General features: G+C 50.1%; 2 protein-coding genes across 3 annotated transcripts in view; one reads left to right on the forward strand and one right to left on the reverse strand.

Moving 5' to 3' along the window:
• Positions 1–516: 516 nt before the first annotated feature.
• On the forward strand, positions 517–39,760 carry Adcy7 (adenylate cyclase 7). Its single transcript, XM_028891825.2, is given in 27 exon segments — positions 517–802; positions 17,362–17,782; positions 19,056–19,259; positions 20,152–20,319; positions 21,020–21,169; positions 21,480–21,628; positions 22,528–22,639; positions 24,978–25,105; positions 26,392–26,550; positions 26,697–26,829; positions 28,980–29,171; positions 29,435–29,469; positions 29,954–30,034; positions 30,207–30,279; positions 31,288–31,385; positions 32,858–32,942; positions 33,176–33,301; positions 34,044–34,136; positions 34,784–34,959; positions 35,580–35,748; positions 35,948–36,103; positions 36,539–36,685; positions 37,458–37,562; positions 37,740–37,809; positions 37,812–37,853; positions 38,752–38,876; positions 39,027–39,760. Coding segments are annotated over 26 exon segments (3,294 nt in total). The 5' UTR covers positions 517–802; positions 17,362–17,611; the 3' UTR covers positions 39,174–39,760.
• Positions 39,761–44,248: 4,488 nt separating this feature from the next.
• Brd7 (bromodomain containing 7) overlaps positions 44,249–70,140 on the reverse strand; it is a 33,598-nt gene continuing 7,706 nt past the window's right edge. The window contains exons 5-17 of one of the 2 annotated variants that reach the window (XM_028891822.1): positions 68,822–68,966; positions 64,606–64,716; positions 56,928–57,112; positions 56,097–56,220; positions 55,483–55,558; positions 54,068–54,175; positions 53,365–53,500; positions 50,967–51,078; positions 48,554–48,613; positions 46,092–46,203; positions 45,733–45,876; positions 44,827–44,970; positions 44,249–44,478 (exon numbers count right to left, since the gene is read on the reverse strand). In XM_028891822.1, coding sequence (XP_028747655.1) covers positions 44,423–44,478; positions 44,827–44,970; positions 45,733–45,876; positions 46,092–46,203; positions 48,554–48,613; positions 50,967–51,078; positions 53,365–53,500; positions 54,068–54,175; positions 55,483–55,558; positions 56,097–56,220; positions 56,928–57,112; positions 64,606–64,716; positions 68,822–68,966 — 1,513 coding nt within the window. In that variant the 3' untranslated portion in view covers positions 44,249–44,422. Of the gene's footprint in view, positions 44,515–44,826; positions 44,971–45,732; positions 45,877–46,091; positions 46,204–48,553; positions 48,614–50,966; positions 51,079–53,364; positions 53,501–54,067; positions 54,176–55,482; positions 55,559–56,096; positions 56,221–56,927; positions 57,113–64,605; positions 64,717–68,821; positions 68,967–70,140 lie in introns of both variants that reach the window. The other variant, XM_037206073.1, reaches the window with a different exon arrangement.

A 70,140-nucleotide genomic window follows, 5' to 3' on the forward strand; every position in this document is an offset into this window, starting at 1 on the left:
CAGCCCTTTGCAGTGTGCTGTGTTACTGCTGGGCTCCCCATGACCCCAGGGGGAAGTGAGGCTGGGCTTGGTAGAAGGGAAGCCAGCTTTGAGCCCTGGGCTCCTGATGATCACGGCTGCCAAGGGGCTTCAGGCAGGGGCGCTGCTGGTTTGGAATCAGAATCCTAAGACTGAGCCTAGACCTTCCTCCTGCCCTAGCCCCGACTGGGGACAGATGTGGAGGGCAGAAAGATTTGTGACCTCTCAGGTGGGCACCCCGGGCCACCATATCACTACAGTGGAATGAGTCGGGGAGGGGGGGCTGTCTGGGAGTGGCTGAGCTGGAGGCTGGGTCAGGCTGTCAGCTTAATTGCTCAGTAAGGATGCGTCTGCTCTCCGGTTGGAGCAGTCGTCTTGGGGCTGCTAATGGAGATTTTTCACTTCTTGTTTTATAATTTAAAAGAAAAAAAATTGTTCCAGCTTCAAGCTTCAAATTTCCATGAAGTCATTGGAGCCGGGAGCCTGGCCTGGCAGCTCCCCCACTCCTGTGGTAGGCTCGCAGGCTGTGAGAGGGGCCCTCCTCACACCCCCACCACAGCAGGAGCTGAGCTGAGCTGAAGGCCCAGCCTTAGCCCTTTGCCGTTACCACTGCCGAGCAGGAAGTGGTGGGTCCCAGATGTGACTCACTCTCATTAGGTAGCCGGTGGAGGGAGCCTGCCCATGTGTGAGGCTGGACGCCTTCGGAGCAGGCTATTGAGGGCCCTGCCACCTCCCTGCAGGCACAGAGCGTGGCTGGGCGGCTTCAGTGCCTCGGAAGCGCCAGGTAAAGTGTGATTTGGGCATGGGCTGGCTTGGCGTCTTGTTCTTTGGCTCGGGGCCTAAGGGACAGCAGGACAGACAGGCCTTGGGTCCCAGGCCTGTGGGAGGGAGGTGAGCCCAGCCCTGGCTGCCGGTGGCCTGGGCAGGCTGGTGGGGAGTCGGGGCTCCTCAGTGGGAAGACTTGGGCAGACAGCCTGGAGGCGGCTCCTCACTGGGAAACCCAGACAGTTTGGGCCGGGCTTTTCCCAGTCTGGCAAACCGGTGCTGCCGGGTCTTAGGCGGTGATGCTCTTCACTTGGCCCTGTTACCTGGAATTCTGGGAACTGCATACTCTTAAATGCCCGTGTTTCTTTCAAGATTGTGATTTTACATTCACAAGTGCATCTCATTTTTTTCTCACAGAAAATAAAAATTATCAAAGAAACTTACTAAACAAAGCAACAGAAAGTAATTCTGAATGTGGAGGCTGGGGCGTAGCTCAGTGGCAGGGTACTTGTTTAGCATGCCTGAGGTACAGTGGGTTGCATCCACAGCACCAATAATAAGAGAGAAAAAAATTAAAACAATATTCTGGAAATGATACACACTTAAGAGACATAAAACCAAAAATGTCTAAGGAAAAGAGAACAACTTCTTTCCCTCTTTCCCTCTGTTTTAAGGCCCCGGATTAAGGTGGGCCATTTGGAGGGGGTCCCATGTGCACGGCCCCAGGTGGAACAGGTGTCTCTTCCCCGTTCAGGGGCAGGCACAGGGATCATTCTCCCTGGCCAGCCACCGGGAGAGGGTGGCATGGTGTCTGGATGTGAGGCCACGACAGATTTCAAAGGCTTGGACTGGAGGCCACAATATGGGCTGGCTCTGCCTAGAAGGGTCTGTGTAACTGAGTGGTCCCCGGCTCTCTCTGGGCTGTGATGTGAGGGGCGGGCTAGACCCATGGGTCCCACGGCACGGGTCATTTGTTGTTGCTCAGGTCTCAGCCTGTGTGTGAGTGAACACATTTAAAGTGTAAGTAGTGAGTTGTGTTAAAACAAAACAAAACAAAGCCCCATGTAGACAGACACTGGGTCTGGCATGGAATGCGTTATTGTCTCGGAGAGTGGGGAGACCGCAGGGAAGGGCTGGGCTTCATAGGAAGTCTGAAGCAAGGCGCACTGCAGCAGGAAGTCCGGGCTTGAGGTCTCTCCGTTTCGGTAGAGCTGGAGCACCTAGCATTCTGGGGCTCCCTGTTCCAGGTGTCTGCGGGGGCAGGGCGGCAGGAGGAAAGGCCCCGCTGTGTGGAAGAAGTGCTTGTGTCCTAGCGACTCACTCCCAGGCTCGGAAGTGGCTTTGAAAGGCCTCCGTGCTAGCTAGGACTTGGCCCTGGGACTCTCGGGGATGGAGGTGGACGTGGTAAGGGACAAAGCAGGAGTTACCTCTTGGAAGGAGGACAGAGGTCCATGACACTGTCTGAGGGACATGTGAGCACCCTTATGGTTTGGGACTGTTACTTTGACCGTGGATGGTCCAAGTCATTCACTACCCAGTTTACAAAAAATACCGGGGGCCATGGTCTGTTGTCCTGGGTCAGGTCTCCCCTCCACCAGTCCCCACCTGGGCACTACAAGGGTAGTGGCCACTATGCTAGAGGGTGAGAATGGGAGTCAGGACGCCGATTTCCTTTCTGGTGAGAGTCCAGGGTCAAAGCAGAGAACAGGGGCTCGGCTGTGGACTAGTGGCGGGGAGGTGACTAGTGGTGGCCCCCCGCCATCTGGAGAGTCAGCTTCCTCAAAGAGAGGTCCCTGTGCAGTGTGACTGCTGTCTTTGGAGCAGTGAGAGGGCCGGATGTCATGGACTTTCTGTATGCCTGACCACCCGAGGCCTTAGCTGGGCTCAGCCTTCTGGGATGTGTAGTCGTGTCCAGCTTCAGCGGAGAGGTGGACTCGGATAGGGCATCCTTGCCACTCTACTATTGCTTGGTGGCATCTTGCTGAGTGACAAGGTGGTCTGTCCCTCGTTGCGGCCTCTCATTCCTTCCGCCCTGGAAGACAAAACTGTGGGGTCCTTCATACTAAGCAGATAACCTGCCCCCCTGCCCCTTTGCTGGGCACAAGGTGATGCTTAGCCCAGCTGGAGAATGATCTTGGTTTTCCTGGGAGCCAGGCAAAGGGGTCACTGAGCCGGCCCATGTCACAGCCAGCCAGCCCTGCTCAAGCCTTTCAGGCCTCAAGGGGGAAGCGCTCACTGAACTGGACATGCCTGTGCAGAACTAGATGGGGGCGTGAGTCTGATTTGCAAGTAAGCCCCATCTGATCAGTGGCCAGAGGAAGAGGTCATCAGGCTCCACACCCCTCATTCCAGCAGAACCCTACTGTACGGGACCAGCAAGGAGTGGAGTCTGTTTCTGCTGTGAAATCGCTTGCTCTCCCCTGCCTGGGTGGTAGGCAGCGGGGGTAGACAGGGCCAGGGGGCAGCTCTAGGATGGCCGGTGTCCCTTGTGCTGGTCACGTTTTTTCCTGTGTTCTTGTTTTCTCGTTTGTAAGGTGGGGCCGAGGGTGCCAGGCAGGTGCATGGGAGGGTCAGACGCACGCACCAATGGCGGCTTGCGGAGCCTCTGCCTCCTCGGCCGCTTGGGGGAGGGATAGTTCATGGCCTCTTCTCTTGTCCACTGGCCTTCTGCGCTCTGATGGAGGGTGGCAGAGAGCCTCCAGTTAGCCACAGGCATCCGGCTTGACCTGCTGCTACATGGTGTCTCAGCATTGCGTCATGGCTGGGTTTCACCAGTCTTGGGTCAGACCCATCCTGGCTGAAAGGCCTGTTGTTCCTCGACTCTTCTGCTAGGTGGTGGGCGGAATGGGAAGCAGCCTGGCCCTGAGCTCCATTTCGCTAGCTGGCCTTCTCCGGGGACACCTAGAACAGGGCTTTCCTGCTAGCGTCCGCTGGCCTTGCAGGCTGTACGTCCTGTGGTCTGGGTGCTGGCTCAGTAGAACTGAGGGAACCCAGCCGTCAGCCCAGGATGAGGGGTGGCCGGCCTGGACCCAGCAGGAAGAAGTCCACAGTGTTGCGGCCTCTAATAGTGAAAGGCCGGTCTCTTCTCTGCAGAGGTCACTGTGAGCTCTGTCAGCCTCCCAGGCCTCCCATTAAAGCCTCTTCTCTAGGGGCTGGAGAGACGGCTCAGCGGTGAAGGGCACTGACTGCTCTTCCAGAGGACCCGTGTTCAATTCCCAGCACCCACATGACAGCTCACAACTGTCTGGAACTCCAGGATCCAACACCCTCACACAGACACACATGCAGGGAAAAGACCAATGCACACGAAATAAAAATAAATTCTATCTATCCCGTTCTCTCGGTCCGGCACCATCCCTGCCCCCTTGGCCACTCTCAGCCCGCCCCCTGACTTGCTCACAACTCTGGCTCTCTCCTGTGTTGTGTGCAGTCCCCTGCCCAGCAGCATAGCATCCACATTGCGTGCTTGTGTTTGCTTGGCTGGTGTTCCTTTGCGAGGACCCCTTTCAGGGGTTCTGGGGTCCACCAAGGAGGCATCAGTGTGTTTGCTCTAAGTCCATCCCTGTGGCAGCTGCCTCCTCCCCTGGCTCTGGTCAACCCCCTTTTCTGTTGCAGGCCCCTGTGGTCACTGGACATCTCCCTTTTTATGTCCTCCTTATGCCCCTGTGCCTGTCCCTCATCCCCACCATGGCTGGCCACTAGAAGGAATCCCCTGCAATTGAGGCCTCTTTGAAATCTCTGCTACTGTACCCCGTTTCTTGACAGTGCTTTCTGGACCTCCAGGGCCACCGTCTTTGCTCCCTCCCTGGGCATCAGCACCCAGCTGGCCCTACCAGAGTGGCCGTGGCCCTGGGACAGAGGCCTGGCTCCGGGAAGGCGCTCATGCCCCTTTTGCATCATGGCAGGCTGGGATCTGGGGAGCACGATACTCCAAGAAGGGGTGCCAATGGTGCTTCTAGAGCCCTGGTCCTGCATGGTCACCTGGTCCACAGGGCCCTGTTTGAAGCCCCCGTCTTCCAGGGCCCCAGCCCTGCTGTCCACCTTGGAAGTGGCTTAGTCTCATGTCACAGGCTCGGGTGACTTCCATCAGTGCTTCGCACTGGCAGAGTAGGGGAGAAGCACAGGGTTCTGGATCACAGGTGGGACAGCCGAGGGCCACCAGGCTCTGCAGCCAGGCCAGGCTAGTGTGAATTTCCTTGGTGCGCACTGTGGAGGGCGCAGCTCTGTCCATGGGCCTGTCTCCCGGTCTCGTGCTCAGAAGACTATGGACTTGGGGCCCATCTGGTGGGTGTGTCTGTTCTTGTCTCCATTCTCTAGGAATGGTCACCTCCTCCTCTGGGCCTCAGTCCATCCATTTCTGGGACAGGCAGCCTGGCCCTGCTTCCCACACCTGTCTTCAGGACCCCATCTGGCTGGGAAGGAGGTGCCCGATGAAGTGGGCTGGAGGCGCTGCGCTAATGGGGCCCTGACTGATGGGAGGCAGCCTCTTCTGAAATACCCAGACTCCCTGGAACCATCCCTCAGGCCTTGGGGAGATGCATGGTGATGCTTGGGGAGCAGAACCAGTACCTCAGGGGAATTAGGGAGAAGAGCTGCTTGGGGGAGGGCAGGGTCTGTCGGGCAGCGAGATGGACACCCCTGGGAAGATATTCCTGGTCCTTCTACATCAAGGTTTCTCAGGCTGCCAGCCTCATGTTTAGAGTAGGCTGACTCTGTACCCTCTTTAGATGAAGCCACTAATGGTTAGGTACCATTACCAGTTCATTCTTTGTCTCAGGAGACTAAAGCCCAGAGGGGTTCGTAAACGTGTCTAGGGCCACACAGCACCCTCTGGGTGGAGTGGGATCCACGCCCTGACTTGGGGCTCAGAACTTGCACTCTCAGCCGCGGGGCTCTGTTGTTTCCACTGTGGGCACAAGCTGCACCTTGTCCACCCTCCCATTTCCTCTCCCCGTCTAGTAAGTTCATCACACAGCTTACCTCTCCTTCTGTGACTGTGTTGCTGCCCAGGAGCCCTGTGCTATTTGGCTTCTTGTGGGTTTGGCACCTTTCCCTGGGCCTGGTGTAGGGCAGGAGTCCAGAGAGTAGTCGGTGACGGGGCTGGGGGCCTGGACGGCAGGGTGGACCCCTTCCCTCTTCAGCATGTGTAGACTGATAAGGTGGCTCCCTGGAGGTCAAGCGGGACCTCACGCTTGGGCCTGCCTCGCACTTGGGCCTGCCTCCACTGCCCCGCGGGCGCTGCCTCTGATGCAGTGTGGAGTAGGCTCCCCAAGATGCTGAGCAGTGGAGAGCCGTGGAGGAGGCACTTGTGGGTGGGGCAGCACCGGGGAAGCCAACATGGACATTGAAGCCATGTGGGAGGACCTGGGTGGTCTTCCTGGAGGAGCTGGCTCAGCAGGGCAGGAGTTGGCCAGGTGGATGTGCTGGGAGGTGGGTGATGGGCAGCGTTTTCAGGCCACCCAGACCCAGCACTGAAAGGGTGGGGCTTATTTGGGGAAGCAAAATCAGTCAAACCCCACAGCTGCCACGAAGGCCCAAGAAGTTGCTGAGTTTGGGGCTGGGGTAAGCAAGGGGGACGGGCTTGGTGTTCTTTGTGTTCTGATCAGGGACCCTGTAAGATTGTTCTCAGGGGAGGCCTGGGTTTGGGGAGCAGGGCCTGCTGAGACAGAGCCTCCACGTGAGTCTTTAGCCTGCAGCCTACAGCCTAGCTCTGGAAGACTGGAGTTTGGGGAAGGATTGAGGGACCAGATGAGGGTGCCCAGGCTTCAAGGTAGCTGTGGGAAGGGCCTCTGAGCCCGTGGGTAGGTGTGGCTCCGGAAGTCAGGCTGTGGTTTAGGGGATACCGGGGTTGCTTTCCCTGAAGACTAGCTCTTCCGGCTCTCAAGCTTGCCCCTCCCCATTATGGACAGGTTTTTGGGGCTTTGATAGGGTTCTCAGGAAGCCTGGGAAGTGAGGCTTTCAGGACCTGGGGCTAGGGAAGCCTTCCCACAGCTGGTGCTTGCGAGACAGGTGGTGGCCTCAGGCTGCTGTTGGGACAGAGGCCTTGCTGGGCTCCCTAGGTGGCCCGCTGGGTTGTGGTGGGGCAGGCTGCTCACTCTTCCCTATGAACCCTCTGCTGGAACAGCAAGACAGAGGCTCAGGAGCCCTGGAGTGACCAGACCTGGAAGGGTTAAGAATGGACTGGGTCATGGAGCTGGGTAGGAGAATGTGGAGAAGAACTGTGTGTGTGTGTGTGTGTGTGTGTGTGTGTGTGTGTGTGTGTGTGTGTGTGTGTGTGTGTGTGTGTGTGTTTTGTTCTCTGCCCAACCTGGCCTGGAAACTGAGGCACATGGGCCCAGTCTGGCCTGGAAACTGAGGCATATGGGTCCAGTCTGGCCTGGAAACTGAGGCACATGGGCCCAGTCTGGCCTGGAAACTGAGGCACATGGGCACTGGGAGCCATCTTCTTCCTTTCCCCAGGGAAGAAGGTGTTCCTCCCTGGAAACTTCCTGGGGTCAACTGCTGGACCCATGAGAGCCACAGAGCCCAGGCCTATGCCCTTGACCCCTTCTCTCCCTTTCCTCCCCCCAGGAGGGCAAAGTCAGGGTGGTCCCTGGAAGGTCTCCCACCCTGTCTGATCCAGGCTCAGGGAGAACGGGTAGAAGTGGGGACCCTAGCCTTGAGGAGATCCTCACTGCCCCCATGGCCTGGGGAGACTTTCTGGGGGAGGAGCTCCAAGTTGGAGACTCCAAAGCTAGCGTTTCCTGAAGGAAGTTCACTAGAGCAGGCCAGAGAGAGGCCCCTCAACCAGCTGCTTCCCTGTAGGGCACTGGCTTGCTCACATGTATAGCTTTAAAGGGACGAGGAAGAGCGGAACCCAGCATCCACCAGTGATGGACCACTGCGGATGTGTGGATAGCTTTCTGTGACCATCTTGCTTGGCACAGTGTACGTCAAGGAAGTCAGGTGAAAAGTTAAGAATGGGCCTGAGGGCTGGAGAGATGGCTCAGCAGTTAAGAGCACTGGTTGCTCTTACAGAGAACTTGCATTTGATTTCCAGCATCCACACGGTGGTTCACAACCCTCCATAAGTCCAGTTCTAGACCTTACACCTGACCTGAAGCTACCACATGCATGTGGTGCACATATATACATACATTCAGGCAAAACATTCACACATAAAATAAAATTAATACATTGAATTTAGGGCTGACGTGTTGGCTCAGAGGTTAAGGGCACCGGCTGCTCTTCCAGAGGACCCAGATTCAATCCCCAGCACCCACATGGTGGCTCACAACCATCTGTAACTCCAGTTCCAGGAGATCAGGTGCCCTTTTCTGATCTCCTCAGATCAGGCATACTTAGGGTGCACATACTACATGAAAGCAAAACACCCATACATATCAAAGTCAAAATAAATTATTTTAAAAAAAATAGTAAATTGAATTTTAGAGAGAGAGAGAATGAGCCTAGACCTTGGAATGAGGCAGGCCTGAGTTCGAATCTTAGCCATCCCAGGGGGTGAGCTTTGGATTGTGGTCTAGGATCCCAGAGGTGCATGCCAAGGCTAGCAGTGACCCCTGGAGATCTGGAGCCTCTGAGGAAAGCAGACCACTTCTTTCATGGCCATGTCCAGAGGCTGCAGAGCACTTCCGGTCTGTCAGCAATAGGAGGCTTAGGGCAGGGTCCAGCACTTCCTGGGATGTCACCTGCCAGGTCCCCCTGCCCATACCAGCGCCCTCAGCCCCTTCCACAGTCACTGTATGGCTCCTTCCGCAAGGACCAGCTGGAGCAGCTGACCCAGGGGATCAGCTCTGCTGCTGCCTGGGACCCCAAAAGGCAGCTTGAGGAGGTGACTTCTGGACTGTCCTCCCCAGAAGCCAGTGCTGTGGCTTTCAGACAGGATGGGGGGGGGGTTCTTCCCAGCTCACTCTTTTGCACGCGCCTGATGCCTTCTGCTGCTGTGGTAATAGAGCCACGTGATGTCCTCACGGAGCCTGATGCTGGCTCAGCACCTTGCCTGAATGACCCCGTGGAGCCCTCTCTAAACCTTGTGGTCAGACTGCTCTTCTCCATTTCCAAAAGAGGAAACTGAGGCACAGAGCAGTCACGCAGCTGTGTCTGATGGAGTCTGTTAAGACTTTATAACTGCACAGGTCATAAGCAACAGGACGAGACAGTAAGAATGAGAACTGAGACTTAGCCATTGGGACCAGGGTGGATATTTGGGGGGCGGCATGTTCCTGTGTGTGTGTGTATCTACCAGGCATGACATTGACTCTGGGGTTTTCACAGGAAGCGGGGCACACCATGAACAGCTGCACCTGTTCTACCACAAAGATGTGTTGTGCCAGCCCAGAGTGGTAACCACCCTTTCGGTCATCTGCTGCACCAGCAGTGGAACATGGGCTCGTGTGTGTGTCCCTGCACACATGCAAGGGAACGTACACAATCAGTTACTGCAGTAGATCTTTAAGTCAAAAGGGGTCTGTGTGTGTGGGTAGCGGACACGCGTTCCTGCCAAGAGTGAACGTGAGTGCCCGCATCTCAGACTTCATGATGCGTCCTCATCTTTGCCAATCAGACAGGTAACATAGTTTTCCATGATAGTTTTACTTTGCAGTTCCTATATCTAGGATTGTTTCCAAATGTTTAAAAGCTATTTGCGTTGACTTTTCTCTGGCCTTTCTGTTTATGATCTTCTCTCACTCTTGGTCTTTTTAATTTGTAGGTGTTCTTTACATATGAGGGAGATTAGCTCCCAGTGATGTGGGTTGTAATATATTTCATGTGTAGTTCTTCTGTTGATTATTCTTTTGGTAAGATTTTTTTTTTCAGATCAAGTAGTAAATTTTGTTATTTTAAATGCTTGAGCTTGTCCGTCTTCTCTTTATGGCTCTTGAGTTTGAATTGGGTTAGGAAGGCCTTAGCCAGCCTAGCGGTGATGGCGCACACCTTGAGTCCCAGCACTCAAGAGGGGGCAGAGGCAGGTGGATCTCTGAGTTTGAGCCTGGTCTATAGAGCGAGGTCCAGGATAGCCAGGACTATACAGAGAAACCCTATCTTGGAAAAAAAAACAAAAAACAAAACAAAAAAACCAAACCAAACAAAAAAGCCTTAGGTACATTATTGTTGACACGGTTTGCTTGCTCAGTCTCCTGCCCTCTTCAGAACCCGTCGTGTGTCGGTTGGGACTCTGGCCAGCCTCATTAAAGACTCACAAGCTCAGTTTTGCGCTTCTCTGGATGACTAGGGAAAGCTTTTCTCCTAGCTTCTATCCATCGCAGCGACTGTCTGGGTGAGGCCCGGTGCGGTGCGAGGCCAGCAGGCAGCCTCCTGAACTGCTGTGTGGGCTGGGCCTGGCGCCAGTGAGGTCCCCAGGCCGGCTAGACTTCCCCTTTCTGTTCTTCCTTATCAAGGGAAAGGGGATCAGAACTCTGTCCGGCGTGGGTGTGAAAGTGTTTCCATTCTCAAGGGTGGGAAGGGCGAGAGGGCAGCCTTTGAAAGAGTGAATCATAATGAGTGGAACCGGAGCACGAGGCGGGGCCAGGGCCAGTGAGATGGCCCAGCTGGTGAAGGCACTTGTCACCAAGTCTGATGATGTAGGTTTAATCCCAGGGTCCACGGGGTGAAAGAAGAGCAGTGCTCCCCCAAGTTGTCCTCTGACCTGCACACGTGTGTACCCACCCACAAAGTAAAGAAGTGTAAAAGAGTTAAAGAAGGGGCCGGAGAGATGGCGGTTAAGAGCACTGGCTGCTCTTTCCAGAGGGCCTGAGTTCAATTCCCAGCACCCACACGGTGGCTCACAACCACCTCTCGCAGGATCTGATGCCCTCTTCCGTTATGCCGGCATACATGCAAATAGAGCATGCCTAACGCGTGAATAAATACATCTTTTTTTTTTTTAAAGTTAAAGAAGGGAGGGGGCAAAGCTGATGTTCCTCGGGCGGCTGACCACGTGTCAGTTAACACATGGCCTGGCTCCCACCGTGTGCAGAGTCCCCAGACGTGGTATGGAGGCCCTGGGTCCTCTGCCTTTTAGAGCTTGTCCTGAGCAGCTTCTGCTGGCCCTGGCCAGGTGCCTGGCACACAGGTGTTGTTACTGTATTTGGAATGCGTGCCGAGGGATGAGTGAAGGAAGGAAGGAATGACCAGCTCTTCCGGGGCAGGTCCACCAGCCCTCACCAGATTGGTGGACACATCTCTTGTATTTGCATCTTTTTTAGTTTTTTTTTTTTCCCCAAGACAGGGTTTCTCGGTGTAGTTTTGGTGCCTGTCCTGGATCTCGCTCTGTAGACCAGGCTGGCCTCGAACTCACAGAGATGCGCCTGCCTCTGCCTCCCGAGTGCTGGAATTAAAGGCGTGCACCACCACTGCTGCCAGCTCTTGTATTTGCATCTTACAGAGAAGCTGTGCCGGCCCACTCAGCACTGAGCACTTCTGAGCCTGAGGCAGGAGGATCTGGAGTTTGAATCAGTGTGAGCAACATAGTAAGACCTTGTCACACACAATGAGGGGCTGGAGAGATGGCTCAGTGGTTAAGGGCCCTTTGCTGCTCTTCCAGAGGTCCTGAGTTCAGTTCCCAGCCCCTGCGTCTGGTTGTTCACAACCACCTGTAACTCCAGCTGCAAAGAGATCTGAGGCTTTCTTCTCCACAGGCACCCCAAACCCTACCCCCCCCACACAGAAAAAAAGCCACCAGGGTAGGGGAGAGGCTGAGGAGGCTGCCCCCTGCTTAGCTGTGGGAGAAGGGAGGATCGTACTGCCCAGGACCACGCTCTCCCTCAGCCCAGGTGTGGTACCAGCCTGGCCTTGGTTTGTCTTCAGCCTTCAGACACTTCACTGAGTGAGAAAGTTTCCACCCAAGGCCCAGCAGAGCCTAGGTCAGAGCTGAGCCCTCAGAGATCTGGCATATTGCATTTTTGAAAAAGGGGAAATTGAGGCCCAACTCAGGCCAGGGCCTCAAGATGGTGACTGGTGTGACAGTCTGGACCACGGCTGTGGCTCCGGGACCAGGTGAAGCCATCCTGGAGGAAACAGGAGTCGGAAGCTAGCTGTCCTGGGAGTCTAATGATTGCTCTGCCTGGGCCTTGGCAGGCTGTCCTCTGGAGATGTGGAGAGGTGGAAGACACACTGGGGCCAGGTCCTACCCCACCCCTCCATGCTGGCCCTACCACACCTCCCCCTCCATGTCGGGCCTCACTGCTCGGTTTGGGTCCTGAAGGACTTCCTTGGTCTAGGGTGGCGCTTATCTTGGGACTCACATGTCCTTTTGATCTTGTAAGCTCGGCCCAGGGGGCTTGTAACTTTGTAGACCCCCTTGTCCATCCAGAGGAAGTTAGAGCCCTTACAGAGAATGGGTAACACTGCCCCTCCACCAGCCAGTACAGAGCTGGCTGAACGCCAGCACCCGGGAGCCGTCTAGTACAGCAGGCCGCAGACTCCTCCACTCTAAGGGCAGCCGCTTGTGTTCTTGCCTCCCGGCCCACGGCTGCTTTCTGTTTCCCCTGGCCATTCACAGGCTCCCCATCCCCACCCTGCGCTGTTGCAGGCTTACTTCTCAAAGACTAGCTGGGACCCGCTGCAGGACAGACAGAAAAAGGAATCCTGTCTGGGAGGAGGCTGGTACTGGGGTCTGACCAGCACATACTGAGCTGGAAGGAAGCATGGAAGCCGTGGTCCTCAGGGCTCTGGGGCCAGGACCAAGCTGGGGAGGCACAAGGAGAGAAGCCATAGAGTGGGATCGCTTGGTCCTAGTGATCAAGGTTTCCTGGGGTTTCCTGGGGCTCTTGCCCCTTCTAGTAGAGTGTGCATGAAGCTCAGGGTCCTCTGAAAGAGAGGGCTTAGGCAGGAGACCTTCTCAGCAAATGAGCCTGCTGGCGGTGGTGACACTGTGGTCCCCACGGAGGCCCGGGAGCAGGGTCTGTTGTGGGTGTGTCCGGAGCGGCAGATTGCCAGGCTGGGGTGGGGCCTCTCTTCCTCACAGGCCTACAGAGGGGCCCTCATGCCTCAAGGCTCCACTTCCCTTTTCTGAGGGCACCAGGGCCCCAAGGCTCCTGCAGCTCCATGCTTGCTGAGGAAGCTGGACTGGGGTTCCTGCCGGCTCTGTCTGGGTAAGGAAGTGAGTATGAGTATGGGTGGGTTTAGAACACTCGGCTGCTGGCTCCCCCGGGGTGGGTCTCCCAGGCAGCCTGAAGGTCCAACCATGTGCCAGTCTGTGCAGTCCCAGCCGCCTGCCTCTGTCACTGTCTTACTCAGGAACGTGAACTCCACTGGTCAGGAGAGGTGAGGAGATCCCAGGCCTGCCTGGGACACCGGAAAGGAATAAGTGCATAGCACAGAGGACTTCCTGGATGAGGCCTCCTCCTGGATCCTGTTGCTTGGTCCTGCCCCTGCCCCTGTAGGGCAGAGGGAGGTGTCTGGTGGCCTCCACTGAGCTCCTACACCTTTTCACTATCATGTTGTCTTGGCCTTACGGGATAGGGACAGGAAAGGGGTCGGGTCGGCGTTTTGAGGTGTCAGGGCCTTTCTGGTTGTTACTTCTGTGAGGGTGAGAGGCAGGGTGAGGAGTGGGCTGTGCACGGCCTGAGTTCAAATTACAGTCTTCTGTCTCATTAGCTGTGTGGCCAATGATTGAGCCTCTCTGTAACTAACTCATTGCCCGCGGGCAGGAAATAGGGACAGCAGGGCCGACAGACAGGTGTGCAGACTTAAGGACGGGCCGCCCACTGGGCCTGGAGCACTCTGTCTGTTTGTTTTGACGGGGTTGGCGATCACAGAGCCCCAGAGATCCACCCGTCTCTGCACAGCCCCCAGTGCTGGGTTTTCAGGAGCATGCGAGACCCGGCCCAGCTTTTTACACTGAAGCTCAGGTCCTCGAGCTTGCACGGCGCATGCTCTTACCCACCGAACCGTCTCCTCGGTCCAGCTGCAGGAACTCTGCTCCCAGCTGCAGCCTTGCATTCCTCTGCTCAGCTGCTCCAGGGCCGAAGGAGAGCCCTGGGTGGGCTGAACCCTTATGCCCGCTGCATCCCATTGTCCACTTCCATCCCCAGCCGCTGTTGCCCTGGAAGTGGCTGGATCAGATCCACAAGTAAAAATGTTCCCCACTGGCTTGGGGGTGGGGTGGGGGCTCTTGCAGCAGCTCCTCGGCCTGCCTTTGTGCTTGGGGAGATAGGTCATGCCTGGGACCAGAGGAGGCATGAGCATGTGCTGGAGCTTGCACGTGTGTGCCCTCACACCACACGCTAGTGTCCTGGTGGCCCACAGCCTGGCTTTGCCTGGAGGAGTGTCCCTGGAGAGCTGTCTCAACCACTGGTGTCTGGGGTTTCTCAGCCCAGCAGTCTTAGCCCTCTGGTGTTTGGCGTTGAACCAGAGGGTCAGGCAGGACTGCTGTTTGTGTGCTTGTGGCATTTGGTTTTGTCCCTTGAAGTGGCAGTGGAGAAGCCTGGGCCCGGGAGCTGTGGTCTGAATCCCAGCGCTCTGGCAAGCACCTCCCGCTGTGTGATGTGAGGCGAGCTACTGAGCCTCTCTGGGCTCAGCTCTGCATCTGTTAGGAAGTGGTTGAATGTGTGTGCGGGAGCTGAGGAGCCTCTTCAGGCTGCCCTGGCTGGCCACTGCTCAGGGATAGGCCTGGTCCTGTTCTGCCGCCCACAGAATAGGGCTGGGCACAGATGGCCGGTGCTTAGTCAGCACTTCTGTGGATGGAGAATGGCCTGCCCAGATGGAGGGGAGGCAAACGGGGGAGGTCCGTGCTAACAGAGCTGCTCGCCTGGCAGAGGCAGGTTCTCCTCGTAGCAGTTGGTAATATGCCTCCTGCTGCAGGCTTTGGGAAGCCTGGGCTCATGCCCAGGACCCCTGGTAGATAGGTACTGTGGACAGCTGATTGGGTGAGGTCCCAAGTCCCTAGGCTCGTCCTTCTGTTTCTGGGCCTGTGCTCAGGGCAGAGGGAGGCAGAGCTGGAGGAGTACCCAGGGATGTCTCAGCAGTGGGCACTGAGTCGGCTCCCGGGACCCTGCGCGTCAGCCGCTGAGGGTTCTGTTCCCTCCTGGATACTTTTCTTCGACGTTTCTAATGGCGGCTGGCAGTTTGCCCTTTGTGACCTCTTGCAGTCTGCCCACCCTGTGCCCTCCACCCTGTCACCCCAAAGTGAGGCCTATCTAAAGGGGTTACCAGTTCCTGGTGCGAGCCAGCTCTTTATACGAGGCCTCTGTTGCGGTAGGGGCAGCTGCCTCCAGGTGGAGTCTGTGTGGTCGGTCGCTCGGTCTGTACTTCTCCTCTTGGAGGTTGGGAAGGTCAGCCTGTGTACTAGTCGGGAGTCTCCAGAACGGTGCTTCTCAACCTGTAGGTCGGGACCCCTTAGGGTCAAATGACCCTTTCACAGGGGTTGCGTATCAGATACCCCACATATCAGATATTTACATTGCGATTCGTAACAGTAGCTGTTCAGTCCACAGGTCTGGATGTCTCAGCTGGTCTCAGCTGGTCTCCGTGTGCTCTGGGATCCTGAAGAAGTAGGCTCTAATGCTAGTGAAGGAAGGGCCTTGTTAGTTAGAGTGAGGGTAAGCAGGCAAAAAGCAAAAGCTTGCTTCCTCCGTGTCCTTTACATAGGCTGCCACCAGGAGGTGTGGCCCAGATTAAAGGTAGGTCTTCCCACCTCACAAGATCCAGACTAAAGGAGGGTCTTCCCACTTCAAGTGGTTTAATTAAGACAAGTCCCTCACAGGTGTGCCCAGGCCTTGGGGTTTAGTTGAATCCGGATGTTGTCAAGTTGACAAGCAAGAATACCCTCATAGCCTGAGCCACACGTCTCTCGAGCTGCCGCATCAGAAGTGTGGCTGAGAAGCCCTTTGGGAATACACAGTTGTGTTGATGGATGGATGACGCCAAGCGTAGAGGGGTCTGTGGTGAGCACGGCCAGCCTGGAGTCCACCCGTAGCTTCGTAGTGAAGGCCGGTTGGTCCCTCCCTCCCTCTGCTTTCTGTCCTGTGAGTAGGGCTTGCAAACTTCATAAACCTGTGTCAGTGGGACAGGCATGCTGGTACATACCTGTAATCCCAGCTAGATAGGAGGCCGAGGCAGAAGGATGGCGGGTTCAAGGCCTACTTGGGCTACAGAACGAGTTCGAGGCCAGCTTGGGTGTCTTAGTGAGACCCTGTCTCAAAATGAAAAGAAAGAGAGGCCTGGGGCTACAGTTCCACAAAAGAGTGTCTGCCTAGCATATGTGAGGTTCCAGGTTCAACTCCTGGTATCAGAAGAAACCCGTGTGTCTGTGGTCCCTTTAAGAAAACACATCTCAAGCCAGGCGTGGTGTTTAATCCTAGCACTTAAGAGGCAGAGGCAGGTGGATCTCTAAGTTTGAGGCCAGCCTGGTCCTCAAAGTTAGTTCCAGGCCAGCTAGGGCTACATAGTGAGACCCTGTCTCAAACACAAACAAACAAACAACAAACCTACAAGAAAAACACATCTGGGACTGGAGAGATGGCTAGTGGTTGAGAGTCCTTGGGACTCTTACAGAGGATCTGGGTCCAGTTCCTATAGCCCACGGTGGGTGGCTCACAACTGCCTGTAACTCCAGCTCCAGGGCATCTCATGCCTTCTGGCCTCTGTGGGCAACTGCATACATGTGGCATACGTACACTCACATACACATAATTAAAAATAAAAATAAGTTGGGTGGTGGTGGTATATGCTTCTAATCCTAGCACTCAGGAGGCAGAGACAGGCGGATCTCTGTGAGTTTGAGGCCAGCCTGGTCTACAGAGTGAGTTCCAGGACACTCAGGGAAACTCTGTCTCAAAATAAAATAAAATAAATAAAGTAAAATAATAAAATAAAATGTCTCGCGTGGATACTTAGCAGAGCCCAGGTACAGGGGGTTGCCCCCACTGAATCTAGCAGTGTGGAAGCTGAGCCTGTGGCCCCTCGGCCTCCCCAAACCACCTGGATCCTGAGACTGCCTTAATCCCAGGCTGGCAGGATCTCAGTTTGGGACCCTGCAGACCTGAAGACACAGACTGAGCTCCAGGCATCCAGAGAGTATGTTGTTCACACAGGGACCCTGGGAATAGAGCACAGGTTAGACCAGATCCTACACCATGCTCATCTGATCTGGCAGGTGGCTCTGTTGAAGCTTAGGGAAAAAGGAAGGTTGAGCTCTGAGCTCTGTGGCGATCACTGGAGATCTACTTAGAAAAAGAAATGTTTGTGGTCTAGCCTCACATCATACAGATGATGTTGGGAAGTCAGTCACCAAACAGGAAGTGGCTTAGGCAGGCTTTGAGTGGCAGTGTGCTGAGCCAGTCTCCAGGGTAATAAAGGTGCTGTGGGTCTGTGTCATCCACTGCAGCACCCACAAGTTGTGTGCTCCTGTGGCCCTTAGAAAATGACTAGTGTGACTGAGGGGGCTGGGAATTTACTTAGACAGGGTCCAGGGTGTCCTCAAACTCACAATCCTCCTGCCTCAGCTTCCATAATTCCATTTCTAATGACTTTGAATCACACATGCCCAGACACTGTATGGAACTGGCCCACCTTTCCTCACACCTGCCCTTCCCTAATTTGGATATCAAATGTTTTTGGTCTGCTTTGTCTCCACAGATCTGAGGACCTGGAAGGTCCTGTCAGCCCATCCTAGACACCCTGAAGACACCAGTGACCAAGACCCAGTGGCTGGAGCCGGTGCCATGTGCCTATGGAGCCACAGGCTCTGGGTGCCTCTCTCCAGTCCTGACTGCTAGCCTCAGAGAAGCCAGAGGCCTAGGCAACATACAAGAGTGTGAGCAGACAGATGCATCTCAGGCTGTGGGGCTCCTGAGCAGGCTGCTGGATCGGGCCACTGGGGAAGAAGATGCCAGCCAAGGGGCGCTACTTCCTAAATGAGGGTGATGAAGGCCCCAACCAGGCAGCGCTCTATGAGAAGTACCGCCTCACCAGCCAGCATGGACCACTGCTGCTCTTGCTCCTCCTGGTGGCTGTGGCCACCTGCATTGCGCTCATCAGCATCGCCTTCAGCCATGAGGTAAGACCCTGGCTAGGACACTTTGGCCTTCCTGATATGATGGGAAAGCTTTAGCACGGTGGTGCCTGCCTGCCTGAAGCTTCATTTTCTTTCTTTGTGAACTGCTACGCAGGTGGAAAACAAGTCAATTTGAATTTGATCTTGAAGTCTGATTGGTTTTAGCTATTATATCAATTGTACGAAATCACCCTCAGTTTTTGGTTTTTTTTTTTCACCATGAAATTCAATCTGTTAAAGTTCTGAGTCAAGGCTTGTATATCACTTCCTTCCCTTGTCTGACCATGGCAGACATCACCAATCAATCCCTGTATTCCTTTCTGAATCTGGCTGTGATCTCAGATTTTTTTTCTCCTCATCTTCTTTCTCCTTCCCTTACTTTTCTTTCTCCTTTTCCTCTTTCCTTCCCCCTTTTCTTCCTCCTTGTCATCCTCTTCCTCCTTTTTCTTTTCTTTATTTTTATTTTATTTTTTTTGAGACAGGGTCTCATTATGTAGCCCAGGCTGGCCTTGAATTCACAGCCTAAGTGCTGATGCAGAATCCTTACCACTGTCGGGGCAGACATCGCCAGCATCGCTCCTGACTTGTGTCCTTGCTTTGCAGCAGCCACTGGCCATGTGCAGTTGTCGGTCACTCAGCTCATGGCTGAGAGCTTTTTGTTCTTCTTTGTTTTCTTGCTGACTGTTGTCAACATCATCAGAAGTTCCCAAAGTCATATCAGAAGCTGCAGGGGTTCTGTGTCGGTAGCCAGGGCCCTGTAGGGAGTGGAGAGGGACAGCTAGACCTTGCAGTTACAACACAGGCACCGCTTTCCTGTCATTGTCCAGAGGTGGCCAGTGCTTCAGCCCTCGTGACGCTTCGCGTCTGTGGGGGACCCAGGATCTTCTGGGTGCATCTGTCTTTAGGACTTTTCTCCCCACCTGCTCCTCTACTCCAAGGCACCTACCTCTGTGTGGGGTGCCTGCTCTTTGTGTCCCTCCGAAGCCGGTCCGTGAATTCCTCTCCTCCAGGACTTAAGCAAGGCTTTGCCTGAGAAGAGCCCTGTTCTGGCTCCAGTGGTTCCCCCTGTCCCCCACAGGAGAGCTATGCTCTCTTAGGGCAGGGTGGGGGTGTTCAAGCTGCTGCAGAGATGATGGCGTAACCCGCAGGCCTGAGGTTACGGGGAGCCCAACGCTGCTGTGTGGAAGGTGCTGGAAGTGATCCTGGGTAGACTTCCTGGGGGAGTGGGTGCTCCACAGAGAGAAGTCAGGGTACTCCATCTGTTTGCTCTACCCAGGATCCCCCCAGACACCAGGCTCTCCTGGGCACTGCGTTCTTCATGCTGACGCTGTTTTTGGCTCTCTACGTGCTGGTCTATGTTGAGTGTCTGGTACGGCGATGGCTGCGTGCCTTGGCTCTCCTCACCTGGGCCTGCCTCATGATGCTAGGCTCCGTGCTGGTGTGGGACTCCTGGAAGAACGAAGCCTGTGCGTGGGAGCAGGTAATGGTGGGAACCGATGGCCCCGGGCTTGGGTGCGAGCAGTTGGAATACGCAGTCGGCAGCTTCTGCCCACTTGTGGCCTCGGGGCTTATGGGAGTGGGCCAGTGCAGGCCTGTGCTGTGGCCTCCCTGCAGGCTATGACACTGGATTTAAGATGGCCCCAAGCTGACTCTCTTCTCGGAGTGTCCCTTGGGTATCTGGCATTTTGGATAGAACCTGTTTGGTTAGAGATGGCAGAGTTCCAACTCAAGGAGGCAAAAAGGCACCAGTGGGTTCGAGTGCCAGGAAGCACTGAGTAGGGCTGGCCCTCGCTCCCGCAGCCTGGCCACTCTGGACTCTGTCTCTTCTGTGTTACTTTGTCCCTCAGCAGCCTGTCCCCAGGTGGAGCCTGCGATGGCTGCTCACTCACTAGGCTAGCCATCCCAGGTGACGCTGGAGACCTTGGTTGAATTGCACCAGCCTGGCCTGGTTAGTCACAGTTGCCAGGAAGTGGCGTACACCGATCACAGCCAGTGTGCCTTTTCTATGATTGGGTGGGCTCGGACTGAGGTAGGGTGGACTCGGGCTGAGGTAGGGTGGGCTCCGGGTGAGGTAGGGTAGTCGGGCTCATGAAACCGCAGACTGAAGGGCAGATGGGGGGATGAGGCCGCACTGCCTGAAGGAGGCAACAAGTGATCTGGCCCCATCCCAGCCTTCCAGTGGTTACCGGGCCAACAGCTGAGAGCTCCGACACAGACAGGAACTCAGCATTCAGATGACGAGCAAGCGCTCTAGGTCTTCCTGTCCCCGTGTGTCTGTCCCTGTGCCTCACCATGTCCCGGGTGACAGCAGGCCGAGGACCTCTTCTCCTTGGTCCTGGGCCATGCTGCATCTCTGGGTGCGTTGTCCCCAGGTGCCCTTCTTCCTGTTCATCGTCTTTGTGGTGTACGCACTGCTGCCCCTCAGCACGCGGGCAGCCATCACCGTGGGCGTGGTCTCCACTGTCTCCCACCTCCTGGTGTTTGGAGCCATGACAGGAGCCTTCAAGATGTCCATGTCCGGCCCACAGCTGGGACTGCAGGTGAGGGTGACAGAGGCTGGGTGGGGGCAGGCTCTGGCCTGGTGGAGGTTGAGCTCGGGGACTGTGTTTGCAGACCTGTGGCAGCAGGCAGGGCCCTGGCCTGTCTGTCTTGATGCTGGTCTAGGATACTCTGTGGACCCGGGCCCTCGCTGTGCTCAGGGCCGTGCTGTGGTAAGGTCCTGCCCTGAGCATCTCTCCCCAGGGCTCTGACCTAGTTTGGTAGCGCCCCAGTACTGGTGTATGTCACTCTGTTGAGTAAGTGTGCCCCCAAGTCACATCACTGGGGTGCAGGGATGTGTCTTCCTTCTGTCTGGCCCAGATGTCCGCTTCTGGGGGAGAGGTCAGAGGTCTGGGCAGCCAGCTGGGTGTTGCACCTTCGGTGACTGGGGTTGGGGCTCAGTGAGGTAGCCCCCATCTCCTTGGAAGCACTTGGCATTCCTGGACTCTGGTACCCTGGCCTTCACAGACAGGTGTCTGGCCGGGCAAAGAAGGCCCAAGTCCTGGTCCTGTGGTCATAGCAACTCATTAGGGAGTCAGCTTCCACCTGGGCCTCAGTTTTCTGCCTAACCCAGGAAAACGACAGCTTGAAGGTTATTTGGGTCAGGCAATGGGGACAAATGCCACCATGTCTGCTGTGGGGTTCATGCTGAGCAAGTGTGCTGGCCCACGCTGAGCCTTGCTTACCCTTGGCTGCCCCCAGCTTCTGGCCAACGCCATTATCTTCCTGGGTGGGAACTTCACGGGGGCCTTTCACAAGCACCAACTGCAGGATGCTTCCCGGGACCTCTTCACCTACACCGTCAAGTGCATCCAGATCCGCCGGAAGCTGCGTGTGGAGAAGCGCCAGCAGGTAGGGACCTGCATCCCCTCCTCCTTTCTCCCCACTACCATGTACCCCACCTTGTTCTCCCTTCCCTGGGCCAAGTGCTGCACATGTGGCCCATGTGGCTGGTCCCTTGCAGGCCTTACTCCTGGGAGCTTGGGTAACAGGGTGGAGGTGCTCCACCAGGGTGAAGCTGTGTACATGTAACCCTGCCGGGAACAATGGCATCATGGGTAGCATTAGTGGGAAGAATGATGTCCAGGTGGCTGGCCTAGGGCCTGCTGATACTCTGCCTGTCTCCGCCGGTCCTCCCATTGGTCTGCCCTCATGTACCCAGGAGAACCTGCTGCTTTCGGTGCTCCCAGCCCACATATCCATGGGCATGAAGCTGGCCATCATTGAGCGCCTCAAAGAGGGTGGTGACAACCGCCACATGCCTGACAACAACTTCCACAGCCTCTATGTCAAGCGGCACCAGAATGTCAGGTGGGCAGGGCTCGGGAAATGCATGGTGCATGGCATCCTTTGAGAATTCAGCCACCACTCCCCTGGTCCTGGGTGGACAGTGCTCTGTCGCGAGCCTCAGTCCATACAGGGGTTGGCGGCCAGGCCCTTCTTTGGGCCTCAGTTTCTCTTCTTCTTTTCTGGAGCTCAGAATTGAACCCAGGGCCTTGCGCTTGCTAAATCCCTAACCCCTCTCCTGTTTCTTCATGGGGTGAATCAGATCAAGGCTCTTAAAGAGCTAGGGTGGTATTAGGGGAAGAAGACCCAGTGTCCCTCCATAATCAAAGCAGTCCATGTGAACTAGCCAGACACTCGGGTGCGGGGAAAGGGTTTTTCCGATGATTCTCCCCAAAGGAGGTGCCCCGGTGCCCCTGTCCTTACCTGGCCTTAGTGATATGACAGGATCTCTTGTGAGGTGTAGTGTGGTCACTCTCAGCTCCACCTGGTGTCTGCCCGAGGGCCAGTATTATGTACCAGCAGACATCTATTAGTACAAGTCAGGGCTCCATCTGTCGGCCTGGGGTCTTACAGGCCATTGAACACAGCGAGGCCTGAGGGCGTTGCCGCCTGCCTCCTGGGACTTCTGATTGCTCACTGTGGTTCTTTCAGGGCCTGGGGAGGACTGGAAGGAGGGAAGTTGTGTTCTGGCAGTTCAGGTCTCTCGACTCTCTGGGTGCGGGTGCAGGAGGGGGAGGGTGCTGGGAGCTGAGCAGTGACGGGCTGGGTGTAGGTAGTGTGCTCTGCCCTGCTTTAGTGAGAGGCCTTTGGAACTAAGATGGGTCAAGCTGGCTGGGAGCAATCTTCTGGCCTTTGGGGCTGATGGGGGCCGAGGCAGGGCCACCTCCCAGGGATCTGATCCAAGCTCTGTCCACCCGGACTAGCATCTTGTACGCAGACATCGTGGGCTTCACAAGGCTGGCCAGCGACTGCTCCCCCAAGGAGCTGGTGGTGGTGCTCAATGAACTGTTCGGGAAGTTTGACCAGATTGCCAAGGTGAGCCTGGGCATGCTGTCAGCCGGCTGCTGCCGTCACGGGGCATCCCGTGCTGCAGGAGCTGGGAGTGGGTGGGAGGCTGGGGCTCAGTGCTGGAGTCTGGGTAGGAGGTGCTTTCTGCGTGCTCCATGTGAGTGGGGACTCCAAGGGGCAGGAGCTGGCTCCCACCTCAGCAGGAGGAGAACAAAGTTATGAGTGCATGCCCGGGGTGTTTATGGGTCCAGCTCAGGTGGGGGGCTTAAACTTGCAACCTGAAGATGGCTTCCAGTCTGGCAGCCTTGCCTTACCTGGGGATCTGGGAGCGCCCAGAATGTCCAGCCACACTCAGCCTGACAAATTCCCAGGTGAACTGTGCATATAAGAAAGCTTGAGAAGCCTTCCAAAGAAACTCATGGCCAGTGTGATGGCGCACGCCTTTAACCCAGCACTTGGGAGGCAGAGTTGGCTGATCTCTGTGAGTTTGAGGCCAGCAGTGTGTGTGTTGGGGGGCAGACAGACTCAGACCCAGACCCAGGGAGGGAAGAGAAGCCTGTGGGGCAGGGGAGCAGGGGAGCAGACACAGAGATGTGACGTGAAGACAGCTCAGTGTGTGTGGAGCAGAGTATCAGGGAGACAGACAAGGACATGGTGGCCTAGGCAAAGAGTGGGATTTGTCCTTCTGTCGCTGAGAAGCCTGGCAAGTACCAAACAGGATTTCCTTCCTTCCTTCCTTCCTTCCTTCCTTCCTTCCTTCCTTCCTTCCTTCCTTCCTTCCTCCCTCCCTCCCTCCCTCCCTCCCCTCCCTCCCCCCTCTCAATAATTAATTTATTTTTATTTTATGTGCATTGGTATTTTGCCTATATGTATGTCTGTGTTGGGGGTGGGTGGGCTGGATCCCCTGGAACTGGAGTTACAGACAGTTGTGAGCTGCTATGTGGTTGCTGGGGATTGAACCTGGGTCCTCTGGAAGAGTAGCTAGTGCCCTTAACCTCTGTGCCATCTCTCCAGCCCCCAGGAACAGATTTTCATCCTTTACCAAATCTCCCCGTGGCTCCTGAGCCTTGGAGCTGAGCTGTGTGATGGGGGCTGCCCTTCGGGCATTCATGACCCAAGAGTTACCGGCATTCAGGAGAGGCGCAGGGGTCAGGGGTCAGTGGAGCGCTGGCTGGACACAGGGCAGGGCTGGCCTGGGCACAGTTACTTAGATGTCCTTGTTCCAGCCCTGCGTTCCTCCCCTGGAGAGCCAGAGAACAGCTGTCTGCTGGGGAACCTGGGGTGGGGTGACTGCAAAGCAAAGGCTGCTGTTCACACCAGACCCCCACAGGAGGTCTCAGCACAGTCTCTGGTGGGGCTGTAGACTCCCATCCAGGACCCTCCTTCCCTGAGCATTTCCTGCGGGGACCCCGTCTCACCCTTGTTGGCTCCCTCCCGCCCCCTCCCCTGCCCCCCATCTAGCAGCCTAGCGTCTCTGGGCTTAACTGCTGCTGCTCTCTGCTCAGGACGCCTGCTACAAGTCCTGCCTGACTCACTCTGCTTCGGCTACACTGACTGCCCTCATTTTATTTCAAGTCACTTCCTGGCCTCAGGGCCTTTGCACATGTTGGAATGCTCTTCTTTTTTTTTTAAAAAAAATATTTTATTGCCAGGCTTAGTCCCAGCACTCAGGAGGCAGAGGCAGGAGAATCTCTGAGTTCAAGGCCAGCCTGGGCTACAGAGTGAGTTCCAGGAAACGTGCAAAGCTACACAGAGAAACCCTGTCTCAAAAAACCAAAATAAATAAATTAATAAATAATTATTTACTTATTTTTATGTTATGTGTACGTTTGTCTGTATGAGGGTATCAGACCCCCTGGAACTGGAGTTACAGACAGTTGTGAGCTGCCATGTGGATGCTTGGAATTGAACCTGGGACCTCTGGAAGAGCAGCCAGTGTTCTTAATCGCCGAGCCATCTCTCCAGCCCCTAGAATGCCCTTCTTCGAGGGCTGTGATGGCTCTGGTCTCCTGGGCCCTTCCTCTCTCCAGTGCCTCTTCCTCTTCTGGGTGCATCTCCCGGTTGTATTGATTTAGTCCCAGCCCTCTGCTCGCGTGCTCATTCCACAGCTGCGAGATTTATATCATAGTTTGCTGCTGTGTCGTGTTCCCTGGCCAGGTATACAGTAGGCGCTCAAACATTGCACAGACAAATAAAAAAGACAGTCCAGTCCCTCCTGCGTAGCTGGCTGGGTCTCTCGGGTCCCCTTGCCGGGCTCTGCAGCGGCTGCTGAGCCGGCGCGGCACGGAAGGCCGGTCCTGGCAGGGCGGCGAGCAGCTGGCCCAGGACCTGCCCTGAGCGCACCCCTTGCTTGCTTACCCTGCAGGCCAACGAGTGCATGCGGATCAAGATCCTGGGTGACTGCTACTACTGTGTGTCAGGCCTGCCTGTGTCGCTGCCCACCCACGCCCGCAACTGCGTCAAGATGGGGCTGGACATATGTGAGGCCATTAAGTAGGTGCGGGTGGGCCAGGGCACAGGAGCATGTCCCCTGCCGAACCACATGCTGAGGTGGGTGGGGTGTGAGGCTTGCCCGATTCTCAGCGCACCACGTGGAGGAGGCCAACTCCTGCTGGCCTCCCTTCCTCTGGGCCACCTGTGGCTTCAAGCCCTCGGAGCATCTAAAAAGCTGTTAGGCCAGGCATGGTGGTGCACGCCTTTAATCCCAGTACTGAGGAGGCAGAGGCAGGTGGGTCTGTGCAAGTTCAAGGCCAGCCTGGTCTACAAAGTGAGTTCCAGGACTGTATAGAGAGACCTTGTCTCAAAAAAACAAAACAAAATAACTAAAAAGCTGAGCTTGGGCAGCTGGGCTGCACCTTTCCAAGGACTGAGATTGTAGGAAGAGCTCAGGGCAGATAACAGGAAGGCCTTCCGGAGGCAAGGCCCAGCTCCAGGACTCCATTGGCTTTCCATTCCTCTGGGAAGCTTCTGGTGCCAGAGGACTTACTCTCTAGCGACAGGGAGGCCTGGATCTTCTGGGTCCTTCTGCTAGCGAGCATCAGTCTGTTGGTGAGGTGCTCAGGGGTGTGCAGGAAGAATCATGAGGTGGAGGTGGAGGTGGAGGCGGTCTGTCTAGGCAGCAGAGGAGGTACTCCATCCGGTACCACTTTGCTGTGCCTCCAGAACTCCCCCCAGGTGGGAAGGTAGTCCACAGTGCAGAACTCCCAAGATGCCTGCCATGGGACCCAGCAGGTCCCCATTCTGCATTGTGTAGAGGCGGCTTTGGCTCCTGCTGGCTCTAGCCTTGGTGACCAGCTCGCCCCCAGTTCTAGTGGTGGACACAGGTGCTGGTGGCTCCTGTGTCCCTAACCACCAGCTTGCCTGAGGAGTGTAGAGCTCTGCTCAGGCCTGGGGAATGGGGGTGGGTGCCACATCCTGGGAGCTCCACCCTGGGGGCTCCTTGTACTGAATAGGGCCCTCACTTCCTGCAGTTGGAGTAGAGAAGTCCCCAGGGTCCTTGTCTATGCTGGGTGTTAGGTAGGGCTTAGCATCCTCAATACCCTGGAAGCCTTACCAGAGCCAACCAGGGTGCTGGGCAAGAGATACCAGGGACAGACTGTGGCCCATCAGCATAAATGGCATCCTAAGTCCCTTTCTCTTCCTACACACCCTTGAGCTGGGTGTGACTTGCACACTCCCAGGGATGGGGTTCTTGGTCTCTCTGAAGAGGAAGCCATGCCATGCCCAAGACCTCCGGTGTGGCCCTGAGCTGCTGTAGGTGACAGGCTGCTCTGCTCCAGGCAGGTGCGTGAGGCCACAGGTGTAGACATCAGCATGCGTGTGGGTATCCACTCTGGGAATGTGCTGTGTGGGGTCATCGGGCTCCGCAAGTGGCAGTATGATGTGTGGTCCCATGATGTGTCCCTGGCCAACAGGATGGAGGCCGCTGGAGTCCCTGGGTGAGTTTCAGCAGGGCGGGGGCAGAGGCCAGGGTGATCAGGGTGGGACCAGGTGTGGAGGCAGGGGATGGAGCCAGCCCCAGCTGCTGGGCACCTCCAAGTGGGCGCCTGGGCCATGCTGCTTTGTCTGACTTGGGTCTCCCCAGCCGGGTGCACATCACAGAGGCGACACTGAACCACCTGGACAAGGCGTACGAGGTGGAGGATGGGAACGGGCAGCAGCGCGACCCCTATCTGAAAGAGATGAACATCCGAACCTACCTGGTGATCGACCCTCGGGTACGGGGGCTTGGGGGTGGGTGGGGGTTGGGCAGCCTGGGAGCAGGGTCCCACCTACTAGCAACTGACCCTCCAGACTGTGGGGAGGTAGCAGAGAGTAGGAGGGCACTTCCTTGACCTGGGCACATTCTAGGCACCCAGGAGCGACCTGATGTGTTTCTGTGAGGTGGGGAGCACGGGCTGTGTCGGTAGCTCCGGGCACAGAGCGTGGCATTAGTGAAGTTCCGTGACGCTAATTCCAGGGAGGTCTCTTCACCCCTGTGAGGTCGCAGGGAATGGCCCGGCAGCCTGCTCCTGAAGCTTGCGGGTCGGGGGCTCTCAGGTGACTCAAGTTGCTTCCTGTCCTGGAGCCCAGCTTGCCCTGGTGGCCCAACAGGAGAGGCAGCTGGGTTTGCCTGCTGACTGCTCAAGCTGGCAGTCTGTTGCTTTCTGCCCCTGTGGCCTTAACCTCCTGAACCATCCCTGGAGTTTGCTCCAGAACGCTGGCAGGAGCGTTTTCCAGCTCCCTCGGTCTTGGCCCTTGGCTCTGACTGGGGGCAGCCTGTGAACCCACCTAGGCTCCGCTGCATGCCTTGGCTTCACTCTGTCCCCCTTACCTTGCTAACATCTGCAGGGCAGCCACCACATACAGGAAGATGCCTGCTCCTGGCCTCACTGTCCCCGTGTGGTCCTGTTTATTTATCTTCGTCCTTGTTTATTGTCTGTTCCTGCTGCCAAAGACCACTGGCCCTCCAGCCTGCAGATCGGATCGCCCAGCTCCGCTCTAAGCATGCATTTAGTGGCTTTGAAATGGAGAAGCCCCAGCCTCCAAGGCCTCTGCAGGCATGGTTCCAAAGCTCACCCCCAGGGCTGCCAGCTTGAGCAGCAGAATTGCAGGATGCTGGCCAGACTCCAGCCAAGCTCCAGAGGAGCGGCGGCATGTGTGCGCCACTGGCAGTGTGGAACAGTGGTTCTACCTGGTCCCTCTCTCCAGCTCTGCTCCTCCGCTCATTCACATCGCTGGCAGTTTAGAGGAGCCTGTAGGAGTTCCTCTTCATTCTCATCTCCAGCCAGCGTGTGACCAGGGTTACCAGCAGGAGAGGGGTCTCAGACACCTCCAGCCCCAGCAGCTCTGGCTCACTGTGTGGCTTGGCTGTCCTCTGTATGGACTCTAGGACCTTTGCGGGGGTGGGGGGGGGGGGACACGCCACATCTTGGTCCTAAGCTGAGTAGATGGTGGGCAGTGAGGGTTTAAAGTGAGGGTTTCTATGCCCAGAGACACTGGAAGTTTCTGGTAAATTTGCCATTGTTCTTTGGCCAGGTCTGGGGCTGTAGGTGGGCTGCTGCCTGTTGGTGTTGGCAAGTCTGAGGAGGTGGTTCTGGAGGGAGTGTCTGGGATGCTGGCGGTGAGGGAACAAGAGCCTCAGCAGACACAAAGTAGGCCATGCTTGTGTCTGATGGCCTTGGGGCCCTCTCTTTTCCTCTCTTGCTTCCAGCCATACCTGGCCACCCTGACTGGAGAAGACCCAGGCATGGGCTAAAGGGGACTTGGGGCTCAGTGGACCCTCGGACGGGGGGGGGGGGCAGAGCTGGCCCCTCGGACGGGGGGGGCAGAGCTGGACCCTCGGACGGGGGGGGGGCAGAGCTGGACCCTCGGACGGGGGGAGGGCAGAGCTGGACCCTCGGACGGGGGGGGGGCAGAGCTGGACCCTCGGACGGGGGGGGGGCAGAGCTGGACCCTCACTCGGGGTCTGGCCAAGCCACTGAGATGCCAGCACGGTGCCTGGAGCTGGACTTGAGGCTGGGCGTGGCCCTCCTGCACAGGCTGCCCTGGAGTGGGCTGGCACTCTGGGTTCAGGCCAGCACCCATCTTTCTCCCACTGCTTTCACCAGAAGGAGCATGTGTGAGCCACATGCGGGTAGGCAGGGCTCCTGCTTACCCCTTCCTCGAGGGGGCCTGAGCTTGAGCTGTGTGGCTACCAGCGTCTTCCTGACCTGGGGCAGGGATGATAACTGAGGGCTTCAGCCAGTCCCCAGGGCACCCCCTGCCTCAAGAAGAGGCTCAGAAACCCACCACTCTCCCTGTACCAGAGCAGCCAGTGCTCCAGGCATGCTCCCGTGCATGCACGCGAGGGGAACATGTGGAATGGGTCGTGTCTATGTGTTTGCAGAGCCAGCAGCCGCCCCCACCCAGCCATCACCTCCCCAAGCCCAAGGGGGATGCCACCCTGAAGATGCGGGCTTCCGTTCGTGTAACCCGCTATCTCGAGTCCTGGGGGGCAGCGCGGCCCTTTGCACACCTCAACCACCGGGAGAGTGTGAGCAGCAGTGAGACCCCCATTCCCAATGGACGGAGGCCAAAGGTAGGCTCCCCTCCCACCAGGACCTCTCTGAGAAGGGACAGGGAGCAAAAGGCTCTGCCCCGCCCTTCTCCTCTCGCTGCATTGTGGGTAGTCTCTGCCAAACCCCGCTTCTGGAATATTTGGAGAATGCTCCAGTAGGGTCTGGAATGTCCTAGAATCTCCTGGTCCTTTTCCAGTCTGAGGAAAGAAAGCCAGGCCCATGGTGAAGCCATGCCAGGTCAGTGTGCAGGGAGTGGTCATTTTCTCCTTCTCCCCCCTTGCAGGCCACTTCTCTGCGCCGCCACCGTGCCCTTGACAGGTAGGTGCCCTGCCCGCCCAGCACACTGCTGACTGGTGGTGCTGGCCAGTCTCCTCCTGCAGGCGGGTGCTCTGACCCGTCTCTGTCTGGGGCAGCCCCTCCTGGCCCAGCCCGGGCCTCCCTGGGTTTGCCAGGGCTCAGGTTTGTCTTCTCTGGGTGCAGGACTCCCAGGTCCCAGGCTCTTTGAATGGCTGGGATGGGATGCCTGCTGCATGCTACCCTAAGACTGGGGTGGCGGCTTGCTGTGTGTCGGTGCTGAGGAAAGGTGTCTCTCGGGCTTCTGTGCTGGTCCTGCCCCTAGCTCAGGTGGCCTTGGTCTGGGGGTTAGGGATGTGTCCTCTGCTTCTTGCTGGGCTGCTGGCCCTTCACTTAACCCCACCCCCTTTCATGAACTCAGGGACCCCACTGGTAAATCCAACATCCATAGCCTAGCCTCCGGCCAAGTAGGCTTCCAGGGTGATGTAGTTGGGGGCTCTATTTCCAGGAGTGCATCCCCCAAGGGGCGCCTGGATGATGACTGTGATGATGAGATGCTGTCAGCCATTGAGGGGCTCAGCTCCACCAGGTGAGACCTGTGATCTCTCCCTACCTCTTCCCCCCACAGCAGGGCCGGTCCCCTGCTGCTGGATACTGAGCCCTGGCTGTGGTCTGTACTCTCCCTTCCCCTGGGGCTGCTCCCAAGAGTGTGGCCCTCTCCTGCTCTGTGGGCGGGCACATGGTGCTGCTCTTTTCCCCAGGCCCTGCTGCTCCAAGTCTGATGACTTCCACACCTTTGGTTCCATCTTCCTGGAGAAGGGCTTCGAGCGTGAGGTGAGGTTGGGGCGGCTACCGCAGAGGAGCAGGTCTAGGCCTGGTGGGCGGGGCATGACCTGCTGGGTCCAGCAGATCCCACAGGGTGGGGAGGCCCGTGGGGCTCTCTGAACTGGCTGTTGGGGTGGACAGGGTTCTGTGCAGTGGCTCTTTCTGTTGTCCTCGCCCCTTTACCTGACACCACCCTAAAGATTTGTCCCTGAGGTTTGGGGTGAGTGCTGCAGACTTCCAGGAGGAAGATACCCCAAATCCAGGCTCCTGGTTGCATAACTGTGGGACCTCCTGCCTGGCTGCTGTGACACACTTTCTGTGCCCTAACGACTGTATAGGTCTAGAGCAACCCATGGCTTCCTGCAAGTCTTGGGTCCATATCAGGATCGAATCCCCCAAGCAACCAGGCAGGTCCAGTTTAGAGAGCAGCCCACAGGTGCTGAAGCTGGTTGTCCTTAGCTGTAGGCTGTGGCCATCTGAGGAGGGTACTGGCCTTCATGGCCTGGTGTCCAATATTGAGGGGAGGAACCTTCTCCCTGGGGGTCTCCGAGCAGTTACTGGGAAGAGAGTGGACGGGGCTTCCCCTGGCTGTGGGTCACATGGCCTGAGTCTTGGATGCTCCTCTACCATCGGGGCATGATGATGTGGTAACAGAGTGGGGCCATGTGGAGGGGCAGCCCCAGGGATGGCCTCTGTCCTGGCTACCTGTTTGTCCAGGGCCCCAGGCCCAGGTCATACTCCTTGTAAGGGGTGAGGTCATGCCTACGGACAGTCCCAGGAGCTCAAGCTTGGTTCCCGTCACGGGCCTGAGAAGTGAGAACAAGAACATTGCTGGGCGTTGAGCGTTGCCCATGCAGAGAGGAACTGTATGATGTTGGCTGGGGAGTGACTGCGTGTAGCACTCCCTCGGACCCCAGGAGTGGTGCCAGGCATTTTATTTTAGGATTATGAACTTGGGGTGGGCATTAAAGGGACCTTGCTGGTAGCTGTCTCTCACGGTCATGTCCCCCCACCCAGTACCGCCTGGTGCCCATCCCCCGGGCTCGCTACGACTTCGCCTGTGCCAGCCTGGTCTTCGTCTGCATCCTGCTTGTCCACCTTCTGGTGATGCCCAGGTCAGCCTGTGGGGAGAGGATGAGCAAGCCCACTGGGGTCCAGCCGGAGGGGAGGTGACCTTGGCAGGACCCAGCAGAAACTGGCAAGGTGCTTCATGGCTAGCTGGAAGGGACCAGTGACTTCAGCTCTGGATCCCCCAACACTGGAGCAGGGGTTACAGCCCCAGTGACTGGGTGCGAAACTGTCCCAGGCTCCCTGTCTGCTGCCCAGTCCTGTTATCTGTGTGGTCTCAGCCTCTGGGAACAGTGGGCACTGTCATTTCTTCCTTTCTCGTGGGGACAGTGAGACTTACAGGGACAGCAGCACCCAGCCTGGACCCAAGAGCCTTGCAATCCCTACTTCAGGTTCTGGGGTCCTGCTGCTGTGGACAGGGACAAGGGGCCGGAAGGAACCGAGAGCTTCCAGAAGGCAGTTAAAACAAAGCCTGGCTGTGCCGGCACTGTGGCTCGGGTGTGCTTAACAGACCACATAGCGCTGGTGAGATGGCTCAGCAGCCGGAGGCGTCTGCCAACCAGCCCGAGAGCTCGGGTTCGATCCCTGCCACCCACACGGTTAAAGGAGAGAACTGACTCCAGGCTTATTCTCTAACCTCCACATGCATGTTATGGCATGTAGGTGCCTACATACACACACACACACACACACACACACACACACACACACACAGAGGCTAAAAACAGGTATGGTGACCTAGGCCTGTGATTCCACAGCACTCAGTGACAGAGACGTGAGGATTGCTGCGAGTCTGAGGCAGACTTGTCTACATAGTAAGTTCCAGGTCAATCAGAGCTGTAAGACCCTGTATCAAAACCAAACTAAAGCCAGGCAGTGGCGGTGCACGCCTTTAATCCCAGCACTCGGGAGGCAGAGCCAGGTGGATCTCTGTGAGTTCGAGGCCAGCCTGGTCTACAGAGTGAGATCCAGGACAGACTCCAAAACTACACAGAGAAACCCTGTCTTGAAAAACCAAAACAACAACAAGACCAAAACTAACCAAACCAAACCAAATTATATATGGATGCTTAAAATTTGTTATTGTACTTGTGTGTTTTGCTTCCGTATATGTATTTGTACCACATGTATGCTTGGTGCCTGAGTCTGCTAGAGGAGGCTGTCGGATCCCCCGGAACTGGAGTTATAGGTGGTTGGGAACCACCATGTGGGTGCTGGGAATCGAACTTGGATCCTTTTGCAAAAGCAACATGTGCTCCTAACCCCTGAGCCATCTTTCCAGCCCCCTGTACGGCTTTTGTGTCTTACATGCCAGACATGGTTCCTGATGTGACTCACTTCTTATGAACTTGGCCTCTAGGGGTACTTGATGACAACCTTGATCTTCATGATTGTCTGTGGGACATTGGGAGACGCTTTTTCAAAATCTCCTTTGCTGGATGCAGAATATCTGCTGGGGAGGGACTGGAGGTTGGGGACTGGTGTGGGGGGGTGGACTCAAGTTTTCCCTCCTTTCCAGGATGGCCACTCTGGGTGTGTCCTTTGGACTGGTGGCCTGCCTGCTGGTGCTGGTGCTAAGTTTCTGCTTTGCTACTGAGTTCTCGGTGAGTGGGTCCCTGAATTCAGCGCATCCCTTCTGTCCCCTATGGCTTCTCCCTCACCAGTGGTCTTGCTCTGGGCAACGGTTGGGGGCCCCATCTTACCTCCGGGACAACTGAGTCTCTACAGACTGCTCCCAAGTCCCCAGCCTCCCAGGCTGGTTGGTACCTTCCGTCCTCCCGCAGAAGGCTAGTCCTCGTCCCAGTTGCTCTTTTGCTTGACTTGTCCCTCTCCATAGAGGTGCTTTCCAGCCCGAGGTACACTCCAGGCCGTCTCGGAGAGTGTGGAGACGCAGCCGCTGCTCAGGCTGTCCCTGGTCGTGCTGACCGTTGGCAGCCTGCTGACTGTTGCCATCATCAACATGGTGAGTTAGGGCGTCGGGACGGCAAGCCCCAGCAGGCCGCACCAAGGGTCTATCTCCCGGGGAAAGGAACCATCTTAGACCCGGGGAAGCCAGAGTCTAGAATTGCAGCCTGTTGCCTGAACAGTTCCATCTGGTGTGACCCCTCCATAGCCCTGCAGTGGTCTGTGGAGTCCCCAGCACAGGCTTAGAGCTCTTCATCCCTTCAAGGGAGGGCTTGGGGTGCCCAGCAACTCTGCAGATATATGCTGGCCGCCAGTTCCTCCTTCCCACGCTCTTGGGAACTCATTTTCCTCAGTAAGGGGTAAGACTTGCCGTCTGCTCTGAGCCACACACCGAGCAGCCTGTGGGAACTCCCAACCCTGCCTCATGCCATCGCCTTCCTTTAGAACAGGTCTCCTCCACACTGTCCCTGACACTGTAGGCTGTAGTTTTGGGAATGTACTCTCATGCCCTTCTCTCAGGGTCCAGGAGAAAGGGGCTCTTGAGAGGGTCCATCCTAGCCTCCTCTCATGCCTGCCCTGGGCTGCTGTTGTCTCAACATTTCTGTTCTGTATCTCTCCCCACCCCAGGTACTCGATACCTGGTGGTTGCTGTGGATACAGCCACTTGCTGGGCTCAGCTGAGAGCCTAGCACCCAGCCTCAGGGCACCTTTGGTGCCCACAGTTGTCTTGGGTCATCTGCCTTGGGCCTGGCAGGTCTTCATCCCTGGATCCACTCTAATGGCAACCTGTCTCCCCTCAGCCACTGATGCTTAACCCAGGCCCAGAGCAGCCCAGAGGCAATGAGACAAGCCACTCCAGGAATGGAGTTGGGACCCCCTGTGAGCTCCTCCTGGTGAGTATGAGTCCTGGCTTTTAGCACCACCCAGCCCCTGGCCAGTCCTCTGGGGCTGCTGGGCCTCTCTGGCCAGAGTGTACAATGCATGGTTCGAAGGTCTGCATCCTGAGGCCTTGGAGAGGAAGAATGAGTCCAATGTCTCCCAGCGTAAGTGGAGAAGGCCAGGAGGGCCAGGCAGCCAAGCTCGTTCCTTGCCTGCCCCAATGCCAGGGAAACAGGACCCTGGGTCTTAGCGGCTTGCTCTAGGCCTTGGGGTGGGCAGGGCCTGCAGAGCAGCATCCGTTGCACTAGAGGGTGTCTGTGGGTCACTTCCCCCTGTGCAGTCAGAGTCTCTGCACTCAGAGAGGTTGAGGCCTTAAAGGAAAGAAGGGCTGGGCCCAGGGCAGCTGCCATAAACCAAGGTCTGTGCCTGGAGAGGCCCAAGTTGAGAACAGGGGCCATGAGAAGAGGTGAGGCTAGGGCTGACCCTCACACCCATGCCAGGCAGTCCCTGCTGATCTCTGCTGGAAAGGGCCGAGGGCGGTATCGACCGACACCTGGCCTTGGAGCCCCTCAGCAGGAGGGAGCTGGCCGTGGACTGGTAATGCTAGCCTGCCGCAGGCATGCCTCCTGGTGACCGACACAGGACCTTGTCCCCACCGCAGTACTACACCTGCAGCTGCATCCTGGGCTTCATTTCGTGCTCCGTCTTCCTGCGGATGAGCCTGGAACTGAAGGCCGTGCTGCTGACAGTGGCCTTGGTGGCTTACCTGCTGCTGTTCAACCTCTCCCCATGCTGGCACGTCCCAGGCAACGGCACTGAAGCCAACGGTACACACAGGTGGGGCTATGTCTACAGTACACATATGTGGGGCTGGTGTCTCTGCAGTCCGCTCAAAAGGCAAGCCGGGTTGTTTTGACCTAGCGCCCGGCTAGAGCATGGTGCATCTCTGTCCCTGGTCGCACGGAACCAGGCACTGTGGACAAATGGAGTTCTGCTTTACAGAACCACAGGGACTGGTCCAGGCTCCAGGTCTCGGGGGAGAGTTGGGTGTATGGCTTACTGATGGGTTCTTGGGGAGGTCCTAGCAATCAGGCTCCTTCTCTTTCTGAGCCTGTCAAGGGGTGAAGACCCCTGGAGAAGGAAGCCTTGAGCCAACTCAGTCTGATGCCTGTTGCCTCCTGGGCAGGAGCACACTCCTGTGGGTTGAAATGGGGCCTGCAGCCCTCAAGGACTTGGATCTCTTCCAGTCCATGTGGTTAGAAGCTTGAGGACCTAGAAAAAAATGGTCCGCCTTCCTCTGGCCAGGTCCTTCCTCATGCTAATCTACAGTCACGGTTGTGGCTTCTCACTCAGCAAACGCGCCTTTTGGAGTGACCCAGAAGTCCCTTCACTGAGGCTGCCCCCTCAGTCCCTCGGCTTCCCTGCACGGCTGCAACTGTTCACTTCCTACCCCTTAGGACACTTCCACCCCTGCCTGCTGCACAAGGCACGCACAGCCACACCCCTGCTCTGGGGGCCCAGGCGACTGCCGCCTTCCCCAGCAGATGTTTAGAGAGAGACCTGAAGACTATGATCAACTTCTACCTGGTCCTGTTCTATGCCACCCTCATCTTGCTGTCTAGACAGGTGTGTAGGCTCCTTGCCCAGCCTGTGCTGAGCAGACATGGGTGCGAACGGCTGGGGTCTGAGATACCAACATGGCCGAGGCCTGCCGTGGAGGTGCTGGTCTTGTTCTGCACAGGGCTGGGCAGGGTGGGCTGCACTGTAGACGGGCTGGCTGGTGGGTCAGGTGCGACAGCTATGACACTGGCTCCCTGGTCTGCAGATTGACTACTACTGCCGCTTGGACTGTCTGTGGAAGAAAAAGTTCAAGAAGGAGCACGAGGAGTTTGAAACAATGGAGAACGTGAACCGCCTCCTCCTAGAAAACGTGTTGCCGGCACACGTGGCTGCCCACTTCATTGGTGACAAGGCAGCTGAGGTATGTGAAGGCAGGGTACTAGTCTGTGGGCAGAGCTGCCCAGTGCTAGCATAGGACCCCCAGAGTATGCTAGATGCAGGCTTGCAGTCAAGTCAGAGGACTCTGTCTACCAGGGGCTGTGGGCAAGACCCTGGCCTTGACTTCTACCCTGGAAAACAGCTCATGACACATGCTGAGGTGTCTGTCACCTGGATGTTCTACATTGAGAAGACTCCTGTACTCCTATAAGGTGCATACAGCAGACCCGTTCTGACACAGCAAACAGGCCCAGTGACAGATAGCTCAGTGTAACCCCTCCTGACTGGGCTCCTCCCGCCTTCGCTGCATGCACGCTGTCGTCACTCACTCAGCTAACCGGCCTGGAGCGGCACTCCACCTGCACCCGCAGCCCTGGGTTAGTGGGCTTAGGTCCGTTTCTCCCCTGCCCTGCCGCAGGACTGGTACCATCAGTCCTATGACTGTGTGTGCGTCATGTTCGCATCCGTTCCGGACTTCAAAGTGTTCTACACCGAGTGCGATGTCAACAAAGAAGGGCTGGAGTGCCTGCGCCTGCTGAATGAGATCATCGCTGATTTTGACGAGGTACGCCTGGCCAGTCTGCAAGGGGCGTAGAGCCTGTCACCTGTGGTGGCAGGAGGGCAGGGCGGGCTCAATGGTAGAATGCAAGCTTAGTTATGTGTGAGACTCTGGCTCAATCCTGAGTCCTGTAAAACAGTAGTTAAAGAAAACACGAGGCCAGCGGGCTAGGAACTGTATTACATTAAACACCAAGACACAGGTAGGTTTTTCTTTTCTTTTCTTTTTTTTTGAGTAAGTGAACTTTTATTAACTCTCTATTGGACAGGTGACAACAGGTAGATTTAGGTCCTTCCAGAACAACTTTGATTCAGGCTGAGCCCATGCTGTCAACCATTTCAGGAAGTCAGTTTGGCTGGTTTGTGGAGGACACTGACCCACCTCTAAGTAAATAATGCTAGATAGGTTGCTCTTAAAAGGATCAGAGTGCAACAGGTGGCGGTGGCGCACATCTTTAATCCCAGCACTCGGGAGGCAGAGCCAGGCAGATCGCTGTGAGTTCGAGGCCAGCCTGGTCTACAGAGCCGAGACCCAGGACAGGCTCCAAAACTACATGGAGAAACTGTCTCGAAAACAAAAACAACAAAACAAAACAAAAAAGAGAAAGGACCCGAGTGCATAGAAGGAAAGGGATGAGATGATGGCAGTCCCCATCTGCAGGCATGAGCTCAGATGGACAAGGCTATGCATGAGATGTGTCTGCATTGTCCATCAGGGAAGGCGGGTGGGCCCTCTCTTCCTTTTCTCAAGGCTATAGTGGCTTCTTTTTGTTTTGCAGCTGCTGCTAAAGCCCAAGTTCAGTGGCGTGGAGAAGATCAAAACCATCGGCAGCACCTACATGGCTGCAGCAGGGCTCAGTGTCCCCTCAGGACACGAGAACCAGGTACTCCAGGCTATCCCTAGTCCTAACCCTTACATTAAAGGTTCCATGTCAGGCAGCAGAGGCCTTTTTTTGGGGCAGCCTGGAGACCCATGGTGGGAACAGGAACCCTATCCCCACGGGATGTGTGTGCCCTCAGTCAAGGCTGCATAGAGTGGGTATGCAATGCATGTCCTGCAGGACCTGGAGCGGCAGCATGTGCATATTGGTGTCTTGGTGGAGTTCAGCATGGCCCTGATGAGCAAGCTGGATGGATCAACAGGCACTCCTTCAATTCCTTCCGCCTCCGAGTTGGTGAGGTCACACATGGGCAGCTCAGCCTTGTGCACTCTCTCGTGGTTGGAGGGTGTCCTGGGCCCTCTGCTACGAGGTTTCAGCAGACCCTCTGATGTTATCATGAACACTGACCTCCCTTGCATATGCTCATGTAGTTAGTTACCTTTGGGGGAAATGTGCATGTGTTGGTGGGAGCATGTATGTATGGAGGCCAGGTCAACCTCGGGAGCTGTCTTATTTCTTGACTGTCTCCCTGGGCCCTGGGGCTTGCTAATGAGGTTAGGCTGCCTGTGTCCACATCCCCAATACTAGAACTGCAGGTCTCATCATACTTCTTACATGGGGTGCTGGGGATCCAACTGAGGTTCCCAGTATGTGTGACAAACTGAGCTATCTCTTCAACCCCTTATTAGTCAATTTAAAATTACATTTATTTGGTGTTTGACATACCACAGTGCATGTGTGGAGGACAGAGAACAACTTAATAGGAGCTGGTTCTCTTCCATTGTGTGGGTTCTGGGAATTCAACTCAGATCACCAGATTTACCTTTACCCAATAAGCCATCTTGCCAGCCACCAACCCTTACCTTTGAAAAATTTAAGAATATATAACTATATAAATGCGGGCCAAACTCATGGCTACACATAAATAATCTTAAAATACAGAGAAAACAGATTTATTAAACTAACCAGTTATAGTCAGCTTTACAGGTAGGCACTTAACGCCTATTTACTTTGGTTTTAAAAAGGAAATTAGCAGATACTAGGGAAGAGCTAATGAGTCCAGGAGTATGGACAAGAGACAGCTGGGGCCTTTCACACCTCAGGGGCACAACTTGCAGAGGAGAACAGTTCCAAGGGAACTTGCTCCCTCGGTGTTACTATAAATGGCTAACTAACTGTAAACCATCTTTAGGCATAAACCATGGGCCGGTGATTGCTGGAGTGATTGGAGCACGCAAGCCTCAGTATGACATCTGGGGAAACACAGTCAATGTTGCCAGCCGAATGGAGAGCACTGGAGAGCTTGGGAAAATCCAGGTAAAGTACACGGGGAAGCATCCACTTGGGGAAAAGACACGCCCCGAGGAGGTATCGTTTTAGGACCTGGCCCTTCTCTCACTTGGCTGTGTGGCTTTGGCCATCACTGTTAGGAACAGACAACTGACACCCTGCTCTTTTTCATGTCAGGTTACAGAGGAGACGTGCACCATCCTCCAGGGACTAGGCTATTCCTGTGAGTGCCGAGGGCTGATCAACGTCAAAGGCAAAGGAGAGCTGCGGACTTACTTTGTTTGTACAGACACTGCCAAGTTTCAAGGGCTGGGGCTGAACTGAGGTGTCTGGTAGTCAGTCTCCTCCCCTGAGGGAGCCAAGAATGCAGGCTCATGCCAGCTGCAGATGGCTGTGTGGCTGCTTTGGACTTGCACTACAGGATGGCTTTGACACGTGCGTCAGATTCTGTTTGAAGCAGCTACTAAGTTGTCCAGAGAACCTCTGCGCTTCAGCCTCTGCAGTTCCTAGTTAGCTAGATCACTGGTCCACTGCAGGCTGGCGTTGTTCCCAGGTGTTGGGGAAGAGAGCTTAGTGCATGACCAAGACTAACACCCACCTGGTGGCCAGTGAAGAGCATACACAGGGTGACAAACCCTCTTCTGGTTCCAGCAGGCTCAGCCAGGCTGTCTTGCATAGGTTGAAGCCTCCCTCTTCCCATCAGTCCCACAATGGACAGTAATCTCTCCTGTAGGCATTCTGGTAAACGGAGTTGAAAACAGTGTGCATACTGGCAGGTAGTCTCAAACAGTCGAGAAAAATTTCTAATCGACATGTCACTTTTTACCAACTCTGGCTTATGTTAGAAATGGACATGTCATTAATGGAGTTTTATCTTTACTACGGACTCTTAGATGCTAGACAAAAAAAAACCTCCTTTCCAGTATATTTCCTCTTCTTAACCACTGACTACATGTAAATAAGACTGCTGTTCAGTGTCAGTTTATAGGATTAGCATGGCTGCAGGATAGAGGTCTGAGGAATGGGGCTCACAGCAAGACACAAGGAGCAGTGAAGCCTTGGATCTGCATCAAGCTTTTTTGATGTAAGTCTTTTGAGACAAGGTTCAGGAAGCTGAAAGTCTAGAAATGAGGTATAATGTTTCAGGTCTTCTGTCTGCACTTTATTTTTTTTGGAAACAAGGTCAGCCTAGGCTGGCCTCAAACTTTCAACTTTCCTGCTTCAGTTTCCTGAATGCTTTGAATACAGATGTGCACTACCATGGCCAGCTTTTTTTCCTGGGAAAGACTGAGAGGGCTTGGACAATCTGTGCCTCTTGCCCTTTCTCCAATCTTCTCAGCTGACAGCAGAGCTGCAGCTACAATCTACTTAGCAGGAACATGTGTTGTGTTGAGGTCCCTGGCCTGTGAGTTGAGCCCCTCAACCAATGCCAAGTTATTCTCACTCAAACGAGTCAAGGCAAAAGCCATCTTTGTGTGATGGTGTCTTACTGTGCTTTAGCTCCAGACCATTCAAACTGAGAGATGACCAAACATCCCACTCCTTTTTGGAAGTGACTTACTGCCACAGAACTTTACTACACCATGGTATTCTTAGAAGTTGCCAAGGAGCCTACCACATCCAGTACAGAAAATGATGCACAGAGGAGTCTGCAAAGATATAAGTGGTGTAGCCAGGGTGCCTGATTAGCCATGTTTACCTGGGACTTCAGTCCAAGGATGAGTAGTCAGGGATGCAGATGGGAGGAGAAAGGACCTACCTGGCAGCGTGTGTCCTGTGGAGCTCAGGGAAGAGGGCTGGCTCTAGTTTGCACAAAGGAATCTCACAGTGGTCAGGGCTTCCCAGCAAGCTCCCCTGGGGTGAGGAAGGGTCCTGCTGAGTCCACTGATGCAGTTCACATCGGGCAGGAGCAGGAGCAGGAGTGAGCCTCCCCGAGGCTGACACACTTCTACTCTTCCAACATCCAAGTTACTTTTTCCCTCCAGCAACAGAAATCCTAGCTTGAAAAATAATTGGCTACTCTTCACACATCGTTCTTTATTTTCAACTGAAGCACTGTGCTAGGAGTATTTTTAAGTTATTGTTCAGGTCTTAAGAGTGTAACTGACAGCCAGGCGGTGGTGGCGCACGCCTTTAATCCCAGCACTAGGGAGGCAGAGGCAGACGGATCTCTGTGAGTTTGAGGCCAGCCTGGACTACAGAGTGAGTTCTAGGAAAGGCGCAAAGCTACACAGAGAAACTGTCTCGAAAAAAAAAAGAAAAAAAAAGTATAACTGACAAAAAAAAAAAAAAAAAAAAAGGTCACTTGGGAGTTATGCACATACTTGTTTTTTAATTTCCAAGTGATTTCTTCACAAGTGTCTTGTTTTATCATAGGAACTTTTTTTTTTAAAAACCCTTCTGTGGGTCAAGGACTCATTTCGGGATCTCCACTAAGGCGACCCTCACCAACTACAGAAGTAATACCCCAAGTCTTCTGGCTTACTTAAGGACACTTCCCGACAAAAGATAATCATTACTGTGTACTTCATGGATACACGGTCAATCCCTTGAGCAGGTGCAAGCAAATAACTATGGTTTGTTCTGTATGTTTAATATTTATGGCTCTGTAACATCTGTCTCAGTGTTTTGTTTCAATTTCAGAAACCAGTGCCTGGCTCTTTTATGTGTCCAACCGTCAATTAAAAACCTGAATGTCCTAAGGGGTTTTGAATTAAAGTATTTCTGGGTCTCCAGGAACTGACTTGTGGCAAGTAGATCTACTGGTGAATTGTGGCTTACTGCCTACATATTTGAGCTGGCAAGGTTTCCTGTAACTCAGGCTGTCCTTAAACCTTCCACTCCTGATCTCCCAGTATCTACTAGAGTGCTGGGACTACAGGCACGTGTCACCACAGCCAGTCTCTTTCTGTGTGTGTGCACATTCATGTGTGCAGGCCTACATCTGCTGGCTCAGGAGGAAATCAGAAGACAACCTTGGGTATCTTGAGTCAGGGCTTCTCTCTTCTGCCAGCTTCATGCTAGCTGCCCTATGTCCAGGTTCCTTGTCCAGGTTCCTTGGTCTCTGCCTTCTACCATCCTATAGGACTGCAGATTGCATACATGCATACCACTGCATCCAGCTTTTCACCTGGGTTCTAGGGATCCCAACTCAGGCTGTGAAGCTTGCACAAGCACTCTAACCACCGAGGCACCCTCCACTTGCTGCTTATTATGGCCAATTTTTGTGGCGCTGGGGATCAGACTCCAGGCCTCACAAATGCTAACCCTCAGTCTACCAACAGACCTATACCCTTCAGCCCTTAACCTCTATTTTAAAAACTAAATCAAAATCTAAAAGACTTGATATAAACACCTTTGAATTGACTTTTTATTCTATTTGCATAATAATCTACAAAAGAGTCACACTGTAATTTCTTTTGTTTTGTTGGTTTTTTGAGAGTTTCTCTGTGTAGCTCTGGCTGCCCTGGAACTTGGTTGGTATACCAGGCTGACCTTAAACTCACAGAGATCCACTTGCCTCTGCCTCCTGAGTGCTGGGATTAAAGGTATGCACCACCATGCCCAGCTTCTATAATTTCTTGGGAGAATCAACTTTTCTTTACTTTCCTTGTTCTAGCTTAATAATGATTTCAAATCAAGAAAATTAGGTATGTCTTCTGGTCTAAATATTCTGCAGACAGGCTCTGTAAAAGGGTGTTACATCTGTTCACTAAACTAGGGTACATCAACATTGAAATTTTATTTATCTTAAAATCATGTGTATGTGTGTGTGCATGTGGGTATGTACACACATGCCAGTGCTGGCAGAGCAGGCCAAAGGCATGAGATTCCCTGGAGCTAAAGTTACAGGTGTCTTTGAGCTACCCAATGAGGATGCCAAGAACTTGACTCTGGTCCTCTGCAAGAGCAGTGCATGCACTTAACTGCTGGGCCATGTCTCCAGCGCTCCTATCCCCACCTTTGTTTTTTTTTTTTTTTTTTGAGGCAGGGTCTCATTATGTAACCCAGCTGGACTCAAATTCATAGCAATCCTCTTATCTCAGCCTCCCAAGTACTGGGACTCTAAGTGTGAGCTATCATATCCAGCTTGCTTTTCAAACACATTAGATCTTGATCCAGATTTAGAAAAATCACCACTCATCTCAGCCCAGTGATGAGTGATAGAAGGGGAAATATCAGATGGTCTCCTACTTAATCTGCGTGGTCACTTGACCTTTGTGTTTCAGATAAAGGGCAATGATTCGGGGCACACGTGAAACAGGTGGCCTGGAGAGACTGAGCAGGGGCAAGCTCTCCTTTAAGCTCTAAACTCTAATGTGTCTAAGGATGATTTGGTCATATTCGTGTGTCCTTTTGCTATGGCTCCAAATAACTAAAAAACAAACAAACCCAACCCACAATAAAAACCCACTAGACATGTTTTTTTTTTTCTTTTTTTTTTTGGTTTTTTTGAGACAGGGTTTCTCTGTGTAGCTTTGTACCTTTCCTGGTTTCTCCTCGCTTTGGAGACCAGGCTGGCCTCGAACTCACAGAGATCCGCCTGCCTCTGCCTCCTGAGTGCTGGGATTAAAGGCGTGTGCCACCACCGCCCAGCAACACTAGACATGTTTTATCACCATGAATCTCCTAGCCCACTTTTTTTGTTTTCTTTTTGTATGTTGGGGTCAGCTGTAGTACCTAATAACCATAAATGAGGACACCATTCCCATCAGGTACACAGAGGGCAGAACCATACCAGGAAATTTTAACATAATCTTGAGTGTGTTCACTTTCATGGTGTGATGCTACAAAAATCTCACTGGACAGGACTATGCTTAAAAATCCAGGTCCTGGGCCAGTGAGAGGGTTCTGTGAGTAAAAAGGCCTTTTCTGACAAGTCTAGTGACCTAAGTTTAATCCATGGTGTCCACAACAGAAGCAGAAACTCAACTCCCAAGGGTTGTCCTCTGACCTCTACACAGGCACCAGGGCATGCATGCATGTGCCCAATGTATACACAACATACATCCAATGATGATAATAATAATAATAAATAATAATAATAATAATAATAACAGTAATAGTAACAACCACCACCACAATAATAAAGCTGGGTTTTGTCAGTTAAATCAAACAGCACTAGTGGCAGTCTGAAAGGCCACTATACGGCCTGCTCACAAGACTACTTTCAGAATGTTATTTAGATGAGCTCTGGTAAGGCAGATCTTACAATTACCTGCTTGTAATTTCTTTAATGAGTGTGGAAAATGTGAAAAATGGGGAATTAATTTATTTTGAGGACCTGCTCCTTTGAAAGATGATCATAAAAAAGGCTGGTGTGTGTTCCAGGTGTCTATACTTAGACCCAAGTCAGACCAAGTCAAGGGGCAATTAATTAGCTGACACATCAGCAAGCCTCACAGTCCCAGGTTCAGCTTTATTTCCTAATACAAGTCCAATCTCTGGAACATTGAAAGGAACTGTTCTAAAGCTTAATTAAAACACAATTTACAAATAGTATCTTCTGAAAAGCACCTCCAAGTTCAGAATGAAAAAAGTATGTACACAGTATATCCAAATACCAGGCAACTTCAGCTCCCGTCAGGCCCACACTCAGCAGCACGCGTCTCCTTAGGTTCTTCACACTCTGAAGGAGGAAGACAGCACTCAGCACTCTGTCCCACTGGGTTAGAAAGGGGAGCTAGTGTTCAGTAGAAGCACTGCATGCCAGCCCTCCACGTCCCATTCACAGCTAAGGGGAAGCCTGGCGGTAAGTCACTGCTGTAGCTTGTTGACCAATGTATCAAATCTTTAAACACGATGGAGAGAAAACTAAAAAAAGCCAGGATAAAACCTATGACTTAGAATGCTAATCTCAAAAATTACATGAAACAAAATCAAACCAGACAAGGGTTCTTAATTCATATTAAGGGAAAAAGGTTCAATTTTCCTTTTATTCATATGCATCTCCCACCCACAGAAACAGGGCACCTACCTTCTGTCAAATCTACGAAGCTGTTTCCCACGGCGGGGGGAGGGACAGAGATCCCCATTGCTTTACGGACTCCGTGGACGCTCACAACATCCCCTGGGGTCACCTGCTGTGTGAGCTCTTTAAGGTTATTGGTCACTTGTTCAGCTAGGAAAAATTGGGCGAAAAAAGCTCAGGGTACCAAAGTGGTTCATTTAGACAGTCCGTCCCCTCCACACTCCCCGAGACAGGGTTTCTCTGAGTAGCCCTGGCTGTCCTGGAACTCACTCTGTAGACCAGACTGGCCTTGAACTCAGAGATCCACCTGCCTCTGCCTCTCGAATGCTGGGATTAAAGGCATGTGCCACCACCGCCTGGCCCTTAAGACATTCTTAAAAAGAGTCTTGTTATGTAGCCCTTGCTGGCCTTGGATTCACAGAAACCCTTCTGCCTCAGCCCCCCAAAGGGGTGGAATTTTAAGTGTATGCCACCTAGATGTGTGCATGCATGTGAAGGCTGAAAGTCAATGTGAGTTCTCTTCTTCAGTTACTGTCCATCTTATTTTTGAGACAGGGTCTCTCACTGAACCTAAAGTACACTGACGTGGCTAGACCGGCCAGTGCGCCCCAGGGATCTGCCCATTCCACCTCTCACTAAGGCTGGAGGTGCATGCCACTGCACCTCCACATGCTGGGCATCTGAACTCTGGCCCTCATGTTTTCCTGACGAACACTTTGCCGACTGGGCCATCTACCTAACTGCTGCTAATTAAAGAAAGAAAACGCCTACAGAATTGTCAATGTGTAAATGCAGAATACTACATTCATGGTTGGCATTCACTGCGGTTACTTTCCAGACCTGCCACTTGCTGGAAGCCTTTCTTTCACGCACTCAGCCCTGCTCCACTTCCCATCACGGGGACAAACATACCAAGGTACATTTCCCTGTAAGAAGGACCCAAGAGGCAGATCATATTGGGAGGAGGCCTGGTGCTCAGCCGCTCGTTCTGTGCCTCCTGGAGTTCCCTGAGCAATCTGGTAGTCTCGTCAAGCTTCCTCTGGAACACCTCAGCCTCTGTGGGAAGAAGACAACACTGAAGAAAACAAGGCAGCCTGTTTGATCTGTGGTCCCAGGCTCTGCTATGGTTGGCTTCTACTCCAACTGAGACTAACAGTACAGTTACGCTCTTCTAGTATCTCAACCCAGATGGCCAAGCTCTTCCTGTAGTAAGCATTAGGTTACTGCCTGTGTCGGACAGTCCCCAGGAGTCTGTGGTCCCCGACACTCACCTTCGGAGTCAAAGACCTCCGCTGGAGCACCACAGTTTGTCACCGCCTGCAGTGCTGTGAGCCTGTCCTGACTGCTGGGCTCCAGACGGCCTGGTGGCTCTACTTGTGTAATCTGCTTCAACAGGGGAAAAAAGTTAATCACTGGAGCTTGCTAAACCATGACGACAGTGCTCAGGACAATCAGTATGATAGCTTGTGCTTACAAGCAGTTATTCCACCTAGTCACCTTACAATCATGATTTTGATCATGTCTTCCAAGAACTCTTTTAAAAATGTTCTCAAACCGTGGCTGCAAGCATGCATAAATCCACACTTTTCTGTAACGACACGACTGCTTAGGCAATCTGCATCATTTGATTCGTATGTCAACCATTCTGAAGACCAAGCACTAAGAGTCTGTCACTGTCTAAACTGAGGTGCTTGGTGACGATGGCAATGCCCTCAAAGGTCTGTTTCAGCCCAGCCACTCCACACTTGCCACTTGCGTTTCTAGAGATCTATAGCTTCAGCAGCTCCCTGGGTCTTCCTCAAGCCCCAAAGCTAGATCATCAGTACTGCACGAGAGAACAAAGTTGTAAGAGTAGAGTTTTATTTTTGGAATCCTAAGACTCACAGTTTCCATAACTTCCACACAACTTTTCAAGAATGCATCAATTAACAAGAACCAAAAGTTCATGGTTCCATTTTTACTTGGGCGCTGACTGGGCTCCAAGTGCCGTCAGTCTGAAGCCCCGGCTGCCTACACAGGCTGAGGAGGGTGCAGTGCAGAAAAAGTGTGTGCCTGTGATTCAGCACTTCAGCCGGCCTCCTACAACTCTGCCCAACCGTCTTTCTATCTGACTTCCTTTCCTGTCCTTTCACTGAACACAAGATCTCGTTGGAGCCGCTTTCCCTGAGGAAGACATGGCTACCTAAGTACCATCTACTTTATCTGGACCTCACGTCACAAGTTTTCTCTCCTCCAGTTAAGGCTTGGCTAGAGTCTGTCCAATCTTAGACCACCCCATATAGCTCAGTGTCCTCAAGTTGTGTGACCTACTGAGGTCTACCCTTTGCCTTTATTATTTTACTGAGATGCGCTGATCAAGGTTATGAATGACACTCGCGAGGGCCCCTCACTGGCCTTATCTACACATCCTGCTGAAGCTGCTCCATTTCTACCAACTATCCTTTCTTGGGATTCATACATTATTCAACTGTGGACTTCTCCAAGGTTCTATCCTTCAACCTTTCCATGCTCTCCCTGAAGAGTCTCACTTGTATGGCTGAAATAAAATTAATTTTGAATCACACCTGTCAGATTCATATCATAGCCCACTTTGGACTTCCAGGCCCATACCTCCAGCAATGTCCCAAATACACCTATCAAAACAGATACTCTCTGGGCCTTTTCTCTCAAAGGTCCTTTTCCCTGCACATCCTCCATGAACTAATAAACCCACCAGGTTTTGTCAATTTTTTATTATGTCTCTCTTTTGTATAGTTGAGGAATCTTCTGGTATATTTCCCAAGTTCAGATTCTCTTCCTTTATATTGATAAGCTATTTTTGCTTAAGAGAAGTCTCACAAGCCTTAAAAAAACACACACACACAAACAAACAAACACACACCAGGGTCTCTTACATAGCCTTGTAGTCCTGGGACTCAACTCTGTAGACCAGACTGGCCTTGAACTCAGAGATCTGCTCACCTTTGCCTCCTGAGTACAGGCATAAGCATGTGTCACTATGCCCAGCAAGTCCCACAGTTTTTCAATGGTCCCTCTCTTCATAATTTATCACAGTAGCCCACTTTCTATCTTCTAGGAGAAAATCTCAGCCTTTTAGCACTGCACAGGGAACTCCTCATTGGGTTCCCACCTACAGAGTCTCACTCCCTGTCTTCCTCTTCTTGGGAATCCTGAGTCACCTGCCCCCTGAGCTCACTGAGTATGTGTCCTGTATGCACGTGTCCCTGTATGCATCTTCCAGCCCTGTTCTTGCTCCTGAGAACAGTGAGTCCCCCCAACCTTGAGGGTGCATGCTGGGCAGTTACACTGTGGTAATGTCTTTGAGCTCCCTTCTTTAAATGCTTGTCTATGACATGAGCTACTTCTAAACTCCCCAAATTACTTCTTTTATTCCAGATGATACTCAATTAATACATTTTTATAAAAATAATTATTGTGTGTGTGTGTGTGTGTGTGTGTGTGTGTGTGTGTGTGTGTAGGTGGGTGATACACATGCCACGGCACATAATGGTGTTTTGGAAGTCAGAAGAGAATCTGTGTGAAGTCCTTTCTCTTCTTCTACCTTTATACAGACTCCGAGGATTGAACTCTATCCCCAGGCTCATATGACAAGCATCTTTACCTGCTGAGCCACCTCATCAGTTCCAAGTAGTACTGTCATCTTAAAATAAATAATGTCTAATCATTTAGGTCTCCTAACTTATTCTCCATTTAAGGAATGGAATGTAAGTACCTCTGCTTCTCTTGCTGTGTCCAGGGCTCTGGTCTGGCCGCCTTCATCTTCAGGTGATGACTGTATGGATAAAGGAAAGACTTGTTTATGCAGGCAGTAAATGCAAATATCAAAATAGAAAACTTTGTGGCAAGAGAAAAGTATGCAGATTATAAGAATATACATAAACATATTTTAAATGATTTATTTATTTTAATTTTATGTGCATTGGTGTTTTGCCTGTATGTATGTCAGTGTGAGGTGTTGAATCACTTGGAACTGGAGTTACAGACAGTTGTGAGCCGCCACGTGGTTGCTGGGAACTGAACCTGGGTCCTCTGGAAGAGCAGCCAGTGTTCCTAACTACTGAGCCTTCTCTCCAGCCCCAAGAATATATTTTTTAAACCAAAATTAATAAATCTAATTATTAGCATTCTGAGTCTTTTTGAGTTGCTAGTGATGCTAAGACCCATGTCTGATTATACACAGCCAAGTGTGGTGGTACAAGCCTATAAACTAGCAACTGGAGACAGAGGAAGAAGTATACTGAGTTTGAGGCTAGCTTGGGCTGCACAGACCCTGCCTCAAAAAAAATTTTTTTCGCCGGGCGATGGTGGCGCACGCCTTTAATCCCAGCACTCGGGAGGCAGAGGCAGGCGGATCTCTGTGAGTTCGATGCCAGCCTGGGCTACCAAGTGAGTTCCAGGAAAAGGCGCAAAGCTACACAGAGAAACCCTGTCTTGAAAAACCAAAAAAAAAAAAAAAAAAAAAAAAAAATTTCTAGAACACTGTTATATATTCAAGAATATATTTGGTAAATAGTATATAAATACCTAAATATACAATCTTTGACAAGGATAGGAAAAAACTTTAGAGTCTAATAGGCATTAAAGAAACAGAGGCTTACTGTAAAACACAAATGCCACAGAATGTAGGTGATCCCCCATGACTGTATGCACATTAGTATAATTCACATATAAAAAAAGAAACACATCTAGCTGGGTGTGGTAGTGTACACTCTAATCCCAGCACTAGAGAGGCAGAGGCAGGTGGATCTCTGTGAGTCTGAGACCAGCCTGGTCTACAGAGTGAGTTCTAGGGCAGCCAGGGTTGTTACACAAAGAAATCCTATCTCTGAAAACAAACAAACAAAACAAACAAACAAACAAAAACAAAAAAAACAAAAACAAAAAATGCATCATGGACATCAAAAAAAGTGCTACCTTTTCTTGAAGGTTTATACTCTGATTTAGCCCATTTCCAATTTCTAAAAACTGTAAGCCATATATCCTTTGCCTGTGCAGCCCTTGCTTTACTTTTTAGGATAAATTCTGAGAAGAGAAACTGCTAGATCAAAGGGCAGAAAGACCGTATTTTAAATATATTACTATAGCCACCAAATCAAAGCAATCCGATTTTAGGTAACCACGAATTCTAATTAGCTAAGAGGGATTAAGTCCATCTAATCTCTGAACAGATGAAAAGGTATCTTTTAGGATCTAAGGAAAGTAGTTCATGTGTAGGAATTTGCAGCAGAAGCCACTGAGTCTGAGGTACTGACTACTTGCTAAGTCTCCCAAGGGACCATCACCATCTGTGCAGTCGCAGCCAGGGGATAAGGCACTGGGGCCACAGCCACCACGAAGAGTTATGACTTCCGGGGCTAAGAGCACTTGTTCTTGCGGGGGGCTTGGGTCTGCTGGCCCGCACCCACATGGCAGCCCACACACATAAAAATAAATAAATCTAAACATTAAAAAAAATGACTTCCACCAGGTGGCGGTGGCACACGTCTTTAATCCCAGCCTCGGGAGGCAGAGGCAGACAGATCTCTGTGAGTTCGAGGCCAGTTTGGTCTACAGAGCGAAATCCAGGACAGCCACCAAAACTACACAGAGAAACCCTGTCTTGGGAAAAAAAAAAGACTTCCAAGACTCCTTTAATTTGGTGAGCAGAACATTCTAGACATCAATAGGAATGTTTCCGGGGTCTAGTCTGAGTCAGGACTGAATGATTCCAGATACAAACTGTTCACAACAGAATCAGTGGGGAAGGGTTTCCTTCCTGAGGCTCCTGGTGTGGGGCTATGACTTCACACAAGGAAAAGCACACTTGCCATCCTGTCAGCCAGCTTCATTCCCTGCTCAGGAGTAAGACTCCTTCTCATTTCATTAGGCTCCACAGCACCTGCTGACTTCTGAACCCTACTTGTGAGTCTTACCAAAATTAGTAGAGCATGGCCATGTTCTAGCTCTCCCGGATCCTGGTAGCTGACTTATTCCTTTCCGTTCACTCTCCTCCACCCACAGCAGGCCGTCCTTTCAGGGGGAATGGAGTTCAGCTGTCACACTGGTTAATCCCTGGTCTCATAACGTCGACTGTCTAGGGCTTCAAAGCCATTTATAAACAGCTGCTGTTTTAGCAGTGTGCTTACCACGTCCAAGTCCTGTAGACTCCTGGAATGTCCTCCTTTGGTTAGAACATCCAGTAAACTATCTGCCATAACATACGGGTAATCTTGGCATGTGGCCAAAAACTCAGAAATGCTGGAAAAAAAGAGTTGGGATAAATCACTTCTATAGAAGTAGTCTCCATGGCTTAGTCCCTAGCACAGCCAACTCTTCCCATTAGATACCCTTGGTTTATATATACTATAAAATGTTCTGTTCACAAACAACATTGTACCTACATACTTACCAGTGATTAATTTACCATCATGAAAGAACACGAAAAAAATGAAGCAAAAGTGAAATGTTCCTGAGGATCCCAAAGAAAACAAAGATGTCAAAGATGGGGCTCAAGTAAGTCTTGGGGCTTCTTGCTAGTTCTCCTTAATAATCTTACTCAACTCAGGATTTTCCTATGTACCAAAACCTCAAAAATCACACCCTTGTTTGCACAAACAGGTATCACAAGCTTACCATACTCCAAACTGAACTATCAGCTACTTTGCACAAGTGGTGTTCTAAAATCATCCCTCTTTTAGTAGACTGCAAGTCTGAAAACCCTGATATCATCCCGGCTTCTCTTACCCTCCAGTTAAAAACCAGTAACGTACTAATTACTAACCCTCAACACCACAATGGCTGCTTCCCTGGTCTACTACTCATGTCCTGGTTTCTGCCCTTGTAGCCTATGCTTTGTATACCTGTCCAAGTAGTCCCTTCTGAATTACAAGTGAGACTGGGTCACAACTCTGTGTGCCACCGACCAGCTCCTGATGCACCAAGAACACCAAGTCCTCAGAGCACTGTCTCCTACAGTGACCCTTGTGACCACTGCTTCCCCTCTACCTGTTCTGCTTCCTTATACTCTTGGCTGGGTCGGGCACACTCTCAGTTTAGGTCCCTTGCTCAGCTACTTCAGAGCCAGGATGCCCTTCTTTCAGAAGGGAGCACTGCTGGTCCCCTGTCCTGTCACTTTCCTGAACCCAGCATTACCTCTGCTTGGGCAACCTTGTCTTGCTCCAAAGCTCTGTCACTAACTGACAGGAGGGCATGGTTCTGTTACAGAATCCTCAGTGTCTGGAAGAATGTCTGGCACACAGCGGGCACACACTGCTAACTTGTGGACGGCCTCAATGAGTAATCTAGAACAAACGTGTCCCATTTTGTGCAGTCCAAGGATAAGAACTGCTCAATCTGAAACCAGAGCCAGTCTCTTAATTTAGGGACCCCGTCTAGAAACACAACACAAGCACACACACTAACATATGAGTGAGCAGAGTTAAATACCCCCACCCCAAATATAAATGAACAAAACCCCAAACAATAACAAAACCCCAAAACCAGGGGACTGGTTTATCTACTGGATTAAATTCTTGAACATAATGAAAGTTAAAAGGTACCAGTGCCAAGAAGAGAAAATTCAGGTTCAATGTCCCTGTCCCCCCCTCCCCCCCCAGACATGGTCCTGGTAAACTAGGACAGTGTCTCATTAAGCTGATCAGATAAAAAGTACTCAGCATCCTGAGGAGGAATACAGACATTACCCACCCACTGAGACATGTACAGGGAATGGCTGGGAGTGACTACAGTGGTTTGGTTGGCACATGACAGTCAATCTGTCCTGTATGTGGGCTGCTTTAGCAATTAAGTCATCATGGCCTACATTTCGCGGCTTAGGAAAATGCTTTGTGAGTTCTTAAACTGACCAAGTCTGAAACATAACTGACAGAAGTGTTATAGCAGAACAGGTTCTGATGTAAGAAGATCCTAAACTTGAGTATCAGGAACATCTTTAAAAAGGTATTTCTGTAGCCAGCCAGTGGTAGAGCACACCTTTAATCCCAGTACTCAGTAGGCAGAGGCAGGCAGAAATCTGAGTTTGAGGACAGCGTGGCCTATAGAGTGAGTTCCAAGAACAGAGCAACACAGAGAAACCCTGTTTTAAAAAACCAAAAACCAAACCAAATCAAAAAGGTCTTTCTGAGATCAGAGAATTGGCTCTGTAGATAAGAGCACTTGTTGCTGTAGCAGAGAACCTGGATTTGACCCACTCGGCAGCCGACAACTGTCTGTAACTCCAGTCCCAGGGGATCCGATACCCCCTTGTGACCAACTCCAGCACCAGGCATATGCATACACACAGGCAAAACACTCATACACATAATAATAGTGCTAATAAAAGAAATAATAAAATAAATCTACAAAGAAAAGGTATTTCTATTAGAAAATACTACAAAGGCCAGTATCAAGAAGATATGTTCTCTCTAAAAGACTACAAACACATTTTCTGTCATTTGGATAACTTTATAGGTCTACCTACAAATCACACATTGTATATTAATATTTCAGAAAAAAGCATGTTCATCGTACCAACTGGTGGCTTACCTGAAATTGTTTGGAAGGTCAGAGTCTTCCCCATATGTCGAATAGATTAAATCAGAATCATCTTTGCTGATATTGGCAAATGTAGAGTCGTAATGTGGGGCATAAGAACTATAGGGTCCATAATTCAAGTATAATACTGTTAAAAAATTAAATACTATAGTATCATTTAAAATTGTTAATATACTTGTTGGTTTTATTAAAAGACTGCATTCTCTAACTTCACTGACCTGTATATAAATCTGAGAGACACTCCCAACAGGCACAGCTATTCCTCAGTAGACTTGGGGACTGACTGTAGTCCCCAAAGATATATTTGCCTGAAGTTTACACATGTCCTCCATTACACATCAAATCATATCTAGGCAACTTGAAGAATCCAGTGGGATATAAATAACTGTTACACTGTATTGTTTAAGAGATAAGGATAGTCTGTGTTACTCTGCCCTATTTCCGATTGATTCGTATGAGTATGTTGGAGTTGGATACAGAGGGCCACCTGCACTGCGGAGCATCGACACAAATGAGTTATAACCATAAAGGAAGGAGGAAGGAACTCTGCATTACTAATAGCCAATTTTTCAGTTTTTTTTAACCTAATGATGAACTGCTATTACAAAAATACCATCAAGAAAGCCAGTGAATGAAGCAATGAATATAACTGCACTTTCCTTTCCCAACTCCCTTAAATAGGAAGGAGACTCACCTGGGGTTACTCTGTTCCTTTTATCTTCTTTGAAGCCCTGCAGGGTGTTCACTCCAGACTGCAGTCTTCCGGTTGTCATTCCCAGTCTTACAGGGCAGTAGCCTGGCTCTAGGACAGAGAACCCAGCACAATGAAGGAGGTACACATGGCAGTGATCCACAGAGATGTTATCAATGCGATATGAAGGAGGTTGGGAAGAGTTTACTCTACCCATTTCTAAGCTAAGCTAATTTGAACTCAGAAAGGTATGTGGCTTAGACTATAAACCTGGTCCTCTTCAGTATACTCCATTGCTTTGTGGAATTCTCCATCATCATGTTACACTTTATCTAAAAGTGAGATTTTTATCAAAATAGTCCCCTTGACAGACTGGCATGTACCTATAATCCAACACTTAAGAGAACTGAGGCATTTTGAGATAGGATCTCATGTAGCCTAGGCTAGCCTTGAACTTGCTGTGTAGCCAAGGATGACCTTAAATTCTTGATTTTCTGCCTCCACATTTCCTGCGCTGGCATTAGAGATATTTGCCACCACACCTAATTTCTATGGTGCTGGGCATGGCTTTGCTCATGCCAGGCAAGCAGTCTATCAACTGAGCTAGTCCTATTACTGGTCACTGAATGTAGGCTCACCGATTAGTCTCCAAATGCATCAAGCTCTTCCTTTGCTTCCAGGATTCTTGCTGGGATCCTACTGCTATTCCCTGACCACTTAACTCACTTATGGCATCAACCTAAACATCATCTCCTTACGGAAGCCCACTCTTCTTATCAAATGCTAGGTAGGCACACCTCCCTTAGCTATAATTATGGCTGAACTAGTCCTTGGGGCACTTACAATTGAAGACAGTATTTAAGGAATACTCAATTCTGGAAGACCTCTCTTTCTGTGATGTTTCATGTGTTCCTTTGACGCTAACCTCCAGGGTATTAGGGTAAGGGACTTGTCTCATTTGCTCCCTTCATACACCTTGTTTAACTTATGCTGGGTTCCAAAGACAGTAACATGCCCACAGCAAACAATGACTAGTAGACCTTGCTTCCTAATTGTAGGAATTCTGTTATTACCCATTTCTACTTTCCTACTATGTTTCTCATGACAGTATGAAAATGCATTATTTATTAAACAAAATAACGTAAGTAGAAGCAGAAGCTAAGCTCGCTGTTCCACGAAACACAGCACCCAGACAAGTTCTTAGTGGCTAACAGTTGGATTTATCACTGCACTCTCCTACCACCTGTTCTACCTCAGTAGAGGCTCAGGATCAATGAAGCCAACAACTATGGACAGAACCCTCTCAAACTGTGTACCCAGTAATAAGAAGACCTTTTCCTGTGAGCTGTCAGACTAACACACCAGTTTATTGTTCTTTGCAAATAGTACCAGGCTCAGAGTCTTGAAACTGATCCTACCTCCTACAACGGGCTCAACAGGATGGAGAAGTCCCAATGTTGTTGTTCCATCTGGTTTTCTTCTTTCAAATTCACACTGAAACGACCAAAGTTATCAGGTGGAGTAAAGTTTAACAGTCTATATATACAGAGCATAGCCATCAAATGAACACCATATGCTTGAATACCATAGACTCACGACTGCTGGGGGCTGAGGTACGGGAGGGGGCAGGAAACTTACCCAAAGCCATGCATAATTCTACTTGGTTGTAAAACCAATGTAATCAATAGGGTCAGTTCAAAATGTTTAAGTCCCCTGCCAAGCGTGGTAATGCACACCTGTAGTTCCAGCATTCTGAGAGGCTAAGACAATTAGATTATGACTTTAGGGCCAGTCTGGGCTACATAGTGATGCCCCAACTCAAAAAACAAAATAAAGAATGTTATTTTCCCCTACACCTGAAGAAAACCCCCAGTAATAGAGACCAGGATAGTCATACTTTATAGACCCTTCTGTGCATATGGTAGGGATGGAATGGTCTACGGCAGACACAAAATTAAAAGTACATGAGAAACCAAAAAGCTATTGTCCTCAGAGACACAGGCCAGTGGGTGGAGGGAAGGAGGGCCCTCACCTGACTGTTTGCCAGCCGCCTCGTCAACTTGCCCCCCGACTCCTGGACAACTCGCTCAATTTGCTCATGCTCCCTCTCCGAGTTGCTGCTTCTCCATTTGTCTTCAAGCACATCTTTGTCTTTCCTGAGACACATATTAACACAAAGTTATAAGGAAGGATCTAAATAAGTAAGATGAAAACTATTAAAAGGCATCCCAAAGCTGAATATAGTAAGTGGAGACACTTGTCCTCCAGTCACCAATTAAAAAAAACACCACTCCCCAGCAACCTGGCAAAGGGCCCCAGTGTTACTTGTATTACACTTTTTTTTTTGATTGAGTACAGTCATGAAAATAAATTTTAATTCAGGTATTATTTTGAAGAGGAAGTATACAACTTAAACTTCCTTTGCATTACGAGAGCAGAAATCCCAACTGTTAATTCTAACTTTCCATATGGGTGGCAGTGAGGTGCTGGGTAATCAGTGGCAGACATGTACACACCTCAGTGCCAGCCCATGTCCTTTACGGAATGCAGGTATGGAACACACTATATTCCAGCTCTACACTAGTTCGATTGAAACAAACTCCCTGACACTCCACCTCCTTCATTCGCTGTCTTACAACTAATAAGAGAGTCGATTCGGAACTGTTCTGTGAGCTGTTTGGTTAATTCTTTACAGTGCTCTGTATGACAAGAGGGAAATCAGACTATGAAAACAGACTTTTATGCCAAGAAAGGCAGCACTGACATATGGGGACTGGTTTGCCCAAGTCAAACTTGAGCCAATAGTCCTGTCTGGCTTTACAAACAAGAAAAAGTTTAATCTTCATATTCCAAAGTGCATTACTTTTTATTGTCCTTAGTGGGGCTTCTGAAGGCTTGTGCCTCAGCGTCTCCAGAGTCTTCCCTCTCTCGCTGCCAGCAGCCACTGTCCTCCCCACTCTGAGAGGCATCTGTTCTGTCCTTCTGCTTCCGGGTTTTCTGTAAGTCCGCCATGAAGTCTATACTCTGCTTCAGGCTCTGGATTCTCTCCTAAAAGTATTAAAAATAATGTTTGCCTGCCACTGAGCAATACATTTTCTGCTACGAGAGCCCGCATTTATTAAGGAGGGAAGAAAAGCAAGTGGAAGTCCACCAAAGGAACCAGGACAGCAGAGTCCACTTAACTCAGACCTCTTAGTTTCCAATGTAAGCACAGGAGAAAGTCAACAGTGCACAAAGTAGGAATCGGGACTAAGAATTCAGACAGCCTTATCTCCTGAAGGTTAAGAATGACTTGAGGATTTAAAATCTGGAACACCCAAAGGATCTTTTTGGTCATATTCCAGAATCCTATGGTGATCACCAATGACTAGCATTCTGCTGTGAGAAACATGCATTAGGGGAAATAAGTGGTTGCTAGCATACTTTCTTTTTCATAGTGCATGATGTGCTTACTAAACAGAAAAGACAGCTATTTTGTGAAGCATATGCTCAATTTTCCACTGCAATAATGTGCTATAAAATTCCATTAGGGGTTTGAGGTTTGGGGGTATAAAAAGGACAAATCTGTTCCCACAGACTACTCTGCCTTTTAGCTCTAAGAATTCCCACTTGATAAACTGAAACACAACCTCCTGAGCACTGCATTGTAACAGCATGGAAAGCTTTCGTGCAATAACAGAGACTGGAAAGGACTAGGAGTCAAATAACAACAGAAGTGAGTGACCCCTAAGGCCAAAGAAACAATGCTGCCTCTCATTGCATTATTGGGGGTGCAGACAACAGTGCCCAAGAGCATGACTCCTGTTTTTACTGAACATTTTTGTGTTTTTGAGACAGGGTCTCAAGTAGTTCAGGGTGGCTCCAAACTCATCATGTAGCTGAAGATCTTGATGTTCCTTTCCTGTCTCCCCTTTATGTAGTATGTACTGGAAATTGAACCTAGGGCTTCAGGCATGCTCTGTCAAGTACTCAGCCAACTGAGCTGTCTTCAGCCCCTTACTTGGCCTTTGTGGTAGTGTGAATAAAAATGGTCCCCAAAGACCCATAGGGAGAGGCACTATTGGGAGGTGTGGTCTTGTTGGAAGAAGGGTGTCATTGGGAGGGACGGGGAGGTCTTTGAGGTCTCAGGTGCTCAAGCCAGCCCAGTGTAGCAGTCTCTTCCTGCTGCCTGCAGTTCCAGACATACAACTCTCAGCTCCTTCTCCAGCACCATGTCTGTCTGCACGCCACCATGCTTCCCATCATGATAATGGACTAAACCTCTGAACTGTAAGCCAGCCCCAATTCAGTGTTTACCTTTAGAAGAGTTGCTGTGGTCATGGTGTCTCTTCATAGCAATAGAAACCTTAACTAAGACAGGAGCTGGTACCAAGGACTGGGGTACCAAGGATTGGGGTCAGCATAGGCCTGACCATGCTTTTGTTTGGAGGACTGTTTGTGGATTTGGATTAGAAAAGTAGTTAAAGATGGATGTGGTGTGGCACACCTTTAATCGCAGCACTTGGGAGGCAGAGGGAGGACCTCTCAGAGTTCGAGGTCAGCCTGGACTACAAATCGAGTCCCAGGACAACTAGGGCTACACAGAGAAATCTTGTCTCAAAAAAAAACAAAAACAAAACAAAAAAAACCAGCAACGCAGTTTATGTGAAGCTTAGCGGGCCATCCTAATAGGAACAAGGAAGACGGTGGTACTGAGGGTGGCTCAAGAGGTTTCAGAGAATATTTGTATGTGGCCTGGAGATCATTTTTGTGGCATTTTGGCTAAGAATGTGCTGCTTTTGCCTTTGTCCGAAAAGTCTGCCTGAAGCTAAATTGAAGTGTTTTGGATTAATGGCATTGGCAGAGGAAATTTCAAAACAGCCTAGTATTGACTGTTATGTATTTATTAGTGTTCATTCTTGTGAAGATTTATAATGAAAAGGAGCAAGCTGAGCAAGGAAAAATACAAAATGAACAGTTTAAGGAGAAAAGGGGCACCAGAAAATAGAATAGAGCTAAATCCTGTGTTCAAGGGGACAAACAGATTAAAGAAAGTCCTGATGCTAAATGGAAAGGGGAGTGGTAAGACCCTCAGGGCAGGATCGCAGCCAGCTAAACCTCCAACTGTGAAAAGAACAGCTTAGGGCCTGAGGTGGTGGTGGTGGTGGTGGTGGTGGTGGTGGTGGTGGTGGTGGTGGTGGTGGTGGTGATGGTGGTGGTAGTGCACGCCTTTAATCCAAGTACTCAGAAGCAGAGGCTGGAGGATCTCTGTGTTTGAAGTCAGCTTGGTCTACAAAGTTCCAGGACAGCCAAGCTTAGGCACTGAAGAAAACCATCAAAACCAGAAAGCTGATGAAAATGTAACTGAACAAGGTGGGGGATATGTTTCAGTCCCAGCAAGTAACAGAACTTGGCAGCTTTGGCCACACGGTTCAGGCTTCAGAGTCAAGGAGAAAAGGGTTATGAAATCTCCCTCGCTGAAACCAGGCATGTATCAGGGGCATCCCGGCACAGAGACCTATAGGCCACTGTGGGAAGCTGTGAAGGTAAAGTCTGGATTGCCTTGGAGAACCCAAAATACTGGAGATGCCAGAACTGGGGAATATCTCCTGAGGAGAGCTGCTAACAGGAAACTGTTAACAGAGGAACCAACCCAAGAAAAAGAAATGTGTTACAGTCAACAAAGCTGAAAGGAGTTGAAGATCTGAAGAGCGCTTTGACATCACACATGGAGATGCAGAGTATGGAGTTTGCCCAGCTGGTTTTCAGTTTTGCTTTGGTCCAGTAGTTCCTCATTATGTTTTCTTTCTTTCCTTCCTTCCGGAACAGTTACGTATATCCTGTGCCACTATATGTTGGAAGTATGGGTTTTTTTTTTGTTTTTTGTTTTTTTTTTATTTTTATAAGGAATTGTAGTTAAAAGACTGCATGAATCTCAGAAGAGACTTTGAACTTTTCAACAAGTCTAAGACTGTTATAGACTATGGGGACTTTTGAAGTTGGACTAAATTTTGCATTATGTTATGGCTACAAGTCTGTGGGGACCAGCGAGTGAAATGTGGTAGCTTGAATAAAAACGTCCCCCATAGGCTCAAATAGGGAGTTGCACTATTGGGAGATGTGGCCTTGTTGGAGGAAGTGTGTCACTGGAGGCGGGCTTGAGATCTCAGATGCCCAAGCCACACCCAATGTAGTAGTCTCTTCCTGCTGCCTGTGGTTCCAGATGTAGAACTGGCACTTCTCCAGCACCATGTCTGTTTATATGCCACCATGCTTCCCACCACAATGATAATGGACTAAACCTCTGAACTGTAAGCCAGTGCCAATTAATGTTTTCCTTTATGAGTTGCTGTGATCATGGTGTCTCTCCACAGCAATAGAAACCCTAATTAAGACAGTTTTTAAAATAATTGTAAAACTATGAAATGATTTGCCAGACTATAAGTAAATGAAGACATGATAAAGGCCAAGTACAAACTTGTTCCCTATCTTCCAGAGAGCAGCAGTGCCAGCAGGTTATCATTTCAACTCTTTCTTCTGAACATGGTATACTTGTACTAAACTGTACACTCAGTATTTGGTAAACAAGTTAATAGATTATTTATTAGTAAACTATAAGCATTTGTCCTCCATATCATTATAGTCTTTAGAATGCTAATAATTACAATGTATAATAAATACAGTTATTTAACTAAAAAAAATATGACTAGACATTTAGACTCAAATTTCCACTAAACACTGTCAATAAATCTCTTTAGGAGCCTCTTATTTATTCCTTCAGGGCAAATTCCTACAGCGGAGGGTGAAGAGATACTGTCAAACTTTCTCCCAGGAAAATTTAATCAGTTTGCACTAGTACTAGTATTCGACAGTTTCTCTGAATCAGTGCCAAACTGAACATTATTATTAAAATAAAAACAAAAATCCCACCCAGTATGCTATTTTAAAAAATGTGCTATTTTACTCCATACTTCTGAACAGTAGTGAATTTGGCTATTCATTGTATACATCACTTAGGTCATGTCTATTTATCTGTGGATCCACAGTACTAACAATTGGCTGACACTGTAGCCACTTAATAAACAGCTAGACAAACAGGCTCAGATTACAAAATTCTCAATAATTTTTAAATTTCCATACCATTATTTTGTAAAGCACAAACTACAATAAAAACATTTAGGGATATTGTTAAACATAATGTACATAACACTAAAGTATAAAAAAATTCTAAATTTAGAAATGTCATAGGAAAAAGTTTAATTTTACTATGAAAGTAATGCATTTTTTTTTTGGTGGGGGGGAGACATGCTGCTTAATATAGCCTCTCTCCATTCCAAGATAAGTCTCACTAAATCCTGGGCTCAAGACACCATTTGCCTTAGAGTCCCCACACTTGACGGAGTGCTTTCCTCTGTACAAGACAGCTCTGAGTTAAGCCACAACCCTACCTACATGTCAGCCAGCTGCTATAGAACTAGGCACGTCATAGTCTGATTCCAAGGCAACTGCACTACTACGTGTACCAGAATGCAGCACGCTACTCAAGTATTTACAATGATCTTTCCTTTGCTTTCTTTGCTGTTTTAAGAGACAAGAACATCACTGTGTAACCCATACTGTCCCCAAACTCCTGATCCTTTCGTCGCCCAAGTGTTGAGATGATATCCCCATTCCTGGCCATCAGTTTATAAAAATAACACATGTACTAAGTACTAATATTGAGTGTAATGGAAAAAGTGACGACTGTTACCATTTTTTCAATGACTACTCATAAGATCTGCCTCTGAAAAGATACCATTCATGGAAAGGCGTGTAGACTTTCTTGGGAGTCTACACTGCTAGACTAAGTTGTGTTAACTCAGAAAGTTTAATTTAAAGATTTATAAATCACCGTTGTAAGGATCCCTTCCATCTAGAGTCAAAAAGGAGGCTAGAAGACCAGAGGGTTACAGCTCCAAGACATCTTTAAACTTTAGAAGACATTAAAATGTTTTGCTTGTTATGCTGACTACAGTATTTAGAGAAAATAGTGGCAAATCAGAATTGATTAAAAAGAAAAAAAAAGAAAAGAAAACATCACTAGACTTTTCATTGAAAATTCATTACACATTGGGTGTGGTGGTGGCATATACTTTTAATTCCAGCCCTCAGGAGGCAGAGGCAGGCAGATCTCTGTAAATTCAAAGCCATCCTGGTCTACAGAGCAAGTTCCAGGACAGCCAGAACTACATAGTGAGACCTTGTCTCAAAACAACAAAACACACACACTTGCCTCCCCTCTCCCACTGTCATACTTATTTTGGAATGAATGAAGACTGTATTTGCTCAATGTACTTTTACAACAAACAGATGTGGATATTTAAATGTGGAATATGGTTTTATTCTAGATTCTGAGAGTCTGTCTGCAAGAAATGAAACAAACATTTTACATTCTCCTTTACAAATTTTGCTAAACATAGGTGAGTTTAGGAAATGATGTCTAAACATTAGGAATGTAAGAATGACCACCAATTCAAATGTTTTCCTTTTCCTGGGTAGGTTGATCTAAGAATTTCTCAGTGCCAAGCATACAGACACCCAGACAGCTGCACACCAAAGCTGTCTTCAACTGTAAAAATTTAATACAGGTGCTCAGCAGACAAATTCAGAAAACCTAATACTTGACTGATTTCTGCCATCCTTTACTTGTCCTGAGCCTGAGCTGAAGCTCTTCACTCTGATTCCTTTCTCCTTCTACATGTGTCTCTGTCATATTAAACTCAGTTATTTGTATAGTCCCTATGTGCAGCAGTTTAAGCTTTTTCCTGCAGCTGGATGATGGCTTACACTCTTTATTATGCACTGATTATCACCCTTCAAGGAAGAGACTGTTTTTGCACAGAGGGAGCTTTGAAAAATTCCAAGTTTTTTCTCATTTGTATATTTAGTTTTTTACCACTACAAGCCCTGTACTTCAATAGGAAGCACAGGGTTGATCAGAACACTAGATTCCATCACTAAAGGAAACAGCACTTTTCTCCTAAAAGGCCTCATACTTCATCCAATTATATTCTGAAATTCAGGCCACTGTTTCTCCTACTGCAAACTAAGTCTATCAAGAGCCTTTAGGGAAATAATTACAAGGGGCTGTGGAGTAGCTCAGTTGATAGAGCCTACACATGCTCAAAGCCCCAGGTTTGAGTTGCAGCACTGAATAAAATTGGGAGTGGTAGCATATGCCTATATTTTAGTACTTAGGAGGTGGAGGTAGGAGGACTATCATCCTTGACTAAATGGTCCATTCAGGGCTAGCCTTGGCTACAGAAAATCTTGTCTTAACAACAAAAAGGCTTATGAAATGGCTCAGAAGGTTAGACACTTGCTACCAAGTTTGACGATCTGAGTTTAATTCTTCAGGACCCACGTATCAAGAGAGAACTGCCTCCCTACAAGCTGTTCTCTGACTTCCACACACATGCTGTGGCATGCAGGTGAACAGGTGCACGTGTGCACACAGTATACCTTTTGAAAAAGAAATGACTGGCCAGGCAGTGGTCCCAGCACCAGAAGGCAGAGGCAGGCGGATTTCTATGAGTTCGAGGCCAGTCTGGTCTACAGAGGGAGTTCCAGGACAGCCAGGGCTACACAGAGAAACTCTATCTCAAAAACAAAAATAAAAACAAAAAAAGAAAAAATAAAAAGAAATGTGAGCATCTTCCTATCTTTTCTTTTCTTTTTTTGGGGGGTGGGAGTGGGGTGAACACTGAAAGATCAGAGAAGCAGAACAAGCCACAGCTAACCTCACCTCACCAATTCCTCAGCTGATCTTGTTTCCTCAAACTGGAAGCCTCTGTGTACTCATCTGAATGGATTACAGCTGAACTGCTGCTAAAAGCCTAAAAAGCTTAAAAAGCAACTAGTTCCTGGTCCTCACGCCTTATATACCTTTCTGCTTCCTGCCATCACTTTCTGGGATTAAAGGCATGTGTCACCATGCCTGGCTGTTTCCAGTGTGGCTTTGAACTCACAGAGATCCTGACAGATCTCTGCCTCCTGAATGCTAGGAGTAAAGGTGTGTGTTCTCGCTGCCTAAACCTATGTTTAATATAGTGGCTATCTGACCCCCAGATAAGTTTATTGGGTGTACAATATATCAACCACATTTCCCTTTTTTGTTTAAAATAAAAAAGTTATAACAAATGTAAGAAAAAGTATATATAATAAATAGTCAAGAATTACATTAACAATGTCTAGTCCATTCACATTTGACAGTTCCTATCTTTTCTTTCTTTTTTTTTTTTGGTTTTTCAAGACAGGGTTTCTCTGTGTAGCTTTGCGCCTTTCCTGGAACTCGCTTTGGAGACCAGGCTGTCCTCGAACTCACAGAGATCCGCCTGCCTCTGCCTCCCAAGTGCTGGGATTAAAGGCGTGAGCCACCACCGCCACCCGGCCCTATCTTTTCTTGATAGAACTTTTCTCCTAAGTTCTCACTACTTTAATATGATTTGCCAATGAGGAAAGTATCACTTTAGCAAAGATACAGATTTTATAGTAGTCATTAATTTGTGATAGAGTTTCTTTACCTGACTAAGAATTTTCATCCCTGAGTGCAATAGCTTCTTTGCAGCTTTATAATAAATGGTCTCTGGCTTGTTGTAAATCATTGCATTAGTACACATTAGCTTGAAGTTATCCTACAAAGAGAATATCAAGAGGAAAAATGCATTAGAATCAAACTCTTAATTCTTTATCTGAAACCATATAGGCCCTGTAAAAATTTGAAAAACAAAAACAAAGAAGACATCTTTTTCTGTCACCATTTATTAAATAACTACAACAATTTAAGACTAATAAAATAGATACTTGTTAATTTGTTTATAAATTCTTAAGCATTTTAGTATCTATATATTAACTTTCAATCTAGAATATAAACTTAAAGTTTTTTTCAGTACAGGCAAAAACACAAAAATTTTGGAGAAAATATTTTTATCTCAAATTTAATAATCCAAGCTAGGTAGTTCATATAATTACAAATATTACCCTCAGTTTTTAAGACAAATTTTAAGTTTGTATTTATGAGTTAAATATTTCATTTCAAATTTAAATTAAAAACTGGGACCAGAGCTAAATTATAACTTTTTTCTATCAAATGCAAATAAACTGAGTAAAAATGTTGAAATATTTATACTACGTTAAAAGTGTTTATAGACACTTCCATAAATTAAACATAATTTTCAGATTTTATAAAATCATGTCAACATGAAATAAACCATACAACCTCAAGGAGTTACAACATGTAACTGGAGTAGCTAAATTATCAGAACTGTACTTGGGGCTTACATTACATTTCAAAGATGTGTATGTGCTGAAGCACGAGCCCTGCACTTTTTCCTGGGGAGACATTTTCACATCTGTATCATGTATGATCATGCCACTGCCTTACTATCAAAATGGAAAGAAACGCCCCACAAACTTCCAAATCCCAACCCAAACCACTCAGATCTCACTGTTACAGTGATGACAGTTTAGAACACTTCAATGAAATAAAAACAGGCAGACAGACTAAGTTCTTTTAAAAATTTATAAGCAGATTCCAAGTCCACAGTAAGTTTGCTATCAAGTTAAAATCGAGTAAGTGTATGTGGATACTTAGCTCTCGTCAAGGACTTTCCTAAATTCTGGACCTCCCAGAATCTTAGGTGAGCTAAGGAGGAATGAATGCAGTGAGACGTGAGACTGCTATGTACCCTCAGGAAATGAGCAGTTGGCTCATCTGACAAGAGAATCAGGATTTATGAATTGGCAGCAGATCACTTTAATGATTCTATGTCTTGTCTGGTAAGGTAATTAATTTTTATTTTCTTTGTGGTGTTGGGGTTAAACCTAGGAACCAGCTATATCTCCAGCCCTAGGTGATTTTCAGATTCCTTAAATTGTAGCTGTCATGTAGTAAGCCGGCATTACTGTACTTTGTGTGATGGCACTTGGCCACTCAAAAGGCTGAATCTTTTTGTACACTTTTCTTCCTGTGGAAAACTCCAGAAGGCTAAAATGTCCCATTTAAGTGCTGAAAAGCTTTGACTTACTTAAAACATACTAAGGGGACAAACTTCTGCTCTCTCCTGTGACCAAAGAGAAAGACCAATAACAAACAAACCCACAACTGTTAAAACTCTTTTCTACTGAGTAATAAAGTCTGAAATAAACTTTCAGACAAATTTTCACTAGATGAAAATATGTCGGGGCTGGAGAGATGGCTCAGTGGTTAAGAACACTGGCTGTTCTTCCAAAGGTCCTGAGTTCAATTCCCAACAACCACATGGTGGCTCACAACCATCTGTAATAAGATCTGGCACCCTCTTCTGACCTGCAGGCAGAACACTGTATCTTTAAGAAAAAAAAAAAAATCTTTAATTAAAAATCTGTAAGAAAAAAAGAAAAAAGAAAGTATGTCAGAAAAAAAATGTCTATTTAGGTAAGATGGTAGAATCCAGGTTTTCCACCTAAGTCCACTATTACCTATACATTCAAACTAAAACTGAAGGGAATTCTATGCTGGTAGGCTGCATAAATTTTAGTTGATTAACATGTGAATTAAAAGAGAAAAGGACTAAATAAAGCTGTTTACTGTTCCATTTCCTTTTGCAACTGATTAGTGTCCATCTTTTAGGTTGGTTGAACACAACTATGTGGGACCTTCCTGCCCAAAAATTAAGGTAAATTACTGAAGCCAGGTTAAGTGTGTGTGTGTGTGGTCTAATGCAAACTTTAATCACACAAGGTTAATTTACAAGATTAACATGAAAGCACATCTCTGAAATGAATACTCAGATTATTTGAAGAGGAAAAAAAATTAAAACAAGAAACACATATACTGTCTTGGTAGCTTCTAGATTGTTTGGTGGGGGGTCTGTGTGTAGGTCATAGGTAGACGTCAGTGTCTTTCTTTCTCACCTTAGGTTTTGAGACAGGCTCTCTCACTAAACTGGGAGCTCACTATTTCCACTAGACTAGCTGGCCAACAAGCCCTTTCCACACAGCCCCCTCCCACAAAGTGCTGAGGTAAACAGTTACCCACTTTATGTAGGTGTTAGTGATTTAAACTCAAAGTCCTCATGCTTGTATAGCAAGTGTTTCAGCCACTGAACCTTCTACCCAACCGCCCTAGATTCCCTACATGTCATCTTTATCCTCTCTTCCTCCCACACACTGGGGTCACATCCAGGGCCTTATATGTGAGGTGAGAGCTCTCCTCTACCATTAAGCCATTCACTCTCAGCCCTCTTCTCTTTAAAAGTTGAGAATTTATTAACAGCCAGAGTAAACTCAGGGAACAATTCACTTTCATCAAACTGGAAAATACAATGAAACTTTCGATATTTTAATTAATTAATAAAATAATGTGTTTATGTGTGCATGTTTGACAGCCAGGACAACTCTAGGGGGTAGGTCCTCTCCTGATCCCTTATGGGACCTTAGCGATCAAGGTCTCTGCAAGTACCCGTTGATCCACTCTGCCAGCCCAAGAGTTTCTGAAGTAGAAAAATACAGACTTTGGACATTCAAAATAAGTAAAATTATTTTAAAATGAAGTTAAAAATAAAGAGTAAATATCAGATTGCTAGGTGAGGCAGTGGGGCAGCAGCGCACGCCTTTAATCCCAGTACTCGGGAGGCAGAGGCAGGTGGATCTCTGAGTTTGAGATCAGTCTGGTCTACAGAGTGAGTTTCGGGACAGCCAGGGCTACATAGAGAAACCTGTCTTGAAAAACAAAAACAAACAAAAAAGACTAAATACCAGATTTTGAAATACTTGTGTATTTGCATGATCCATAAGTACGGGCCTGTGCACTGGAGTTGAGAAGACAGCTTTATTTTATTTTATTTATTTATTTTTTTAAAGATTTATTTATTATGTATACAGCATGTATGACTGCAGGCCAGAAGAGGGCATCAGATCCATTATAGATGGTTGTGAGCCACCATGTGGTTGCTGGGAATTGAACTCAGGACCTCTGGAAGAGCAGTCAGTGCTCTTAACCTCTGAGCCATCTCTCCAGCCCGAGAAGACAGCTTTATGAACTTAGTTCTCTCCTTCTACCTTTCTGTGTGTTCCAGAGATTGACTTCAGGTCACCAGGCCTGTGGAGCAAGTGTCTTCATCTGCTTAGTCATCTTGGTGGCACAGATTTGCAGATTACTAAGGCCCGCCTCCCCAATAATTTTTTTTTTTTTTTTTGAGGCAGGGTCTCTACATAGCCCCAGTTGTCCTGGAACTCATTATGTAGGCAGGCAGGCCTTAAAGTCACAGAGATCCATTTGCTTCTGTCTCTCTAGTAATGGGATTAAAGATGTGCACCACCATGCCTGGCAACTAAATACATTTTAAAAAATCACATTTACCTATTTTGTGTGTATTTACACACACACACACACACACACACACACACACACACACACACACACGTCATCACCCACTACAGCACATGTAGAAGTCACAGGATAACTCTGTGGAATATGTTCTCTCCTCCATCATGGTGATCCTGGGAATCTAACACCTATTTGCAAACTTTTAACACGATTTTCTATTTTACACAGGATCCAAGAGTTTGACTCTCCATTCAAATGCATTATACTTTAGTCTACTTCTCTAATAAATAGCTAGTGAACCACATCTGGTGGCACACATCTATAATCCTAGTCCTTGGTAAGTAAGTGGAGGCAGGAGGATCGGTTCAAGACCAGGCTGGGCTAAATAAGATCCTATCATAAAACAAAATGGAACTACTAATTACAATTACCTTTAGTTCTTCTATGGATTGGTAGTCATTATTCTTGATCTTTTCTTTCATGGTACTAAAATCCATTGGGTGTTTAATTATCATGGAGTAGCCAGGAGCAATAAAATCCGTCACAGGAAATGAAAAGAAAGCACTTGGGTCTTTCCTGTGTACCACATAAAAGGTAATGTTATATTATGTCTACCACAACCTACTGTTACAGAACCAAAGTCAGAATAATAAACTCTCATGTACAGAAAAAATTTATACATGTTTTTCATTAAAAACTGAAGAAATGATTTTTAAGACCAACTAACTTAATAAGGGTCAAATCCTTTAAACAGTGACACGCTCCCACCCCCAACCCCTCCTCTCACTGCATAGCTTTGGCTGTCCTGGAACTCACTCTGTAGACCAGGCTAGACTCAAACTCAGAGGTCTACCTGCCTGCCTCTGCCTCCCAAGTACTGGGATTAAGGGCGAATACCATCACCACCTGGCTAACAGCAGTACTCTTAAGACACAGAACCTCTCTTTTAGAGAAGCCACCTAATTATCAGTAGCTTCTATGAGTAATCTAGATTAACTGTCCAGTGACTCAGCCTGGTTTAACTATGAATACATACCTGCAACCTTTCTTTCTGGTTCTGTACCTAACAGGTTTGCACTCACTCCTGGTCCATAAAAGAATACTTTCCCAATCACTTTCTATTACACACATGTGGAGCCCCCGCTTCCAAAAGACATTTTAAAAGTTCCTATTGGGGGGCTGGAGAGATGACTCATAGGTTAAGAGCACTGGCTACCCTTCTAGAGGTCCAAATTCAATTCCCAGCACCCACATGGTGGCTCACAACCATCTATAATGAGATCTGGTGCCCTCTTCTGGCCTGTAGGCAGAACATTTTATATATATAATAAATACAAATCTTTTTTTAAAACGTTCCTATTGGATTGTGGTGGGAAATGACGGGATATGGGGCAGGGTTGGGACTGGGCACACGGGCAGCCTGCTTGGGTTCACTCTGCCACAGCATTTCTTTGGTTGGTCTGTTGTCCCCTCCAGAAAGGGACTGGAGGCAGTCTGTGTGACCCTCCTGTGCTGTCAGCCTTGTGGTGACTAGGAGCCATAGCCTATAGGTCCTGGCCTGCCTGTTTCATCCAGCTGCAGATGCTCAGGCTTGAAGAGGTCAGAGCACACAACATGAGAGGCAAATGGAGGAGGACATCCTAACCTAATGAAAAGGGTGATAGTGACATGTGCACACAGTGCCTTCAGGGACTCTAATCATCAGAGCATCTCATCACAGAGCAAGGCCTATGAATGCTGTATAAATATA

Source organism: Peromyscus leucopus, chromosome 5 (genome assembly GCF_004664715.2).
Source record: "Peromyscus leucopus breed LL Stock chromosome 5, UCI_PerLeu_2.1, whole genome shotgun sequence".
Classification (NCBI taxonomy): Eukaryota; Metazoa; Chordata; class Mammalia; order Rodentia; family Cricetidae; genus Peromyscus; species Peromyscus leucopus.